The 70683-nt window shown below is 39.8% G+C and overlaps 6 protein-coding genes and 1 long non-coding RNA gene across 8 annotated transcripts; 4 read left to right on the forward strand and 3 right to left on the reverse strand.

Moving 5' to 3' along the window:
* The first annotated feature begins 140 nt into the window (after positions 1–140).
* On the forward strand, positions 141–733 carry LOC113466124. The gene is made up of 2 exons (XR_003390624.1): positions 141–365; positions 702–733. It is a non-coding gene; the product is annotated as an uncharacterized LOC113466124 (long non-coding RNA).
* A 5932-nt stretch (positions 734–6665) lies between these two features.
* On the forward strand, positions 6666–13353 carry LOC103506117 (locomotion-related protein Hikaru genki-like). Its single transcript, XM_026821248.1, has 4 exons — positions 6666–6702; positions 7437–7646; positions 11381–11560; positions 11871–13353. The coding sequence occupies exons 1-4, from the start codon at positions 6666–6668 to the stop codon at positions 12080–12082; spliced, it is 639 nt and encodes a 212-aa protein (XP_026677049.1). The 3' UTR covers positions 12083–13353.
* A 2385-nt stretch (positions 13354–15738) lies between these two features.
* On the forward strand, positions 15739–47498 carry LOC103506118 (protein mahjong). The gene is made up of 21 exons (XM_026821254.1): positions 15739–15922; positions 16497–16630; positions 17180–17318; positions 22882–22962; positions 23176–23337; positions 30289–30461; positions 31094–31313; positions 31495–31650; positions 32292–32445; positions 33416–33555; positions 34220–34447; positions 35286–35419; positions 35781–36186; positions 37618–37826; positions 38583–38667; positions 39635–39844; positions 40350–40548; positions 41085–41242; positions 41578–41662; positions 46040–46248; positions 47131–47498. The coding sequence occupies exons 1-20, from the start codon at positions 15812–15814 to the stop codon at positions 46222–46224; spliced, it is 3369 nt and encodes a 1122-aa protein (XP_026677055.1). The 5' UTR covers positions 15739–15811; the 3' UTR covers positions 46225–46248; positions 47131–47498.
* LOC113466125 (sporozoite surface protein 2-like) lies at positions 44316–49031 on the reverse strand. 2 transcript variants are annotated; one of them, XM_026821255.1, is made up of 2 exons: positions 48595–49031; positions 44316–44854 (listed from the first exon to the last, which is right to left on the reverse strand). In XM_026821255.1, the coding sequence occupies exons 1-2, from the start codon at positions 49012–49014 to the stop codon at positions 44813–44815; spliced, it is 462 nt and encodes a 153-aa protein (XP_026677056.1). In that variant the 5' UTR covers positions 49015–49031; the 3' UTR covers positions 44316–44812. The 2 variants fall into 2 exon arrangements, 1 of the variants encoding a protein (XP_026677056.1); XR_003390625.1 differs by lacking the exon at positions 44316–44854 and adding an exon at positions 47918–48026 and having other exon boundaries at positions 48088–49031.
* A 404-nt stretch (positions 49032–49435) lies between these two features.
* LOC103506119 lies at positions 49436–52335 on the reverse strand. The gene is made up of 4 exons (XM_026821249.1): positions 52253–52335; positions 50793–50922; positions 50137–50174; positions 49436–49702 (listed from the first exon to the last, which is right to left on the reverse strand). The coding sequence occupies exons 1-4, from the start codon at positions 52320–52322 to the stop codon at positions 49563–49565; spliced, it is 378 nt and encodes a 125-aa protein (XP_026677050.1). The 5' UTR covers positions 52323–52335; the 3' UTR covers positions 49436–49562.
* A 2220-nt stretch (positions 52336–54555) lies between these two features.
* Positions 54556–61273, forward strand: LOC103506110 (60S ribosomal protein L32-like). The gene is made up of 4 exons (XM_008470490.2): positions 54556–54637; positions 55417–55516; positions 58523–58675; positions 61115–61273. The coding sequence occupies exons 2-4, from the start codon at positions 55424–55426 to the stop codon at positions 61271–61273; spliced, it is 405 nt and encodes a 134-aa protein (XP_008468712.1). The 5' UTR covers positions 54556–54637; positions 55417–55423.
* Positions 58874–60565, reverse strand: LOC103506109 (protein PIH1D3-like). The gene is made up of 2 exons (XM_008470489.3): positions 60093–60565; positions 58874–59476 (listed from the first exon to the last, which is right to left on the reverse strand). The coding sequence occupies exons 1-2, from the start codon at positions 60297–60299 to the stop codon at positions 59027–59029; spliced, it is 657 nt and encodes a 218-aa protein (XP_008468711.1). The 5' UTR covers positions 60300–60565; the 3' UTR covers positions 58874–59026.
* Positions 61274–70683: the final 9410 nt, after the last annotated feature.

The following is a 70683-nucleotide window of genomic DNA, read 5'->3' on the forward strand; positions in this document are numbered from 1 at the left end:
TTCATTATTTTAAAAGGGGAGGAGAAAAAAAAAAAAAAAAATGGCTTCAATGAACGGACGCTTACAAAATCCGGCATCCTGCCTTTTGGTTTTGGTGGGAAATTTTGAAATGTTCAAAATTTTAAATTGATAAATTTTGTGATAAAAAATTAAGAATAAGAACAGGAAAGAGAAAGAGGCCAAAGGAGGGACTGAAAAGTGGAAAAAGGAAGTTCTAGTTCTAGTCGTCCAAGCTTCCAAGTGCCTAGGATTCCTACTGCCTGAACTTTCGAGAAATGACGTCTGCAGACCCTAAACTATTCAGAGTGAAGACTGATAGTCAAAAGTTAAGGACAATAGTTGATGCCGATGGTAGAGAGGTGATTGTAAGTAACCCACTGTTGTACTCTCATCAATTTTCTCTTGTGAATTATAGGCATGAAAGAATTACAAAAGTTAAGCTTGTGGACACCATAGACTTAACTTTGTTCTCCTTTAACTTACACTGTTGGAGGAGGAGGACACAATTTGCAATCTAGGGTTACTTTACAAAGCTATTATGGGTATAGCATCCCATAAAAAAGGGTATACTTATCTTTATCAAAATAAAAATAATACTTAATAATAGTAGGTACTTACCTACCAAACCCATCAAAATAGAGATGCCTTTTTTTCCCTCTTCATAATCATGATATATTTTATTACTTTCCCTTTCCCTATAGGTAAAAGGCAGAGAAGATGAAGAGCAAAGCAAGAATAGAGCGCACCACGTTCTATTTAAAAAACCGTTTTACGCAAAAAGGGCAAAAAATCCATATTTCCCTTTTTGCACCCAGCTCCTCAATTTGTGTTCATACTTTTCCAGCAAACCAGCGACAATGGCACGTTGAAAACAACGTTTCCCAATGGTTCACTGAAGTTAAACGAGGGGCATGGTTGGTATCCGGAAGGGTTAACCTCTGGACAAAAGCACACTGACATTCCCCAGCTCCACTCAGGCTGGGTGAGGCAGTGAGGCGTCGGGTAGCTTGTTGCCGAATGGAGGGTAAAACCCACGTCACTAAAAAACTTTGGGAGCTATACAGTCACATCAACCGTCTTAAAAAGGGCATTTCAATGTGTTAATCATACGTAAGTGACTGTCGCAAATATCATTCCCCAAATAATACACCTTATAGATCATTTTCTATGACTTGACAACTTGACATGAAGACTTAAACCACCAACCTCTAGATTCAAAGTACAACACGTTAACCATGGCAATACACCTTTAAGGCTGCTTAAACCCGCTAAAAAGTATATGTATACCCCCCCTGTATAACAGTAGTTCTACTTCTCCATTTTCCATCCGTTAAACCGCTCTTACCATATTATATGCCGTTATTTGACGGGCTTTTCCATTTTCCATCCGCTAAACCTTTATCCTATACCGCTGTTATTTGACGTTCCAGTTCCTACCCTATATGCCGTTACCTGACGTTTAGACACGACGTTTTCCCATGTTGTCATAATGACACGCAGTCTACGTGAGTTGAAACGCGAATTTCTTGCTTTTTCATTATTTTATATATTTTCTTCTCGTCTTTTCTTTTGACAAAGTTATCGAAGCATAATATTATCGGTCCAGTAAGCTTGAGCTCCAGTAAAGTTGTACTCTCCTTTCGGAACGGAACCTATTCCGATTCTCTTGGATTTCCTCTGGTTTAGTACAGACGCTAGACACTATCACACCAGAACGGGGACTCGAGCTTCAGAAGAGGATTTTTTTTAAAGAGGTTTTGACAGAGGGAACTGTAACTGCTATGGTCTTATCGTCCCGAAATCGAAGAGAGAAGGAAGCAGGATAGAGAGAAAGCCAGCCGTTCCGAGAACGAACATTACCCCATCAGGATAAAATCCGCCCCGGGCGGGAATCGAACCCGCGGCCTAGCGCTTGCAATGCAGATGCACTACCAACTAAGCTAACTAGGATGGCAATCAGATGAGGAAAGTACAACTTAAGTTGGAATACTTGGAATAGCTATCTTTGTGAAGTAAATACAAACAGTAGGTACTCCAGTAGGTAACTCCAGTTAAATTCCGTGTTTTTTTTTTTTTTTTTTTTTTTTTTTTTTTTTTTCGGCCCAAGGGTAACTTTATTTAGTTCGCGAACCAAAATCCAGCCATGGGCAAAACCCCCGCTATTGGGATCGATCTGGGCACTACCTACTCCTGTGTCGGCGTGTGTATAGGTTATTAGTTATTACTGAAGCGCTCCACTTGTGGGAGACCGCGGGTTCAAGTCCCAATCTAGACACGGAGATTTGGTCCATAATAATAAAGCCCTAGAGCCCTAAGGGTCTACCCTTGGACCTAGGTTACCTTCCACTAAGAGTCCTCTAGTTTTGTTTGGATAGTCAATGGTAGAGCTAGAGATACAATGGTAGAGCTAGAGTAGAGCTAGAGATACATGGAAGATTTCTAATTACAAGTAACTTGCCTACGAGTAGGTGCTTATATGAATATTAATATGTTCAACTAAGAACTTATTAACATTCAACTTTAATTAGGCTAAATCCACCCCCATTTGTTCAGCAGGCCCGAAGGCTCTTTGTATGTCAATAGAGTGAAATGAAGAAGTTTAAAATTCCAAGCTTTTCTTCTACGGAAGTTAATTTATGCTGATGATATGAAATTTCATCCTTGAGTTTTAACCAAAAAAGTTTGAATAATCTAATCAACTTTCAGAGAGCGTTAGGCTGTGAAGCTAACTAGGCTGGCTGTAGATGTGTTTAATCTCAAGGAATTTGACTCGTATTAGAAGACTGACTCTTATGCTGTGTCCAGACATAGTCGATGTCGTCGATCGACGTCGACTGAAACCGTGCACTGCGTCGACAACATAGATTCACCTCTTCACCTCGTCGATCGACGGAGTCAACCATGTGTGGACACAGCTTTAGATGTAGGATGAAATGGTGTAAAAATCATAATTTTGGAATGCCCAAGTATTGCTGTAAAGGCTGGATCATGGATCATGCGAGGCCAGTACAGTTAAGACGACTGCTAGGCAGTCTTGACCCATGTGCGTATAGCCTGAATCTTCTTCTCCTTCTCCTCCTCCGTTCTTCTCCTATTTCTCTTCTCCTTCTTACTTCTTTTCTTCATCCACTTCTTCTCCATCATTTCTCGACTTTTCATGACGTTGTGTGATGTTGTGAAGGAGATATTCTTATCTGTTCCGAGTGGTTTTGGGTGGATTTCAATATAGGTAATGGCGTAGCCCTCCCACCCAGGGGGGAGGGGGGTGCTTCATACTGTTGGCCTTCCCACCCCATGGGGGGGGGCGTTTCATACTGTTCATTGCTCACGGCATTCAAGGGAAATCAATCATGTCGGGAATTTTTTGGAAATCAGGCAAGTGTGAGAAGGGACTCGGTGTTATCTGATGAATCGTGAGTGTGAATAATAACTTAAAAACTTGGGTATTGAATAAAAATCTGGGTATTGAAACGAAATAAAATAAAATTATTGAATTGAAACCCGCGGGTATTGAATGTGAGACTTTGAGTGAAAAAGTTTGATTTCACACGGATGGTTTATATGAGGTAGGTAGTCATAACTTTGGGTTGTGTATTTTGGGTCACTATACTCACTAGTAACTTCTTTGCTATAAAACTCATTTTGATATTTTAATCTATTTCGGATTCAAGTGTATCAAGAGCATGACCCACCCAGTATTCAGAGTGTCACAGGGTAAATATCAACAGCAGCACCCCGTATATTCCTATACATAAATCAATCTGCATAATATGTTTCGCTCATAATGTTTTAACACCGTCACGTTACAAAAAAAGGGGGGCCTTCCAAAAGGGGGGCTCCTAAAAGGGGAGAGCTTCTAAAAGGGTGGGTGGGGGTTGATTTGATTCAGGACATCAAAATGGGAGGGGAAACGGGATACCTTTGTCCACCTCCCCCTCTTTTTCCTCCTCTCTCTCTCTCTCTCTTCTTTTTCTCCTCTTTCTCTCCCCTCACTTGCCTCTTCTCCTCTCTTCCTCACTTTGTCATTTTGTCTTCTCGTTCTCTCTCTCCCTCTTTGGTCCGCTCTCTTCCTTCTCCTCTATTCCGTCCTTCTCTCTCTCTCTTTCTCTCTCTCCCTCCTTTCTCTCATCTCTCCCTCTTCCCTCACTTGCCTCTTCTCCTCTCTTCCTCTTTTCACTTTGTCATTTTGTCTTTTCTCTTCCTTTCTCCCACTCTCCCCCTCCCCTTAACACCATTCCCTCTTTTTGTCAATTCTTTCTCTCTCTCTCTTTCTCTCCCTCCTTTCTCTCATCTCTCCCTCTTCCCTCACTTGCCTCTTCTCCTCTCTTCCCCTTTTCACTTTGTCATTTTGTCTTTTCTCTTCCTTTCTCCCACTCTCCCCCTCCCCTTAACACCATTCCCTCTTTTTGTCAATTCTTTCTCCCTCCCTCTTCCTGTCCTTTCTTTCCTTCCTCTCCTGTCCCTAATGACCGCACGTGACGTTCAATGTTTTACCCCTCCCCCTACTGAAAGGGAGGTAGAGGGAGGAGAAAGAGGGGTAGGGGGAGAAAAGAGAGTAAGAGAGGGATATTTTTCTGGGACGGAGGGATATTTGACGAGAGGGGAAGTCACTGCTTTTTGTCCCGCGGTCTCTTACCCCCCGGGTGAAAAATGTGTCGCCCGAAATGACGACAAAACAGAGAGCGTTCACACCAGCCTGGGTATTACACCTTTGACCGGTACACCAGTGAGAGAGAAGGAGAGAGAGGGAGAGAAAGAGGGAGAGAGTGAAAGAGAGAGAGAGAGAGAGAGAGAGACGGAGGAGCCAGAGAGCGAGGTATGAGCAAGAGGAAATGGAGAATCCAAGGGAAGGAGATGAAGAGAGCTAGAGAGAAAGGAACAAAAAAAGAGTGAGGAAAAAGGAAAGCAAATAAAAATAGTTTTGCGAAATGAGGAGAAAGAGAAGGTGTGGGAGTGAGATAGGGAAAGAGAGTTAAAAGAGGGAGAGACAGAGGCTGAACGAAGGGAGAGATAGGGGAAATTGTGAGAAAATACGAAAGGGGATATGCAGTAGACAGAGAGGGAGAGAGAGAGAGAGAGAAGGAAACACTAACTGAAAGAGGGAGAAAAAGGAAGGGGAATAGAGAGGAAAGAGGAAGGAATGGAACGTGAGAGGAGGAGACAAGAACACTGAAAGCGGGAGAATGAGAGAGCAAAATAGACAAAGAGACCAAAAGAGGAAGACCAAAGGACTTCAAGAAGGGAGATTCAGAGAGAGAAAGGAGAAGACAAAAGAACTGAAAGAGGAAGAATGAGAGAACGAAATAGACAAAGAAACTAAAAGAAAGGAAAGAGAGAAGAAGAAGAAGGGAAGGGAATGTGGGAGAGGGAAGCCAAAGGACTCTAAGAGGAAGGATGAGAGAGAAATAGACAAAGAGAATAAAATAGGAAGAAAGGGAAAGGAAGGGGAAGATAGTTGGAGGGAGAGGGCAATAAAGGGAGGGGAAATAGAATCGCATTAGTTTTATTTCACTTGTTTATATCCATCACAGTGAAAAGTACGCTTGGCCAGGAAACGACACTCATTTCCTGGTGACCCTCCCCTCTCCCTCCTTCCTCCCACTCCCCCCCCCTTTCCCTTTCTGTCTCCTGGCCCTATTCACCCATACAATGACGAGAGAGAGAGAGAGAGAGGGAGAGGGAAGGGGGGAGGTCCTATTAAACTATCATCTCTGAAAGGGCGAAATTTGTCGAGAATTTACCGAGAACGCTCCAAGGTAACTAGGCTAGCACAACTTCATCTGTTTCGGATAACGCTCGCAAAGGTCGGAAGTCAAACTAGTCGGCACACACAATACAGGTGCGCTATCTTTCAACTGAACTAGGTAATAAGCAGGCTAAAGTTGCAAATCTTCGCAGTTTTCCCCGTTTTCAAAGGCAAAATTTCCCGGTTTTTTTCCTCCACAGCGACGATTTCCACCTCGGTACCTACAACTCAACCAGGCAGACGGAAAAGAGCCGTTATGGGCTTTTGTTTTATGTTAATGTCTCGTGCTTGGCTTTCAACATTTTCCAAAACATAATTCAACTATCTTTTGTGCAGTGGCGGCTCCTTTATGAAAGCTAGGGAAACTCTGCCAGACTGCCACAGTACTGTGGAAAAAACCCGTACCTAGGTACCTACTGTGGAAAGGTTTTTTTGAGGGCCCCGCAAGGTTTCGCCTGAGAGCCCCTTGGTTCAATAGTGGATTGACGACGGTTGCGGGATGCTCCAAATTATAAACAGGGGGCCCTAAATGCCTAGGGCCCTCCCGTCTGCAGGGTTGATAGAGGATATGCGCCAGAGATTCAGTTCAGTAAAATTCAGTTATTTTTCAACCTGGATTTTAAACCCACCAGCCAATCGTAAACGGTTTCTTCAAGTAAAATTGATCCCAAGGACAAGGTAAACCTAGACCCTTTACAAATGTCAATGGAGTGTGCCTCAAGGAGTGTGATGTGTTCCATCCAGTCGACCCCTACCGGCCTACCCCTATACGGGTTTTATAGCTTCCTCTTAAAAAATCTCACGCCCCGCCACTGCCTTCGTGTTTTCTGTCGTGACGTTTTTATGTGGCGGGAAATTCAAAACTAGAAGTTATGTCTTGGTGCCAGGGGAAGCCAGATTGTGGTGGGGATTGTAAACAATGGTGGCGCGAATTGTAAACAATGGTTACGCCAATTGTAAACAATTAGAAGTTGCATGCTTACAATTGTAACTTGGAGAAGATTTATGTTTGTTGTTAAGTGTTATTATAAAGTACCTAAAGATCACAATATATAAAAAAAGAAACATTTAAGCCAGCCTAGCTAGCTTGGTGGGTATAGAGTGTTTGCCTTGTGAGCGCTAGGTCGCGGGTTCGATTCCCACCCGGGGCGGATTTTATACTGAACGGATGATGTTCGTTCTCGGAACGGCTGGCTTTCTCCTATCCTGTCTTCCTTCTCTCTTCGGTCTCGGGATGATAAGACCCTAGCAGTTACAGTTCCCTCAATCAAACATCTTTACCTATACCCATCCCTATAATACCTTCAAACAAAATTGGTACCTACCTACTATGTTTTCTTCTTATCATTTGACTTGACACCTGTACCACCCTATATATCACAAGGCCAATGAGCACACCCTGTAGACCAGCCATTCTTAACCTATGGTCCGTGGACCACTAGTGGTCCGCGAGAAGGTTTCAGGTGGTCCTCTAATACATACCCATTGTCACATACTGCAGTTACAGTTCCCTCTGTCAAACCTCTTAAAAAAAATCTCTTTCTCTCTCTCTCTCTAATCTCTCTCCCTCTTTCTCTCTCTCCTACTAACGTTCACTTCAACTTTTTGGTGAGGAATTCCCTGTTCTTTCTTACTCAATCCAGAACAATCAAGTATAACTGTGAATCACTCTTTCCCCCTTTTTCCACAGGGCAATGGTCCGGCGAAGTGCCCACGTGTCAGCAAATCATCTGTCCGAAGATAGTCGTAGAGAACCCCTACCTCACTCTGGTGGAGCAGAACAACACCTACCGGGGGCATGCCATCTTCCAGTGCTCCTGGGGCTATCAGCTCAAGGGGCCGCCTGATATTGTGTGCCAGAAGAATGGATCCTGGTCCGGCGCCATTCCAGAGTGTAATGGTAAGAATAGACTTTTCTGACCTTCCTTTTTTTTCTCTCTCTCTGGTCTCTCTCCTATCTCTCTTTCTGTTATTCTCTGTCTTCCTCTCCCTTTTTTGTCTCTTTCTCTCACTATCTTCTCTCCCTGTCCACAGTTATTCTCTCTCTTTCTTCCAACTTTATCTCCATTCCTTTCTATCACTCCCTAGCCACGGCTTTCTCTCTCTCTCTCTCTCTCTTGCTCTCCCTCCCTTTTTCTCCCTCTCCCTCCCTCTCTCTCTTTTTCTTTCTCCCTAGCTCTTCCTTTCACTCTAGCCCTCTCTCCTTCCCTCCCTATCCCTATCTCTTTCTGTTGTCTATTTCTCTCTCTCCGATATCGTTCAATTTCCAAGATGTCATTTTTCCATAATTTATATTTTATTATACATCCACAGAAAAGGGAGGGAGGGAAGGAGGGGGATAAAGAGGGGAGGGAGAAGGGTTCCAATGTTTTGAAACTTTCACCCCCCCACCCTATAGTTTCCAGCTATCGTTTCCTAATGCATATTTGAATATCGGATAAGAGAATTTTCGGAAAAGGATTTGAAACATCTGATGAAAGGATGAAACAGCTGATGACGGACAAACGACAGAAACTCGACTGGAGAGTTGAAGGGTGTGGGTTCGAACCCCGGACAAGGTGGAGACTTTTAACGTTTCACCACCCAATCCTTGGAGTTTTTCTGGGCTGTCCACATTAGGGAGGTTTTCCTCTTGATGAATCTCATGGAAAACAGCATAATTTTATTAATTTATTATTTCCAAGCTGTGTGGGCACCGCAAATATTTCAAGCCTATAGGCCAGCCCAGCTAACTAGGCTGCCCTATAGGCTTTAACAGGTAGGTACATGGAGCAGGCAGGTATAGGAGCTTTATAAAATATTCCCACAACTCTTGGCAGCTTGATACAGAATGCACAAGTTACGAGTTACTAGTAGGTAGACAACAAAACACAATGTACGTAGGTAGGTACGTAGGGGAAAATTGCACAATGTTTGTTGGTGAATTTATGTCGTCATGAATTTTCTTTCAACAGAGCAATCAGGGCTGTATATAGGGGGGGGGCGCCCCCCTCGAGCTCCGTTTTTCTCCTTTACTGTACGTCAGACTCCGAAAATTTGGGGTCTAGGGGGCCCCTCGCCTCCCTCATCTACCTTCGAGCTTTATTTTTCTCCTGTACAGTAGGCCAGGCGTCAAAAATTTGGAGCATTAACCCCCCGGCCCTGAGAGCAATATAGCAGGGGGGGGGGGGAAGGTATCTAGGTAGGTTACTTATACCTACAGTAGAGACATGTAATAAATATTAGGTAGGTGCTATACCTACATCCTACATATCTACAGTATTGTAGCATATCTACAGTAGGCCAAATGCATTGTAGAAAGAAAAAGACTGTTAGGTAGGTAGATATTTCGCGGGGATCATCCTTTTGATCCTTGTGAATGTTAGAGTGATGGTGTAGACTTGTAGAGATACCTAGGTGCATAAGACTTTGTCTGGACTACGGGAATAAAGGGACTTAATTCGAGCAGTTTGAACTTGGTACAATGGTACATACCTATGTATTTGCTATTCTGCGAGAAAATGGGGTCTGCTGTTGTCCTTGTAACAATTATCTAAATGGGTACAAGTATTATAGGTTCGTAAAAAAGTAGGTACCTACTTAAGTAGATGCATACATATTTACATAATACATATGTAGGTAGCTGCTTAGGTAATACCTATATACCTACCTACTTATCAAACCCACTTAGATCTCCACCAAAACTCCCAATACCTACTTGAGGATAAATAGCAATATCTTTTGTTGGATTTATCACATAATATCTCCAACAAAAGTGTCTTTGACGTTTGAAAGGGATCGAATAAAGGAGAGGGAAACCTGAGGGACAGAAGGGAGGTATAAGGAAATAACTAAATATACAGGAAGGCAAAGGAAGAAGAAAGAGGGAAGAGGAATGGGGGTGCAGGGAGATGAAGGGGGATAAGGAAGAGGGTAAAAATGCTATAGAAAGAAGGGATGGTGAAAGGAAGGGGTGATAGGAGGGATTTGAATTAGAAGAGGGTAGAAGGAAGGAGTGTTGAAATGGAATAGAAAGAAGGGATAATAATAATAGTGCTTATTTATACTGCTCGCATAGGACTGAAAAGTCCCTTTACTCCAGCAGTAGGCTACTACTATTATTGTGTAATAAATATTAGGTAGGTGCTATACCTACATCCTACATATCTACAGTATTGTAGCATATCTACAGTAGGCCAAATGCATTGTAGAAAGAAAAAGACTGTTAGGTAGGTAGATATTTCGCGGGGATCATCCTTTTGATCCTTGTGAATGTTAGAGTGATGGTGTAGACTTGTAGAGATACCTAGGTGCATAAGACTTTGTCTGGACTACGGGAATAAAGGGACTTAATTCGAGCAGTTTGAACTTGGTACAATGGTACATACCTATGTATTTGCTATTCTGCGAGAAAATGGGGTCTGCTGTTGTCCTTGTAACAATTATCTAAATGGGTACAAGTATTATAGGTTCGTAAAAAAGTAGGTACCTACTTAAGTAGATGCATACATATTTACATAATACATATGTAGGTAGCTGCTTAGGTAATACCTATATACCTACCTACTTATCAAACCCACTTAGATCTCCACCAAAACTCCCAATACCTACTTGAGGATAAATAGCAATATCTTTTGTTGGATTTATCACATAATATCTCCAACAAAAGTGTCTTTGACGTTTGAAAGGGATCGAATAAAGGAGAGGGAAACCTGAGGGACAGAAGGGAGGTATAAGGAAATAACTAAATATACAGGAAGGCAAAGGAAGAAGAAAGAGGGAAGAGGAATGGGGGTGCAGGGAGATGAAGGGGGATAAGGAAGAGGGTAAAAATGCTATAGAAAGAAGGGATGGTGAAAGGAAGGGCCAAGGGATAGTGAAAAGTTAAAGAAGAGGTGATAAAAAGGGGATAGAAGGAAGGGGACTTAAAGAATGTAGAAGGAAGAGGAGGATTTTTTTTTATTACTTATTATTATTGAAAATATAGACGTTACTTTTTATTTGCGAAAATTTGTTTTAATCTCTTTCGCATCTGCATCTTTACTTTCGTCAGGAGATTTTTCATAGCTTTCTTTTATTTTGATCGTCTTTAGTCCCTTCATGTACGGCGGATACACACCCCACTTGAAAAGAAAAATTCTCTCCCGCAAAGTCAGACTGAAACAAATGTTGGAAAATCAGAAAAGATGTATGGAATTGATGCCTCAGTGCAGCTTGAAGGTGTGTCAACAGATAGTCGACCGTCCACCGATCAATGTTGACTGAACTGTCCACACTGCCTCGACAACATGGAGTCTCCTCGTCGATTGATATCAATCGAACGGCCGGTCGACTATGTTTGGACACTCCTTGGAGAGCCATTTTTTTCCGTAAATGTGGCCCTTTTAGTCGTTCATTAATCATCTTTTCTTAGAAGCTTATTTTATCAGCTTGGGAGGTAATCTCAGTATTGGAAAAAAAATGCTGACAATAATGACAATGGTACCGAAGCAGCAGCTTTTATGTCCTGACTCGCGATTTTTATCTTTGGCCTTTGCACTTGCACAGTTCACATCTGTATTGTTTAAATTCTTCTACTTGTTGAATTAAAAAGAAAATTAAAGAAAGTAATCCCCTCAGCATTTTTTTTTTTTTTTTTTTTTTTTTTTTTTAATCCCGTACACTGTCCCGTTCCCGCGCTTCCATTGAACGGTCACCTCATAGAGGATCCAACGGGGGGCCCGTACCGTGTGGGTGCCATACTCCAGTTTGCCTGCAACGACCGTCACCATCTGCTGGGCGAGGAGACGATAGTGTGCACCGAAACGGGACGCTGGTCCCGTGCCCCTCCTAGGTGTAAGTATTAGGTGCCAGGCCGGAGGACTGAAATGAAAAATACGTACATACGTCGCGTCGAGTATAGAATCTATAGATATCTAGATTTTTTTAAGAAATGGGGACTATATTAGACTCCTGTGGTCTGTGTCGTAGCATGCCCATCCCGTAGTACCTATGCCTCTCATCAGATAAATTTCATAAAGTGACGCATTAAGGATCATTGATAGGGCCCCTGATGAAAAACAAACGAGTATTGGCGTCTCGGGCGAAATTTTTCTTTAGGTTGGTATCCTCTTCATCCAAATCAAAGTTCCCTTTCCTGTTCCAGGTAAAGCAAGGTGCGAGTACCCGGGAGAGCCCCAGAACGGGAAGATCATCCCGCTCAAGTTTTTCTACGACCCCGGGGATCACATTCAGGTGACTTGTAACGACGGCTATGTCAAACCCCTCGACATAACGCCGACCTCAGGACCCTATTGTCAGAGTGACGGAACGTGGTCCCTGGATATCCCGCATTGCACCAACTATACCGATGTTTAAGCTGTGAGGTCCCGGGGGCCCATTGGTGAAAAGACTTCTCACGACTTGGAACTGTAATAGCGGATTGGAATAAGTAGGGCCATCGGCTTTAATAAACGCCCTATTTCACTGCGACCTGGCTAGATAATAGCGGAAGTTTTATCCCGAATTAGAACAAAGGTGTGTCCACACATAGTCGACCGGCCATCGATCGAAGTCGGTCGATGCCGACTGACACGTCCACAGGGCCTCGACAACATAGATTCACCTCGTCGGTCGACTATGTTTGGACACACCAGCGGAGGTATTATTGTTCCGAATTTCAAGAGACAAGAAGGACAGGATAGGAGAAAACCATCCGTTCCGAGAACAAACCTTATTTGTTTAGGATAAATTACAACCTAGCCCAAGAGCCTAGAGCAAACCTATTCTATCCAAGGCAGATGCGTTGCCTTCCAAGCGAACTAGGCTGACTAACAAACAGTAGGTAGGTACTTATGATGTTTCTCTTCACGAGGAGTGAGAAGACAGAAGTTCGTAGTGAGACGTCCTTTCAGAAATGTGTCCCAGACCTACATAGCTACTAAATCAATGTTCCTAATACTTATATCTACCTAGAGTTGTCCTCACCAAATGTCCATGAAATAGCCATCAGCACCTGATGTCACCAGTAAAATTCATTGGAAGTAAAATTATGGGAAATGGTGCATTTAATGTTATTTAGCTGCTGGCTAAGTTGTAATATGTAACTAGTTGTATTGTAATTGTAACAAAATGTCCGGTGCACTACCATGGTACCACGCTTCGATACCGATAGTGCACCTTTTGATTTATAGGTACCTGGGTAAAAAATAAATACATGTTTGTATTTGACAGCCATAGGGGTATCATAATGAAATTATTGCTGTGCTAATGACAAACATGGAAAGTGTAGGTATTACATAGCTTAGAGAGCGGAAATAGCTTTCGATTATCTGAGTATTCTAGGTTGTATCGATGTAACTGTACCGATTAATGTACCTATAAAACTGTAGTTAACTAGAAAATAGGTGCCTACTTAGATAAAAATACTTACAGTTTCTCCTGGTTCGAAAAAATTTAGTAAAATCTTAGCATGGTCTTTGACAAAAAATTGAAAAGTTCTCAGTTTATAGGTACTTTATATTTTACAATGAAACCCTATAGGCCCGTTCCCACATAGGTATTGTGAGTTTCATCCGATTTTTTACTTTCCTTATCCTATAGGAAGGAAAGTAATGTAATCGAGTCAAATTTTCGATGGTCAGTTTTTAGTGCCAAAATATCTTGGGAACGGTATGAGCTAGAGACTTGAAATTTGGTATGTAGTTCACAAATGTGACAAGGGTGTAACTCAAAACGTTTGGTTAATATATGTAAGTGCTGCGGTTGGCGGTATTTTGACCGTTTTTGGCGGGGTTCGACCGTTTTTTTTTTTTTTTTGGCGGTTTTCAGCTATAAAGACTAAACGGTTAGAGATATTATAAAAATTTATGGTATAAGAACAAGAACACCCAAATAAGCATCATTCAAAAGGATAAGGAAATTCGTATGATGTTTTCACACCATGGTAGGCAATGTAAATTAAATGTTACTGTTCCCACTACGCACGACATATTTTTTTTTCCGAACGACAGGTAAGAACGGGTTAGTTGTGCTGAGAAAGCTCTTTTAGAAGAGGAAATTTATACCTACCCAGGTAATTCCACATTAATTCAGATCTTAGTAAGTTTGTAGGCGGTACCTATAATTATGTGTAGGTAAATTGATTTTTTATTTATTTTTTATAATCATGTATATCTCCTTTATTTTGTTATCTCGTGTCATGTAAAAAATAATTTAATATTGCTTTAATTATTAAGAAAAATACAAACATAGAATTGGTTTTTATTATTTTACTCCTAATATAAGCGTGACCTCAAATGTGTTGTTATTTTCCTTATTTTGATTCCTTCAGACTCTTCAGAGCAAGGTTACAAAAGATTACCTAGGAACTAGGTAGTACCTAAAACTTATTTTTAATTTATCTTGTCCTGATTTAGGTAATTAAAAATGCAGCTCGTCATTCATTCAAGACTTTTATTAAAATATTTTAGCCAAAGCTCGCTAAAACTCACCCATATCTACCTTTGCAGTTTGCAGAACAAGAGGGGAAAGCTAAAACTCTCCCAATAGGTGACCTTGATTGGAATGCAGTCGTCCTTGACAAGAACTAGATCTTACCAGTTTTCCCGCGCTAGAAATAAGCATGCGTGAAAATTTGAATGACAGATTGCTAACTTTACACAGATGAGTTTCAATATCCACCGAGTTGTTGCCTCCTTGTGAAATTGAAGCATGAAAAAAAAAAAAAAAAATGATTACGGTGAAAATTGGCTGAATGCAAATTTCTTTCCGCTTTTAAAGACAAAATCAATAGATCAATCTTCATTCCATCTAATAAAAAAAAAGATAATATAAAAAAATGCATTCTAAAAAATCAATCCATTTTGAGAACCCCTAGTGCTTATCGGTTGCTTATTAAGCGCACAGCATAAGCGTCGCTGTGTTCACGTATATAAACAACGTCGTACCAATGTGAAGTTAGCACTGAGTAACTGAGTATTTTATCAATAATAATCGCAACCGCCATGTGCCTATCCCACACTGTCCCCCCAGGAAAAATGAAAAATTGATTTTCAAAATTAAAATTCGGACGAAACAGATTATCCAAAGTTTTCATCTCGTTAAAGCTCATTTTTACAACCCTCTATCGTAACTTTCCACTCAGTCTTTGTTTTATAATTTACTTCCACACACACGTAACATTCACAATCGAAATAGTTTCTAGAAGTTCCTCTTCCATTAGCTATGTGATCATGAAAATCTAGAACTGGTGACTAGAAATCTGTCGGTGATAAAATCAAGGCGAGACGATACATACTAGGTAAGTATGGTTACGTTTACCTGACGTATGGAAAGTTGATTTGCAGTTTGGTAAGGCCAACAATTGATAACTGTTGCTGAAATCTTGCCAAGCTCAAAAAACATCTTGGTATGAAGAATCAAAAAAAAAAAAGAAAAAGAGGAAGACCAAGAACATCCTGGATCCAAAATCTCAGTCAATGGTTCAATAAAAGTATGCCAGATCTTCTCCAAGCAGGAAAAAGAGGAAGACCAAGAACATCCTGGATCCAAAATCTCAGTCAACGGTTCAATAAAAGTATGCCAGATCTTCTCCAAGCAGCCCATGACAAGAATGAATCAGCCATCATGATTGCTAACGTTCAGTAGAATATCATCTTTTTGAAACTATAAGAAAGTTACAATAAGGAAATAATTAATAATTACTTTCTTATAGTTTCAAAATTCAAAAAGATGAGTGTTTCACTGCCGTTTTTACTTCGTAGCATTGAAACAACTGCTACATTGGACGCTTGTGGTCTGTATTGTAGCATGCCCATCCTGTAATATATCCCTCATCAAATGGGCGATAAGAGACACAAAACTTCCCATTTAGATGCTAGGCCAACACTGAAACATCAGAAAGTAACCTATTAAAATATTTGCAATCGAAAAACGAGTGCAAATTTTTGTCGATGGTGGGATTCGAACTTGGGACCTTCTGCATGGCAAGCAAGCGCGTTACTACTGGGCTACCGTGTTTAAATTCTCGTTTCACGTGTTTGTTCTCAGTTCATCAGTCACGTATTCGAGAAGAGTGCCCTGGACCTGATACTCACGTTCATAAGCATGCGAGAATCCAAGAACTCACGTCTCGCATTCGAGTCTCTCAAATATCTGGCAGCACTCTTGTGTCATAAGAAGTTCTCCATTGAGTTTATAAACCTCCATGGACTTCAGGTAGGATAAGGCTTTGGTTACATTGGATGCGAATCTGTACGATTTTTCATTGTTCGCACGCAATCGTATCCAATTCGCACGCAATCGTATCCAATGTAACCACAGCCTAACAGTGGGTGATATACAGAAATCTACATGGATTACAGGCAGGATAACAAGGGCTGATATTCAAGCCTGATATAAAGAAAGGTGGTTTTTAGAAGGGTTGTGAAATTCAGGCGGATTTAAAAAAAGAAGATAAAAAAAATCGGAAGACAGCATAAAATAACAAAAAAAGTCCACCACTCTGTCACTGCTGAAGCTCTGTGTGGCACTAAATCAAGTCAAGGTCGAAACACACTACCATCAAGTCACGTGAACTCATGGGAACTCAGAAAGATGTAGTTCAAAGTTTCCCCATAATATTGTAGGTGATTTCGTTCAGGACAGCCGCACTACCATGCTATTATCACGTTCATAGTGTGTTTCTATCTTTCCTTTGTTAGTGACAAACAAAGCAAAGACTTTGGGTAGTTTATTATTATTATTAAAGAGTGTACGGCTTCTTTATAAAACTCTCTCATTGTGTTTGCAGCGTCTACTGGAAGTACCCCGCCCCAGTATGGCCGCCACAGGGGTGTCAATATGTTTCTACTATCTCGCCTACTGCGAGGATGCAATGGAGAGAGTGTGTACTCTACCTCGCGATATTATCAGTGAACTTGTGAGGTAAGTTTTAGAAATTGTTAGTTACCTATGCTGCAAATTGTATATAATGTCTTAAACAATACAATACAGATAGAATTGAATTGAGTAAAAATAGTCCAGACCTTTACTGAGATTTTATCGTCCCAAAATTGTAGAGAAAGACGGGATAGAGAGAGCCAGCCGTTCCGAAAACGTACGTTATTAAATCGAATGGAGGGTAAAGCCCACATAACTAAAAACCTTAGCAGCCTAGTACTAGTAGTGATGTTAAATCCCTTTACCAGACCTTTACTGAGGTCTTATCGTCCCGAAATCGAAGAGAATGTAAAAACCTTACAGCCCGTTCACACTGTACGAAACGAATTTTTCTTCATCGGAAATAATTACAGGTTTATCCGTTTTTTTCCGAATGTCCGGTGGGCAATACAATTTAAATGAGTGTTCCCACTACACAAGACACGATTTTTTTCCGAACGACAAGTGGGAGCAGGCCTTACACAGTGAAGTTAAACCCATTAAAAAAAGACACAAGGAAGAAAACAATCTGTTTATTTATTATGTTGTTTTCAGATACGCATGTTGGCTATTAGAATGTTCTCATGACTCCGGTAGATGTCATGCCACCATGTTCTTTGGATTGACGTTCAAGTTTCGAGTTATTCTGGAAGAATTCGACGCTCAGAATGGTCTGCGTATGCTTTACAATGTGGTATGTACCTACATCAGAATCTCTTAGTTATGCGAGCACTTATTCCGATTGAGGCCTTTCATGATTCTAAGCAATGTATTTTTTTACTCTCTATTGCTTTTGTTATCGTTACTTTATTTTTTGTAGTCTCTAAGGTCCCGCCGGCTTCGAATCTCACCATCGACAATAATTTGCACTCGTTTTTCGATTGTAAATATTTCAACGGGTTACTTTCTGGTGTTTTCGTGTTGACCCAGCACCTAAAGGGGAACTATTGTGTCTCTTCTCGCCCATCTGATGAGAGGCATACTACGGAATGGGCATGCTACGACACCGATCCTAATATGAGTCTAATGTAGCAGTTGTTTCATTGCTAAAAAATAAAACCAACGGTGAAACACTCATTAGAAAAAAAATGTAGCTATCTCAATCATGCTGCCAGGATGAGACTGGACTGTCTACCTGCAGTCTGATTAAATTCTTGCATGTTTGATAGCAAGGTAGATTAATTGAGTAGGAAAAGTAGAAAATGGAATAAAACACATACCAGGCTAGTCAGCTTGTAAAGTAGCGCGTCTGCCTAGGTCGCGGGTTCAATTCCCGCCCGGGGCGAACTTTAAATCAAAGCGAGGAGAAAGACAGGGAAAGGTAGTCGTTTCAAGTACGAACAAGTGTCTGTTTAGAATCATGTTTGCCCGGTTGAGAATCGAAACCATGACCTTGTTTAGACTGCTGGGGTAAAGGGACTTTTTAGTCTCATTCGAGCAAGATAAACAAGGTATATTCTATTCTGTCTTCAAAGTTGAATGATTCCTTCGCTCACTTATAATATGTATCAAATTTTGCTATGTTTTTCCCAGGCATGGATTCGCGGATGAAGAGCTTGTAGTGTTCAGTCATCAAACCCCGCACCAGATTTTTTTTCTTTTTTAATGAGAAAAGGAGCTCACTTGGTTCGTTGAATTTGTTCCCAGGTCCTCCTCAATCTGATGACAATCAAGACCCCGATCACAGATGCGGACTCGATTAGAGGTCTGGCGTGTCGTGCCCTGGCAGGTTTGGCTACACATGAAACCGTGCGTCAAATTATGAGTAAACTTCCTCTGTTCACGAGCGGACAGTTACAGAGTAAGTCGATGGCGATGCGTACTATAGAAATACTTCGTTAGACTAGAGCCCGTCCCCACTTGTCGTTCGGAAAAAAATCGGTTCGTGTGTAGTGGGAATGCTCTCATTTAAATTACATTGCCAACAGGACATTTTGTGTCGATCCGAAAAAAAAAATAAATAAATAAATAAAAAAAAATCGTGTCTTGTATAGTAGGAACACTCTCAAGTTCAGATGGGGGTCGGCGTTTTTCGTCAGCCTCTCAATCAGCCCTAGGGTGATCGCTTTTGGGTTGACATTTGGTTTTGGCTACAGAAGTTATACGAGTGGACGCCCTTCGCAGTCAATGTTTTGCTATTTCTTATGCAAGGGAAATTTAAGCTGGTCTATTCCCTGTTTAAAGTCCCTCAGCCAGACTTACTTCCTATTATTTCCAATCAAGCACTTCAACTTTTTATTTGGCCACTTGGCCATTAGGTCATTCATTCTTTATTCCTTCTAAACCTCGTGTGTTATTTCTCGTGTTGCAGGTTTGATGCGAGACCCGATCCTACAGGATAAGAGACAGGAGCACATTATGTTTCAGAAGTACGGTCTGGAATTAATGGAGAGGGTATCCGGTGGCAAACATAACAAGACTACGCCAGCTGGAGGTCCTACCTCTACTCAGGTAGGGATATAACCAATTAGCTGTTTGCCCGTACTTATTGACGAAAACAAATAACTTAGGTACTGGTCGATTGCCATGCAGAAGGTCCCGGGTTCGAATCCCAGCGTCGACAATAATTTGCACTCGTTTTTCGATTGCAAATATATATCAAACAGTTACTTTCTGGTGTTCTCGTGTTTACCTAGCACCTACATGGGAAGTATTGTGTCTCTTATGACCCATCTGATGAGAGGCATACTACGGGATGGGCATGCTACGACATAGACCATATTGCGTCTAATGTAGCAGTTGTTTCATTGCTACAAAAAAAAAAAAAAAAAAAAAAAAAAGGGGTATCGGTGGGAGAGATGCACAAGAGTTGAACATACAAGCATGCCGTCTCATGCTGGACATGCTACCCGGCTTGGAGGTTGCTGCTGTCTATGAATCTGTAAGCACTTACGAGTATTATTTACTCAAAGAAAGAAGCATGAACAAACTGGTATTCCTGTTATAAAACACCTTATTTGAAGGGGGGAAAAAAAGGAATTTAAATTGTAAGCTTTAATGCCTCTCACAATTCTTGTTTGTCAATCAATATTATAATATACCTACCTACTCTGAAGTAATTTCTTAGGTGGTGCTGGTAGTAGTTTTGTGATTGAAAAAAAAATAAATAATAATAATAAATAAAAAAAAAGTGAACTGAACTTATGTATTTACTTCCAAACTTGAAAAACAACCACGGTTAGCAAACAGAGTGAGTTCAAATTTAAGCTCAATTTTTTCCCCCTCCTATTCTCACTTGATGTAATAACCCCCTTCTTGCAGTGCAATAGTCCTAAACTAAACTGGCATACAAGGGATAAAGAAGAGACCGACTTTTTAACATAATAACCCCCTTCTTTTTCAGCCCATTAATGATTCCCTGGTGAAGACCCTGTTTTCCTGGGCGGAAAACTCACCCGAGCCTCTTCAAACTTATGCCACGGGGCTTCTAGCTGCCGCCATGGAGGTGCAGGAAATTGCCACCAATTTCAAAGAACTCAACACACGGCTTGTACCTCTCATGTTGGATAGGCTGCGGTCACTCACCCATAGTCGGCCCTTCTCCCATTTGGACCAAGGTAAGCTCTAAGTGCCACTTATTTTTCAACTTATTTTTTCAGTACAGTGTTTTATTGGTAAAAGGTTTCTTCAAATTAAATTGACCCCAAGGGCGAGGTAAACCTAGACCATTTGACAAATGGAGTGTGCCTGAACGCACGTGATGTGTTCCAATCCTCTCGACCCCCCAAACTTCTGTCTGATCTGGTGATTGTGGGTTTGTATTCCAGCTAAAAGGGGGAAATGTCTGTTATTGCTGAGTTAAAAGCTACACCAGTCTTGTGCAACATTTCAACAGGTTACTTTCTGGCACTCATCTGTTAGACCCAGCTCCTAAATGGGAAATTTTGTGTCTCTTATCGCCCATCTGATGAGGGACATACTATGGGATGGGCATGCTACGACACCGATTTTTTTCCCGAATGTTCTGTAGGTGATGCAATTTAAATGAGAGTGTTCTGTTCACACTACACACAACACGATTTTTTTTTCCCCGAAGGACAGGTGTGAACGGGCTTTAAGCATGTTAACGACGTGTTGATTTTTCCAGGTATTTCCAGCCGAGACTTCCATACGAATGAAGAGGTGAATGCTCCGTTCAAGAAGCGACTCCGTTCACATCACAACTTCCGAGGAGCTCTGTCTAATGCCACCATAGACACATCTGAGATGAATGGACATGCTGAAGATGCACAGTTGGCTGAAGCTAGGTAATGGAGTAAAATACAATTAAGCTGTGTCCACAGTCCACACATAGTCGACAGCGTCGATGCGTCGTTCAAATCGACGGACCGTCGATCGATGTCGACTGAAACCGTACACTGCCTAGATAACATAGATTCCGGAACCCGCGAATTACCGCGTACAAGGTAGACGCGCTATCTTTTCCCGGGGTCGGCGTTTTTCGTCAGCGTTTTATTCAGCCCTGGTGTGCTTCCTTTCGGCTGACATTTGGTTTTGACTTCAAAAATTTTACGAGTGGATGCCCTTCACACTCAACCTTTGCTATTTCTTTATCAAGGAAAATTAAGAGGGAATTATCCTCCCTGTTTAAAGTCCCCCAGCGAGACTAAGCTGGTCTACTCCCTGTTTAACAAAAGTGTATTATTCTATACTAATGAGTTTTTTACTCTCCCATTCTTCACCCTGCAGACGGCAAAGCATAGACTCCTCCGGAATGCTATCTCCGCCGTCCAGTTTCAACCGAAGTGACGCCAGCAACTCCTCATGGGCAGAAATGGAGCCCATGATAGTGGGTACGATACCCGTCCATCCTCTGACCACGGAGACTCAACAACTGTTCATACTGAAATATTTGACACCCATGGGCGAGTACCAGGAGGTGAGAACCCGCTGACCTTTGGATTGCAAGTCCTAAGTAATGTGACTTTTGGCCACTCTATTTTTTTAAGAGGTTTGACAGAAGGAACTGCAACTGCTATGGTCTTATCGTCCCGAAATCGAAGAGAGAAGGAAGACAGGATAGGAGAAAGCCAGCCGTTCCCCCTCATCAGGTGGGCGAGAAGAGACTTCGACATTTAGGTGCTTCGTCAACACGAGAACAGTGAACCTTTTGGAATGTTAATATACGAGTGCAATTTTTTACTTTCTATGGTGAGAGAGCACGTCTCCCGCGGACAGGGTAGAAGAGTGAAAGAGGGTTAATGAAAAATCTGGTGTGAACATCACACGACTTTCCTTATCTTGTTAAATGATGCTTATTTGAGTGTTCTTTTTACAATATGTCTAACCGTTTAGTCGATATAGCTTAAAACCGCCAAAAAAGCGGTCAATTGTCAAAATACCGCCAACCGCAGCACCTATCTCAACCAAAAGTTTCGTGTCGCATCCTTGTCACATTTGACAGCTACATACCAAATTTCAAGTCTCTAGCTCTTATTTTCGAGATATTTTGTTTACAGACAGAAGGACAGACACACGGACCAATGGCTGAAACTTTGGATTTAGGCTCTAGGAAACTCAAAACGTGGCTGGTTGTGGTTGTTCTCCATCTGCTGGTTGTTCTCCATCTGCTTGTTGTTCTCCATCTGCTGGTTGTTCTCCATTTCCTGGTTGTTCTCCATCTCCTGGTTGTTCTCCTTCTGTTGTGAGATCTCCGTCTTCTCCGTCCGAGTCCATAGCCTAATAAACCTCCTCCTAAACCTAAACAACTACATAGACAGCAGCCAACTGCCAGAACCAGGGGTAAAACATCTTCCAATCCTTCCATCCAGTTGAGCACTTATTCCGATTGAGGCCTTTCATGATTCTAAGCAATGTATTTTTTACTCTATTGCTTTTGTTATCGTTACTTTATTTTTCTTTCGTAACAATAAAACATCTGCTACATTACACTTATGTGGTCTGTGTCGAAGCATGCCCATTCCGTAGTACGTCCCTCATCAGATGGGCGAGAAGAGACTTCGACATTTAGGTGCTTCGTCAACACGAGAACAGTGAACCTTTTGGAATGTTAACAGTCGAAATACGAGTGCAATTTTTTACTTTCTATGGTGAGAGAGCACGTCTCCCGCGGACAGGGTAGAAGAGAGAAAGAGGGTTATTGAAAAAGTTACTTACCTGATCTGGAGTTGGTGTTTTTACGGAATCCTTCCACCTTTTTTTTTGCAGCTAGGTTAATGTATTAATTTAGAATACCTATTACTTTCTATTAGTTAAGTATTTATTTAAATATTATAATTCCACTTCCTCCCACCCAGATGTCAACCCTGGACATTCTAGCGGAAGACGAAACAATGCGAGAAGCTCTGAACGAAGATGCGCGCTGCAGCGCACGTCAGATTGACTTAAGTAATTGAGCTATTTCCTACAATCGACGACATATTATTTAATGTTACTGAAATTTCACTGCGATTGGCTGGTCTAACTGATATTCTGCGTGTAATATAATTATTCCAAGTTGACAATGGGGCTCAACCACTTTTTTTTTTCTTCGCTGATAAAGGAAGTTCGAAACACGCTGATTGCAATAGAAATGCTTAAAATTTCGTCAGATTGTACGACACGTGTGTGTTGCGCTCAAGAAATACCTGGAAGCGCACCTGTTCCTGCGCGTGGAAGCTATCAAGCGCGAAACCATGGGCAGGGCAGCGCATGCGTATGCCTCGAGCGATGGGCCGCCCTCGAGGAGTATTCAACATGCCAATACTGTCAAGGTAAGTAAAAGTAGAAACACACTATCGTCACGTGACGTAACGTGATGGTAGTGTGGCTGTCCTGAACGAAATTACCTACAATATTATGGGAACACTTTTTTTTGTGCCTGCTGAGGTCTTATCCTCCCGAAGCGAAGAGAGAAGAAAGACATGATAGGAGAAAGCCAGCCGTTCCGAGAACGAACCTTATCCAGTCAGGATAAAATCCACCCCTGCCTCGGTGGTGTAGTGGTCAAGACGCTCGCCTGGTAAACAGGAGGGCGTGAGGTCAATCCCAGCCGAGGCGAGGTATGGAATTTTATCCTCAGTATAATTTGAGAATTTGACCACAGTAAAGGCTGTAGCCTACTGCTGCAGTAATTTTTCTACATGCTTGATTTTTCTACAGTCAACAAAGAGTGTCTCAATTATTTCTCAAGGCTTTAATACAAAATTTCATTAGTAAATGTTTGTATCGGTTCTTCGTTCCTCCAAATCAAACTGATCATCTCTTTTTACTCTCTACTTTCTATAATATATAGAAGAAACAACAAAACTTCTGATAGTTCAACCAACTTCTGATTGTTCTGATTTTTGAAGAGGGCAAAAATTGCGCAAGATTCAAACCAAAATGTTATTAGACACATTAGAACTCCAAATGGACAAATTTCCATTAGTTGCATATTCTGGTAACATTTTTCCAAGGTCACTTATTGCACTTCCTGTCCTAGGGTTCACACTGACCAACAGTGGATCCGTCAAGGTTTCATAGGTGTCGTTTATAAATTTGTCATCATTTTCCATGATATTATCTAAATCAACAATGTCATTATCAATCCAGGTGATATCATCGGCTACTTCCATTCTAGTTCTTTCACGGCGTGTAATTCTTGGTTTTCTTGTGGGTTTCTTTGTTCTCCTTCTCCTGGTTGTTCTCCATCTCTTGGTTGTTCTCCATCAAAACGTGTTTTGGCACTAAAAACTGACCATCGAAAATTTGACCCGATTACATTACTTTCCTTCCTATAGGATAAAAGTAAAAAATGGTGTTTTGGATTATTATTCTGAAATCCAATTTTATCTAGTGTAAGAGGCCCTGATAACTTTGGGGAAGTAAAAAGTTACTCACCTGATATGGAGTTGGTGTTTTTACGGAATCCTTCCACCTTTTCTTTGCAGCTAGTCTAATGTATTCATTTAGAATACCTAAGTATTACTTTCTATTAGTTAAGTAAGTATTTATTTAAATATTATAATTCCACTTCCTCCCACACAGATGTCAACCCTGGACATTCTAGCGGAAGACGAAACAATGCGAGAAGCTCTGAACGAAGATGCGCGCTGCAGCGCACGTCAGATTGCCCATGCAGTCATCATCACCAAAAAAATCCGGTACTATATCAAAAAGGTCATCCATGTTCTTTGACGTGAGAACAATTCATAGAAATTCATTTGAAGCAAAATCGGCATTTCCTATTACTTAAGTAATTGAGCTATTTCCTACAATCGACGACATATTATTTAATGTTACTGAAATTTCACTGCGATTGGCTGGTCTAACTGATATTCTGCGTGTAATATAATTATTCCAAGTTGACAATTCTCCATGAAATGGGTATTCTGGTAGCAAGCTGTCTGTCTTTCCTCATATCAGTCTTCGCTTTCGTCACATTCGTTTCTACAAAATTGACCGACAAATGTCCGGTGACAATTCTGTCTTTATCATGAAATGGGTATTCTGGTAGCAAGCTGTCTTTCCTCATATCAGTCTTCGCTTTCGTCACATTCGTTTCTACAAAATTGACCGACAAATGTCCGGTGACAATTCTGTCTTTATCAAACATGCTATTGGCTCGAACGGAAGAAGTATGATCATCAAACCATTTCTGTCTGAACCGTTTCTTATCCCTTTTCTTTCTCCTGCTAAACAAATTGAAGAAAATTTGTGATTAAGCTCACTCTTATACAAACAAAACAGCAACAACAAAAATAAATGAGTATGACAGGCGGACCTGATCAGGTCTACCTGATAGTGAGTGGCTGGCCTAAGATCATTATTATTATAGGCAATTTCACTCTTTATTGAGGTTAATACAGTAATACATAGGTTTACAAAACAATATGTATACATGATGGTCACACAAGTTTAGTTCATGTTGAGACATTTTCTGATGATGGATGTTGTCGATATTAGGACTGATTTTTGGCAGGTTCCAATAAGATGTTCAATGTTTTCCAGCCCACATGCTTCTAATCCTCGCTTTGTGTCCTTATGAACCAATCCATTTGAGCTTATGACAATCGGTATAATTGATACTGATGACAATTTATATATTTGAGTTATTTTATGTTTCAGGTCTTGATATTTTCTCTATGTAAGCTTTATTATTATTATTATTATTATTATTATTATTATTATTATTATTATTTTTTTTTTTTTTTACATAATTATAGGAGAAAACTATCTGACTAATCTTACTACTTTTCAGCTGCAATGAAACAACTGCTACATTAGACGCATGTGGTCTGTGTCGTAGCATGTCCATCCCTTAGTATGTCCCTCGTCAGATGGGCGAGAAGAGACACACTACTGCCCATTTAGGTGCTGGGTCAACACGAGAACACCAGAAAAAAAATCCAAGTACATACACATTTACAAATTACCTACAAAATGTTTGAGGTAGACCGGGGGAAATTTACCCCTCGGTTCAAATCGCAGATGAGAAATAATACAAGTGAGAAGTTATAAGCCAACTCGTCTATTTGGTGTCTCTCTCTCTCTCTCTTTCTCGCCAGCCTAGTTAGCTTAGTTGGTAGTGCGTCTGCCTTGTGAGCGCTAGGCCGCGGGTTCGATTCCCGCCCGGGGCGGATTTTATCCTTTAATGTTATTTAGCTGCTGGCTAAGTTGTAATATGTAACTAGTTGTATTGTAATTGTAACAAAATGTCCGGTGCACTACCATGGTACCACGCTTCGATACCGATAGTGCACCTTTTGATTTATAGGTACCTGGGTAAAAAATAAATACATGTTTGTATTTGACAGCCATAGGGGTATCATAATGAAATTATTGCTGTGCTAATGACAAACATGGAAAGTGTAGGTATTACATAGCTTAGAGAGCGGAAATAGCTTTCGATTATCTGAGTATTCTAGGTTGTATCGATGTAACTGTACCGATTAATGTACCTATAAAACTGTAGTTAACTAGAAAATAGGTGCCTACTTAGATAAAAATACTTACAGTTTCTCCTGGTTCGAAAAAATTTAGTAAAATCTTAGCATGGTCTTTGACAAAAAATTGAAAAGTTCTCAGTTTATAGGTACTTTATATTTTACAATGAAACCCTATAGGCCCGTTCCCACATAGGTATTGTGAGTTTCATCCGATTTTTTACTTTCCTTATCCTATAGGAAGGAAAGTAATGTAATCGAGTCAAATTTTCGATGGTCAGTTTTTAGTGCCAAAATATCTTGGGAGTAGAATATGGTACCAAAAGAAGAAGATGAAGAACCAAGGATCAATTTAGCTATTTCCAAGGTCTCTCATATGTCGGTATCCATATTGAAGCCATGGCAATGAAAAAGAAAGCTCCTTTTTGTGTTTAACCTAACCCTGTAATAACACTGGCTACTGCTCATTTGTGACACCTCTTTTTTGTAACAATTTTCCATTGACGTGACTTCTGAACAAGAACCCCCACAAGTATTAATTTGTAATGTGTTATTTTTCAGCAGAGTATACACAGTTCACTTCCAAATAAAAACAAAATGGAGTCTTCTGGTCCATCCACTGCAAATGCTAGCAATGAAGTTGCGGAGATATTGGCTTTACTGAGAACATGGGAAGAGAGTTCTGCTAACAATCCCGATTATGATCCAATCCCTTTGTTAATAACGTAAGTTTCACATGGTTCACTTTCCCTTGTTTCAAAATACAGGTGAAAAAAAAAAAAAAAATTGAATTATTTTGCTATGCCTGTACCAACTACCTGTGTCTACCTCCAGTCAAAGGGACAAAATATGTGAAATAATCAGAAGTTCTTTTACCCAGCAACAAGCTTGAGTAATTCTTTTTTGTAATCTGATGCAATTCTTTCACATTACAGGCTTGCAGAGAAAATTGAACGAGAGACTGAAAACTATTTCAAAGGGGATCCAGATCCATTTGATGAGAGACATCCATCCCGGGCAGATCCCAACTGTGCCCTGGGACATATCCTCAAAGTTTTGTTCAAGAAAGACAATTTTATGAATAAGGTAGGTTTTAAGTACTTATATGGAATGAAAAATATATTTATTTAGATGGTAGACAAATTTATGTATAACATAACTAATTGATTACTTGAAGAATGGAAAAAATATGTAGATGGTGTCATTTACACTGCATAGGTTGTGAGTTATATAGGGGAGTTTTGGTATGGACTTAATTGGACTTTGCCAATATCTAACAAATACAAAGACCTCATACTCTAATTTGAGATATCATATTTTTCTTGACTGCTCTACCAGCTGTGTATTTTAGATCACAATGAGACTTAATGATAAAATTAATTTTAAATAACATTGATTTACTGTGTGTTAGAATATAAAATTCTAAAACAATACATTTCAATTAGTGAAATAGCCTTTTACATTAGTCATTATCGTTTTTCTGATTACTCCACCTACTTTAAGATGTATACAGAGTGTTTCAAAAGTCCGGGGACCCTTGAATATTTTTTGAATGGCTAAAGATGGGAACCTGAAATTTGGCATACAGTTAAAGTGTCGATCAAAGTGACAGTTGGTAGATCTTTGATTGCCTGAAACTAGATAGGGCTAACGGTTGGAAAAAAGAAGGAGACAAAGAAGAGGAAAAAGGAGAGGAAGAAGAAGAAGAAGAAGAATATGATGATGATGATGAAGAAGAAGAAGAAGACGGGGAATAAGAGAAAGGGGAAGAAGAAGAGAAAGAAGAAGAAGAAGGCAAATGAGAAAGATAAGAAGGAAGGTAGAAATTAATGGCTTTGGTTTTCCTGGAAATGAAGCTTTTAGCTTCTCAATAATAACCTCAAAGTACCTGCACGTGTCTGCATAGTGCATACCTACATAATTATGTATGTAGATATTATGTAGGTATCCTTGGATACATTCAAAAATTCAAATAGAAACATTGTTATTTTATTGATAATTGACAGCAGGAAGCGAGGGTAAAGTTTTGTATTAAAATCTAATTTCTTGTGTGTTTTACAAGATACCTACATCTCTTGAGAGGCTAGTTCCTAGTTCGATTAAAACGTTAAAACCAAAGCCACCTTTCACCCGTATAAGTAGGTACCTATGCCTATACCTTTTAACCTGCCTCGGTGGTGTAGTGGTCAAGACACTCGTTTGGTAAACAGGAGGACGTGGGTTCAATTCCAACCGAGGTATGGAATTTTATCCTCAATTTAATTTGAGAATTTGACCACGACAATAGCAGTAGCCTACTGCTAGAGTAAAGGGGCTTTTCAGTCCTATGCGAGCAGTAGCTGTAACTAATTTTAGCACTATTGTTATTGTGAGCTAATACCTTACCTACCAGCAAGATAAACGTTTACTTATTCTATTTTCTACTATTCCATTGTTATTATTAGGTACTTTCCCGAAGGAAAAGCTGGGATAGGTACCATAAAGTACTTGCGTTAGACACTTCTGCCTCATCATAACGCCCCTTCTTGAATATCATTTCCCTCGAAAAGAAAAACCCATTTGGCAGTTCCAAAAATTTAAAACGATATTTTTGATGATTTATATTTTTTTGGAAAGCGAAACATTGCTTGGCGGGTACCTCTGGGTTGTACTTACTTAAGGAAAATGAAAATTTTCTTAATATTTTTATTTTCCGAGAGTGAAGGGGGGGGGGAGCCTGGCGTTTATTATACCTTACCTCTCCGCCTCTCTCCTTGGGTAGCTTGGGGCAAATGTACTTTATGAGGACAGGGGTAGGGGGAAGACAGGGGAGGGAGGGCAGACTAACCGTTATTCCCGTCATTATAGCAGCAGAAATTAAGTTGAGCTCCGTACTTTCAAGTACAGGGTAGAATAACAAATACAAAGTCTCCTTTTTTATAGAGCGCAAAGCTCTACTTAATTTTACTTTCAAGGTACCGACATACCTTCATAGTAATAATAATAAGTTAAATTGATCCCAAGGGCAAGGCATTGCCTAAACCCTTGACAAATGGAGTGTGCCTGAAGGCATATGATGTGTTCCAATCCACTCGACCCCTTCTTCATACCTATTTGGATAGCTGATACGTTTTTTTTTTTTTTTTTTTTTTTTTTTTTTTTTTTTTCTCTCAGAAAAATTCCATCATGAACTCAATAAACATTAAGCTGAATTTTCCTCCTAAAAATCTTGGTTGTTTCGCTTACCTGTTGGAGTCACAAATGTTCCAAACCAGAGTTCGGATTGCCTCGTGCAGTAGGTAGAGGGTAGATATGATGGAAAACACAAGATTTAAAAGTATTTACAACATAAAATCCACTTTATTGTATGGAAAATCAACCTGTACAAAACTTCTTTTTCCTCCAGAAAATCTCGACTAAGGGAAGAAGACCAACCAATGAGAACCCTAACTAGCTCATACCTAGCTAGGTGACATTTAATAGCTAGTATACAATTAGAATTAAAATAAAATAATGTAAAAATAAATAATTACCTATAATAAATGCAAATGAAATAATGGACATTCCATTGTGCATTTCTTTCATATTCACACATTCCCAAAATAGTATCATCTTACCTGGTTTTAATTTCCGTATCCACAAAATTCCATAATAAATAGGTACCTACACAAAATTATCAGTATACAAACATTAAGGACATGGAAGGAACCTAGATATTATTTCTGGGCGTCCAAAGGGGTTTAACAAGGTATACTGTTTTTTAGGTGTTTTTTTTTTTTTTTTTTTTTTTTTTTTTTCCCTTTTTTTTCTACTTTTCAGCTGGGTAAAAGCACGCCGGAAGAGATTCAAGACAGCATCGAGCTACTCATGGACTACATCACGTCCAACAACAGAACCACCTGGAAACCAGTGGACCAACTAATAGAACTTGGCGGAGTGAAGCTACTGCTTCGAATCATAGCATTCTCCTATGAGTGGAACTATTCGGGAAGGTAAAATGCACACCGGCGATTATAAATGTGCATCATGCTAATGGTTGATTCCGTGACTGGCTGTTGCGGGGCCCACTCAGCCTTGTGAGGAAAATGAGTAGCTGTGTTTTTTTTTGTAGCAATGAAACAACTGCTACATTAGATGCATGTGGTCTGTGTCGTAGCATGCCCATCCCTTAGTATGTCCCTCGTCAGATGGGCGAGAAGAGACACACTACTGCCCATTTAGGTGCTGGGTCAACACGAGAACACCAGAAAGTAACCCATTGAAATATTTGCAATCGAAAAACGATTGCAAATTTTTGTCCATGGTAGGATTCGAACCCGGGGCCTTCTCTATGGCGAGCAAGCTCGTTACCACTGGGCCAGCATAGTCGGTAAACATTGGGTGCTGGTTTATTGAGATATTTGGAAAATCCTACAATGCTGCAAAAAAACGAGTGCAAACAGGGCCTTCTCTATGGTGAGCAAGCTCGTTACCACTGGGCCAGCATAGTCGGTAAACATTGGGTGCTGGTTTATTGAGATATTTGGAAAATCCTACAATGCTGCAGTGAGCACCAAAGTTGTGATATAATAACACACAGAAACGGCATTTATTTATTTCCCCTTTGTTACTATCCCATTCGCAGGTCGGAAACGGTGCGCTGCGCTCTCGATGTGCTGAACACCTGCGCAGTACTACCCCGGGCCCAGCTCCTCCTGTGTCAACAAGTGGAATTACCCGAGGACACGCCCATAGTGGGAATGAACATTGTGTTGAGTGCGGCTGAGGGCGAAATAGTTTCGGATCCCGATGTGCAACGAGCCGCCCTGTATTTACTCATCACGTGTATTTATGCGCCGCTCAAGGTAAGATAATAATATAATAGAATATACCTTGTTTATCCTGCTCGAATGAGACTAAAAAGTCCCTTCACCCCAGCAGTCTAAACAAGGTCTCGTGTATATTATAGGTTTAAGAACATTATGCATACTGTTCACGTCAAAAGATATCTGGATTAGTAAGAATATACTTTCACGTTGTTTTCAGAATCAACTTGGACCCCCGCCCACGCCCAAGACCCCCACCAGTACCCCATCGAGTAGGAAATCCTCACAGCTAGCTCTCACACCCAAACCGTCCAGCAAGAGTTTGGACGAGCAGAACGTAGTCACCAATTGTGTCCGATCCAATAATGGCATTATGGTAAGAGTTTTTTTTTATGACAAGTTGAATACACCAGTTCGGTTGGAGATAAATAAATAAACTCTTATTTGGTGGTCATTAATGGCACAATACATACTTATAAGTTTAGAAAATATACAAAGAGTAATCCTATACCTATGAATATATCCATTATACATGAAGTATTTGTAAGTTCTGCCCATTTGAAAAATATGCTCAAGGCCAAGACCCCGATTCAGCAACTACTGAGGTATATCGGTTGGAGATATATACCGAAATAATTATAAGGAAAGTCGTGTGATAAAGCCATGTTATGTTAGAAGGCCCTTTAAAGAGCCATACGTAAAACCCCCCAAAAACCATATTTCAAGGGCCAGCCACTCACTATCAGGCCTACCTGATACCTGATGAGCACACACACACACCATCAGGTAGACCTGACGGGTACACCTGATCAGGTCCGCCTGTCAGGTCTACCTGATGAATACTCACACTATCAGGTAGACCTGACAGGCGGACTTGATCAGGTGTGCCTGTCCGGTCTTCCTGATAGTGAGTGGCTGGCCAAGAGGATAAGGAAAGTCGTGTGATGTTAAAACCAGATTTTTTTTTCTTTTTTAATGAGAAAAGGAGCTCACTTGGTTCGTTGAATTTGTTTCCAGGTCCTCCTCAATCTGATGACAATCAAGACCCCGATCACAGATGCGGACTCGATTAGAGGTCTGGCGTGTCGTGCCCTGGCAGGTTTGGCTACACATGAAACCGTGCGTCAAATTATGAGTAAACTTCCTCTGTTCACGAGCGGACAGTTACAGAGTAAGTCGATGGCGATGCGTATTATAGAAGTACTTCGTTAGACTAGAGCCCGTCCCCACTTGTCGTTCGGAAAAAAATCGGTTCGTGTGTAGTGGGAATGCTCTCATTTAAATTACATTGCCAACAGGACATTTTGTGTCGATCCGAAAAAAAAAATAAATAAATAAATAAAAAAAAATCGTGTCTTGTATAGTAGGAACACTCTCAAGTTCAGATGGGGTCGGCGTTTTTCGTCAGCCTCTCAATCAGCCCTAGGGTGATCGCTTTTGGGTTGACATTTGGTTTTGGCTACAGAAGTTTTACGAGTGGACGCCCTTCGCACTCAATGTTTTGCTCTTTCTTATGCAAGGGAAATGTAAGCTGGTATGCTCCCTGTGTAAAGTCCCTCAGCCCGACATAAACTGGTTTACTCCCTGTTAAAAGTTCTCCCGCTAGACTTGAGCTGGTTTACTTCCTGTTTAAGGTCCCTCAGCCAGACTTGAACTGGTATGCTCCCTGTGTAAAGTCCCTCAGCCCGACATAAGCTGGTTTACTCCCTGTTAAAAGTTCTCCCGCTAGACTTGAGCTGGTCTACTTCTTGTTTAAGGTCCCTCAGCCAGACTTGAACTGGTATGCTCCCTGTGTAAAGTCCCTCAGCCCGACAAAAGCTGGTTTACTCCCTGTTAAAAGTTCTCCCGCTAGACTTAAGCTGGTCTACTTCCTGATTAAGGTCCCTCAGCCAGACTTGAACTGGTATGCTCCCTGTGTAAAGTCCCTCAGCCCGACATAAGCTGGTTTACTCCCTGTTAAAAGTTCTCCCGCTAGACTTAAGCTGGTCTACTCCCTGTTTAAGGTCCCTCAGCCAGACTTCTAACTTTTTACTTTCTATTATTTCCAATCAGGCACTTTAACCTTTTATTTGGCCACTTGGCCATTAGGTCATTCATTCTTTATTCCTTCTAAACCCTGTGTGTTATTTCTCGTGTTGCAGGTTTGATGCGAGACCCGATCCTACAGGATAAGAGACAGGAGCACATTATGTTTCAGAAGTACGGTCTGGAATTAATGGAGAGGGTATCCGGTGGGAAACATAACAAGACTACGCCAGCTGGAGGTCCTACCTCTACTCAGGTAGGGATATAAGATATAACCAATTAGCTGTTTGCCCGTACTTATTGACGAAAACAAATAACTTAGGTACTGGTCGATTGCCATGCAGAAGGTCCCGGGTTCCATCCAGTCATCATCACCAAAAAAATCAGGTACTATGTCAAAAAGGTCATCCATGTTCTTTGACGTGAGAACAATTCATAGAAATTCATTTGAAGCAAAATCGGCATTTCCTATTACTTAAGTAAAAATTTGCACTCGTTTTTCGATTGCAAATATATCAACCAGTTACTTTCTGGTGTTCTCGTGTTGACCTAGCACCTAAATGGGAACTATTGTGTCTCTTATGACCCATCTGATGAGAGGCATACTACGGGATGGGCATGCTACGACATAGACCACATTGGGTCTAATGTGGCAGTTGTTTCATTGCTACAAAAAAAAAAAAAAAAAAAAAAAAAAAAAAAGGGGGAAAACCCACTTTTTTATTTTTTTTTTTTTTAAAAAAAAAAAAAAAAAAAAAAAAACGGGTGAAACACTCATCTTCTACTATTATTATTATTATTATTATGAATTTCTTGCTTCTTCTTCCCTCAGGAGCTCGGCTCCAGTCACAATATAACGAAGGAATTATTAAATTAATACAAATATGCTGATTTCTTGCTTCTTGTTCTCCTTCCCCTAGGAGCTGGAGATCTCCATGGCCAACATCCACCGCGCACACATCATCGCGCAGACCAAGATCCATTTCAATGATCGCCAACTTCTGCAGCTCATCCATGAACATTTCCTCCAACACAATCTGCCCGAGACTGCTCAAATGTTGCAGCGCGAAGCCAACCTGCCCCCGCTGCCTGCCAAACCGTCTGCCAATGTGTTCCTCTCGCCCTTCTCCTACAGTTCACATTATAAAGTAAGATTCACATTCATTATAAGTTGAGTGAACTGTAGAAGGAGGGATTTTTTTTTTAATATGTTTGACAGAGGGAACTGTAACTGCTATGGTCTTATCGTCCCGAAATCGAAGAGAGAAGGAAGACAGGATAGGAGAAAGCCAGCCGTTCCGAGAACGAACATTATCCCATCAGGATAAAATCCGCCCCGGGCGGAAATCGAACCCGCGGCCTAGCGCTCACAAGGCAGACGCACTACCAACTAAGCTAACCAGGCTGGCAAGTAGATAATTTGATTAGTTAGTTTGCTTTCTATTTGAATAGATAGCCAAGGACCTAGTACTGATCTAGTAGTAATGGAGCAGTTGCAAAAAAATGTGTTGCGCATTTTTCCTTTGTGTTGGACTAAGGGGTGCACTCAGCTTCGTGAGGACAATAGAGTACCATAATTACCAGAATAAGTAGAGATTTTTTTTCCTTTGTAATCAGTTAAACACCCCTTGAAAAGTGTGAAATGGCTCTCAGGTTCACCACAAAATAATTCTCAGATCTCAGATTCACCATCATACCTGAAAAAAAAAAAAAAAAAAAAAAAAAAAAAAAAAAAAAAAAAAAAAAACCAAGGCACAAGGTTCACCACAAATAATTCTCAGATTCACCATCATACCGGAAAAAAAAAGAAAAATCCAAGGCTACGACGCAGACCATACGCGTTCAATGTAGTAGTTGTTTCATTGCTACGAAATAGAAACGACGGTGAAACACCTTTTTTAAGGTGTTTCACCTTTTCTTTTCAGTTTTATTACACCACAATAAACAAGATGTTTCATTCTATTCCTTCTTTTTGTCCGCACACAGAACCCCAGATCAGCGTCTACGACACCGAGTAGAATATCGCACACCTATTCCGAGCCTAGCATAGCGCAGAGCGCGGCCAACAGTAGCGCTGCATTGTCACCTCGTGTGAACACACCCATCAGACTGAGTATCAAGTAAGTATTCCAAGCCCGAATTTATCTTCCCTTTTATTTACTTTCTATTGCCATATTAGCATAATGTTATAGAAAGTTGTGTGATGTTCACCCCTTAGTTTACTTGTGCCCTGAATAGCCCACTGACCAACGGCCGAACTGTACATTTCTTTAGCTCCAGCAAAAGGAGATTTTTGATATACATTTTGTGAAGAACCTCTCTTCAAAATTTGAATAACTTTCGTAGAAAGTGAGAGTTAAGCTGGGAGCTGGAGCTTTGATCCCAGGAGATGTTTGTTTATAAAGAATCTCTGCAAAGTTAAAGCTTAGACTGCTTAGAGCGACGAAAGCTCAATTTTCCCCGTTTTTCCCCCTCTTTCAGAAAACAATCCCAAAACTCCCTCTCCTCGGGGCCCGGCGGGTCGGCCAGTAAATCCCTCCAGAAGCAAATCTCCGGCCCGGGGGGGTCCGGGGGTCCGTCAACATCCGGGGGCTCCACCTCAACGGGGGGCATCAGCCTGGACTCCATCATCACCGAGTATCTCACCAATCAGCACGCTCTGTGTAAAAACCCCATGGTGACTTGTCCCGAGTTTAACCTGTTCGTGCCCCACAAGTGTCCGGACCCGAAGCCGAAGAATCACCTCATAGCCAACTTCACGGCGAGGCATTCGAGGAATATACAGTCGCGTCGGTTGAATCATCGGCTCATACATAGTCGGTTTTGCCCCACGCGAACCATAAGGGCTGAGGAAGAGGACACGTACTTTACGTGCTGTGCTTTTCTGGTGAGTTTTTGGTGGATTTCCCCCTCTTTTTTTGTAAAATAATAATAAAACAGTGCTGCCAGTTTCTTCCTAGCAACCCGGTGTAAGTAATAATAATAATAGTGCTTATTTATACTGCTCGCATAGGACTGAAAAGTCCCTTTACTCCAGCAGTAGGCTACTACTATTATTGTGGTCAAATTATATGAGGATAAAATTCCATACCTCGGCTGGGATTGAACCCACGCCCTCCTGTTTACCAGGCGAGCGCCTTGACCACTACACCACCGAGGACAGTTTGACTTCTTCCAAAACTTTTTACTGACGAATTATTTTCTAAGGGGGCGGGGAGAGGGAGGCAAACCAAGGGCCCGTATCCAGGATTTTGCCGCGGAGGGGGCGGGATGCTCCAAAAATTTCAGAACTCCTATCAGTACATGAGAAAAATGAGCTCGAAGGTAGGGAAGGGGTGGCCGGCGGGCCCTCGGCCCCCTTCCTAAATACGGCCCTCGGGGAGTAAACCTCTAACTAGTCTGGCAAAATTCCCTATTCTTATGTTTTTTTTTTTTTTTTTTTTTTTTTTTTTTATCTCTCGATGGCCCTCTGGGTAAATCGCAATTTTTAGTCCGTCCTTCCTTTATTATTACAATGTAAATGCAGTTTTTTTGTGTTATTATGTCACAACTTTGGTGCTCACTGCAGCATTGTAGGATTTTTCCCAATATCTCAATAATCCTAAAATCCAATGTTTACCTACCATGCTGGCACCGATGGTGCTGCGAATTTATATGTCATTGCTACTCATTTTCCTCACGAGGCTGAGTGGGCCCCGGCAACAGCCAGTCACGGAATCAATCATTTGGATGATACAAATTTCTTGGCCCCGCCGGGAATCGAACCCGGGTCTCCCGCGTGCAAGGCGAGTGCAGTGACCACTACGCCATGGGAGCTGACGCCATTCCCCCGGGAATCGAACCCGGGTCTCCCGCGTGCAAGGCGAGCGCAGTGACCACTACGCCATGGGAGCTGAAGATTGGATTTCCTCACGAGGCTGAGTGGGCCCCGCAACAGCCAGTCACGGGATCAATCATTTGCATGATACAAATTTCTTGACCCTGCCGGGATTCGAACCCGGGTCTCCCGCGTGCAAGGCGAGCGCAGTGACCACTACGCCATGGGAGCTGACTGAAACGAGGCAGGGAATCGAACCCGGGTCTCCCGCTGAGTGGGCCCCACAACAGCCAGTCACGGGATCAATCATTTGCATGATACAAATTTCTTGACCCCGCCGGGAATCGAACCCGGGTCTCCCGCGCGTGCAACGCGAGCACAGGTGACCCCTAACCAGGGAGCTGACCCATCGTCATAATCTGCAGAAGACTACTTAAGCTGGCATTGCTGCAAATGCCTTGATATCCTCTATTGTTTTATTTATTATTATTTGATTTCCAGAATAACACAGTGCTCGCGAGTTCTAACCACGGCAAGGTGTACATCTACTCGTGTCGCACGGCGGAAGAGCTACTCAACTACTCGTGTCACGAATCCTACATCTCCAACATGGAGGTGGACAACAAGAACAATCTCCTCCTCACAAGTTCTACCTGGAGGAGGCCCTTGTCCGCCCTGTGGAGTGTGCAGAATGGGGTGTTCGAGTTTAAGTGAGTGGGAAAAGTAGTCTATAAGGTCCCGCCGGCTTCGAATCTCACCATCGACAATAATTTGCACCCGTTTTTCGATTGTAAATATTTCAACGGGTTACTTTCTGGTGTTTTCGTGTTGACCCAGCACCTACATGGGAACTATTGTGTCTCTTCTCGCCCATCTGATGAGAGGCATACTACGGGATGGGCATGCTACGACACGGATCCTATTATGAGTCTAACGTAGCAGTTGTTTCATTGCTAAAAAATAAAACCAACGGTGAAACACTCATTTAAAAAAAAATGTAGCTATCTCAATCATGCTGCTAGGATGAGACTGGACTGTCTACCTGCAGTCTAATTAAAGTCTTGCATGTTTGATAGAAAGGTAGATTAATTGAGTAGGAAAAGTAGAAAATGGAATAGAACACATACACAGGCTAGTCAGCTTGTAAAGTAGCGCGTCTGCCTAGGTCGCGGGTTCGATTCCCGCCCGGGGCGAATTTTATCCGGAACGGATAAATCAAAGAGATGAGAAAGACGGGGAAAGGTAGCCGTTTCAAGTACGAACAAGTGTCTGTTTAGAATAATGTTTGCCCGGTTGAGAATCGAAACCATGACCTCGGTTAGACTGCTGGGGTAAAGGGACTTTTTAGTCTCATTCGAGCAAGATAAACAAGGTATATTCTATTCTATTCTGTCTTCAAAGTTGAATGATTCCTTCGCTCACTTATAACTTATAATATGTATCAAATTTTGCTATGTTTTTCCCAGGCATGGATTCGCGGATGAAGAGCTTGTAGTGTTCAGTCATCAAACCCCGCTCAAAGTAATAGGAACCAAAGGCGAAACTGCTGTGGTAAGTCCAACCCTGAAACCTCCTGGAGATTTCGCATTCTATAAAACTTAATTTAGCCCCTGTGAGGCACAAAACTTCTCAACACTGCCAGCCTAGTTAGCTTGGTTGGTAGAACGTCTGCCTTGTAAGCGCTAGGCCGTGGGTTCGATTCCCGCCCGAGGCGGATTTTATCCTGAAAGGATAAGGTTCATTCTCGGAATGGCTGGCTTTCTCCTATCCTTTCTTCCTTCTCTCTTCGATTTCGGTACGATAAGACCATAGCAGTTACAGTTCCCTCTGTCAAACCTCTTTAAAAAAAAATAGGCCGCGGGTTCGATTCCCGCCCGAGTCGGAAAGGATAAGGTTCATTCTCGGAATGGCTGGCTTTCTTCTATCCTTTCTTCCTTCTCTCTTCGATTTCGGTACGATAAGACCATAGCAGTTACAGTTCCCTCTGTCAAACCTCTTTAAAAAAAGAAAAAGAATAGAAAAAAAACCGTCCTCGGCGGATTTTATCCCAAACAGATAAGGTTCGTTCTCGGAATGGCTGGCTTTCTTCTATCCTTTCTTCCTTCTCTCTTCGATTTCGGTACGATAAGACCATAGCAGTTACAGTTCCCTCTTTAATTTAGCCCCTGTGAGGCACAAAACTTCTAACACTGCCAGCCTAGTTAGCTTAGTTGGTAGAGCGTCTACCTTGTAAGCGCTGGGCCGCGGGTTCGATTCCCGCCCGAGGCGGATTTTATCCTGAAAGGATAAGGTTCATTCTCGGAATGGCTGACTTTCTTCTATCCTGTCTTCCTTCTCTCTTCGATTTCGGTACGATAAGACCATAGGAGTTACAGGGAACCTGTACCAAACCTGTTAAAAAAAAAAATCCACGTAGGTTGCTCTTTCACCCCTATTCTCAGTATTTGTCTCATGAAAGGTAAAACACTTCTACTTCTAGTTATAGGTTTACAAGTGCTAATATTTCCTTTTCTTCCAGATATATGATGGAGTGACTGGTAAGAAGGTCATGACCTTAACGCCGGCCCTGTCTAACCAATACAACAAGAACAGGGCCGTGTTCAGTCCCACGGATGAGCTGGTACTATCGGATGGGGTCCTGTGGGATGTGACGTCAGGCAAGGAGATACACAAGTTTGACAAGCTGAACCAGTCCCTGAGCGGCGTATTCCATCCTAATAATTTAGAGGTAAGGATTTAGACATCACATCCAAAAGGTTACTTTACATTTAAATGTGATTTCTGTACCTATTTTTTAAACTGAACCAGTCCCTGAGCGGTGTATTCCATCCTAATAATCCAAAAGGATACTTTACATTTAAATTTGATTTGTCTTCTTCTTCCTCCTCCCTTTTGTCGTGTTCAGACTGGGTCGGTGTTTTTCGTTAGCCTCTCAATCAGCCCTAGTAGCTAGAGGGTGATTGCTTTGTACTGAGATTTGGTTTTGGCTACAAAATTTTACAAGCGGATGCCCTTCGCACTCAACCTTTGCTATATTTTTTAGCAAGGGAAATTTCAGGCTGGTATCTTCTCTTTAAAGTCCCCCAGCCAGACTATTCGCTATACTTACTGTAATTAAAAAAAAAAAAAAAAAAAAAAAAATAAAAACCCCCTCCCCAGCCAGACTATTCGCTATACTTATTGTAATAGAAGGTAAAAAAAAAAAAAATGTAAACCCTCTCTTCCCATTTCAGATCGTGTCCAACACGGAAGTGTGGGATCTGCGCACGTTCCATCTCCTGCGCACCGTATCGCAGCTAGACCAGTGCGCAGTCAAATTCTCGTCCAATGAGTCCGCTATCTATGCGTTCGCACTGGAACCGGATGCGGAAGAAGATCCCGCGTTCGAATCCTCGTTCAAAACTCTGGACGCATATGACTATTCCAGTATAGGTAAGTAGAATAGATTAATAGAAAGAAAAATATAGTAGCTATAGCGGCCGAACCGTACATTTCTCGAGGTCCGGCCCGCGGACATTTTTGATCATCATTAATTATGGAAGCTGTCTGCAAAATTTGAGCGACCTGTGGTTAAAGGTAAAGTCGTGAGAAGCGCTAATTCCTTTTGAGCTTTTTCCCTTTATAGACCTAAATAGTGAAACTTTGGTCCTGAACAACGGCCGAACCGTACCTTCTGGAAACAGAGCCCAAGGATACTTTTGATCAACATATGTTTAAGAAATACTAGAGTGTTTGCTTTGGGCTGACACTTGGTTCTGACTAAAAAAAAGACCTTCAAAATCAACTTGCTATTTCTTTAGCAATGGAAATTTCAGGCTGGTATCGTCCCCATTTAAAGTTCCCCAGCCAGACTAAGCTGGAGTACTCCCTATTTAAAGTTCCTCAGCCAGACTAAGCTGGTCCACTCCCAGTACTTAAATATGTAAACATTTCAGAAATTAATAACAATAAAACTCTCTCTGTTTCAGCGACTGTGGAAGTGAAGAAGAACATTTACGATCTGAGTTTGAACCGTTACGACACAATACTGGGGGTAGTCGAGAACACAGGGGTATACGACGGTGTCGACGAGTCGACAGTACGTCTCTACGATGTGGGTCGACGGCGCGACGACGATGACGATGTGGTAAGTTTTAGACGATCGTGTGTCGTTTACCTTGCGTTGACTATGAGGCTTCTTTTTTTTTTTAGAGCTTTGATAGAGGGAACTGTACCTGCCAAGGTCTTATCGTCCTGAAATCGAAGAGATAAGAGAGACAGGATAAGGAAAGCCAGCCGTTCCAAGAACGAACATTTTCTCTTCGTGGTAATATCCGCCCCGGGCGGGAATCGAACCCGCGGCCCAGCGCTTACAAGGCAGACAAGTTTCTTATCTTGCTAACTAGGCTGGCATGCTCTATTTTTAAATGCTATAATTATTAACATATCCACTTAACATGAAAATTTGTTTATTTATTTCAGCAGGAGGATGAAGATGACGAGGAAGAAATAGAGAACACAGATGACTCATCTAGATCTAATTCTGATGAAGATGATGATCCTAATGGTAAGAATCACGTTGAGCAACGTTGTGGATGGTTGATTTTTGGACGGGTGACCGAATGGAATTTCACACGCTACTGTGTAAAGTGAGCCCCTCTTAGACAAGTGCAATATGCAAAATTGAACACGGAAATTCGATACCTTGTTCAGAAAATGGGCCCCAAATTTAGTGTAAATTTTCTATTAATTATGAATGGAACACGTTTTGCCAAATTATAATTGCAAGGTTTCTTCCTCAACCTGTTCTTTCGTTGGATGTTTGTTGGATTGTTGGATGTTTGTGTAAATATCACACGTTTTGTCTAGACTAGACTTGATATTTGCGCAAATATCGCCTACACTTGCAACGATCTGTCGAAAATCTGGGTTGGGAGATAGGTATGTCGCATGTACTCTCTGTTGGCTTCGCTTCCGGGACGATAAGACTTAAGCATTTACAGTTCCCTCTCTCAACCTCTTTTTCAACTCTTTATTTTTTAACTTGGAAATCACTTCGTCCCCTCACCTCTGTAACTCTCTTTCCAGATGACCCAGCTTTCACCTCTGTAACTCTCTTTCCTTTCACCTCTGTAACTCTCTTTCCAGATGACCCAGCTTTCACCTCTGTAACTCTCTTTCCTTTCACCTCTGTAACTCTCTTTCCAGATGACCCAGCTTTCACCTCTGTAACTCTCTTTCCTTTCGCCTTTTACCTCTGTAACTCTCTTTCCAGATGACCCAGCTTTCACCTCTGTAACTCTCTTTCCTTTCACCTTTTACCTCTGTAACTCTATTTCCAGATGACCCAGCTTTCACCTCTGTAACTCTCTTTCCTTTCACCTTTTACCTCTGTAACTCTATTTCCAGATGACCCAGCTTTCACCTCTGTAACTCTCTTTCCTTTCACCTTTTACCTCTGTAACTCTATTTCCAGATGACCCAGCTTTCACCTCTGTAACTCTCTTTCCTTTCACCTTTTACCTCTGTAACTCTATTTCCAGATGACCCAGCTTTCACCTCTGTAACTCTCTTTCCTTTCACCTTTTACCTCTGTAACTCTATTTCCAGATGACCCAGCTTTCACCTCTGTAACTCTCTTTCCTTTCACCTTTTACCTCTGTAACTCTATTTCCAGATGACCCAGCTTTCACCTCTGTAACTCTCTTTCCTTTCACCTTTTACCTCTGTAACTCTATTTCCAGATGACCCAGCTTTCACCTCTGTAACTCTCTTTCCTTTCACCTTTTACCTCTGTAACTCTATTTCCAGATGACCCAGCTTTCACCTCTGTAACTCTCTTTCCTTTCACCTTTTACCTCTGTAACTCTATTTCCAGATGACCCAGCTTTCACCTCTGTAACTCTCTTTCCTTTCACCTTTTACCTCTGTAACTCTATTTCCAGATGACCCAGCTTTCACCTCTGTAACTCTCTTTCCTTTCACCTTTTACCTCTGTAACTCTATTTCCAGATGACCCAGCTTTCACCTCTGTAACTCTCTTTCCTTTCACCTTTTACCTCTGTAACTCTATTTCCAGATGACCCAGCTTTCACCTCTGTAACTCTCTTTCCTTTCACCTTTTACCTCTGTAACTCTATTTCCAGATGACCCAGCTTTCACCTCTGTAACTCTCTTTCCTTTCACCTTTTACCTCTGTAACTCTATTTCCAGATGACCCAGCTTTCACCTCTGTAACTCTCTTTCCTTTCACCTTTTACCTCTGTAACTCTATTTCCAGATGACCCAGCTTTCACCTCTGTAACTCTCTTTCCTTTCACCTTTTACCTCTGTAACTCTATTTCCAGATGACCCAGCTTTCACCTCTGTAACTCTCTTTCCTTTCACCTTTTACCTCTGTAACTCTATTTCCAGATGACCCAGCTTTCACCTCTGTAACTCTCTTTCCTTTCACCTTTTACCTCTGTAACTCTATTTCCAGATGACCCAGCTTTCACCTCTGTAACTCTCTTTCCTTTCACCTTTTACCTCTGTAACTCTATTTCCAGATGACCCAGCTTTCACCTCTGTAACTCTCTTTCCTTTCACCTTTTACCTCTGTAACTCTATTTCCAGATGACCCAGCTTTCACCTCTGTAACTCTCTTTCCTTTCACCTTTTACCTCTGTAACTCTATTTCCAGATGACCCAGCTTTCACCTCTGTAACTCTCTTTCCTTTCACCTTTTACCTCTGTAACTCTATTTCCAGATGACCCAGCTTTCACCTCTGTAACTCTCTTTCCTTTCACCTTTTACCTCTGTAACTCTATTTCCAGATGACCCAGCTTTCACCTCTGTAACTCTCTTTCCTTTCACCTTTTACCTCTGTAACTCTATTTCCAGATGACCCAGCTTTCACCTCTGTAACTCTCTTTCCTTTCACCTTTTACCTCTGTAACTCTATTTCCAGATGACCCAGCTTTCACCTCTGTAACTCTCTTTCCTTTCACCTTTTACCTCTGTAACTCTATTTCCAGATGACCCAGCTTTCACCTCTGTAACTCTCTTTCCTTTCACCTTTTACCTCTGTAACTCTATTTCCAGATGACCCAGCTTTCACCTCTGTAACTCTCTTTCCTTTCACCTTTTACCTCTGTAACTCTATTTCCAGATGACCCAGCTTTCACCTCTGTAACTCTCTTTCCTTTCACCTTTTACCTCTGTAACTCTATATCTAACGTACGCTCTTTCCAGCTTCCTAGATTACTCGGAAAGGAAGAAAATTATGGACACTAGCACTACCTTATGGCCGATCTTATCACTGAGAATTAACACAGTGTCAAGGGTTTTCTTTGACGTCACCCATTTGATTTACACAAACCAGTAGGTATTTATTAAATCCTGGAAATTTCTTAAATTCAGTATTTCCTAAATAATTGCGAAAACTCTCTGTGGTAAGATCAGGTGTTAATGAAGCGGCTGCCAGTTGAAGTTACATATTTTGTAACCTCTACTCTGTGCTAAGTTCCTTTCATCTGCCTATGTCTGGAAATGCTGGAATACACGAGGCTCGTAGTCAATTACTGGCCTTAAACACTACTGACATGTAACATTCCAGTCCAGATGGACAGAATGTACTTTTGTACTGCTTCCTTGCCGCTGCCCATGTCATGTAGGATTGTCAGCCGATCAGGCTTGATTATCAGACCTTGATCAATATCAAAACCCTGGGGCAGATCAATACAGCAATCCAGTCACAAGCCCCATACACACTGTGACCAACACACACACGGCCGTCTCTCCGGAAATCTATCGGGCCAGTAAAAGTGGCTCAAATGTTCATTGCAAGATTTGTCCCGTACGTACAACACAAACAAAGAAATAGAGATTCGAGTTAAAAGCATGTCAAGACATACAAAACTTACACTTTTTCATCGTCCCTTTTTTCCAGTTGTAAAAAAACCCAAGGACTGGAACATCACAAATTTCACTCAGGACCAGCAAACAGCAAATAAAAAGTTTTACAACATATCCGGTTTTCATCCTCGAAAGACACGTCCAGAAAATAAAATAATCAGACAAACATTCTCAGTTCAAAACTGATTCGAAAATTCCGCGTATGTACAATGTATTTTTCAAAAAGTTACTTATAATTATTAAAATAGTAAATTTTATTTAAGTGAAATGAATAGGGGTGCTGTTGAAATCGAGTTTTTTTTTTCTTTTTAAAAAGAAAATTTATTGAGGTATTTTTGAATATTGTTATGTCTAAAATTTAATTTAAATACACTATGACCTTCTTGTAGGTTGCCAAATGAAAAATTTTCTTTTTCTATGTTACAAAATGCGTTCATACTTTCAAAGTTTAATTTTTAGAGAAATGCATACCTACCTATAAAATCAGTATTTCTATTTTACAGAGAACAATAGTTAAAGAAGAAGGTACAACAGTTACTACTGGCTACTGGGCTTAAAAAGCTTTGCTACTTTGCTGATATAAGAATAAAAGTACGATTTTATCGCTGGGGGAGAAATGAAAAATCCTTGAAAATGATTTCAATCAGATGACCCAGCTTTCACCTCTGTAACTCTCTTTCCTTTCACCTTTTACCTCTGTAACTCTCTTTCCAGATGACCCAGCTTTCACCTCTGTAACTCTCTTTCGTTTCACCTTTTACCTCTAACTCTCTTTCCAGATGACCCAGCTTTCACCTCTGTAACTCTCTTTCCTTTCACCTTTTACCTCTGTAACTCTATTTCCAGATGACCCAGCTTTCACCTCTGTAACTCTCTTTTCTTTCACCTTTTACCTCTGTAACTCTCTTTCCAGATGACCCAGTTTTCACCTCTGTAACTCTCTTTCCTTTCACCTTTTACCTCTGTAACTCTCTTTCCAGATGACCCAGCTTTCACCTCTGTAACTCTCTTTCCTTTCACCTTTTACCTCTGTAACTCTCTTTCCAGATGACCCAGCTTCGGATTCGGGCGACGACCTTCTGCCTCTGGAAGACATTCTCATGGACGGATCTACAGACGATGAAGACGAAGAAGGAGAAGAAGAAGATGACAATAATAATGACAATGAAGAACTGGAACTGGACAATGACACGGATGATAGGTCCGATGCAGATATGGAGGACAGCGAGTAGCAACTACTGCTACTCTTGCTTCTGGTAAGTCAAAATTAATGACAATGATGACAGTAATAATGATAATTATGACAATAATAATGACAATTATGACAATAATAATGACAATGACACGGATGATAGGTCCGATGCAGATATGGAGGACAGCGAGTAGCAACTACTGCTACTCTTGCTTCTGGTAAGTCAAAATTAATGACAATGATGACAGTAATAATGATAATGATGACAATAATAATGACAATTATGACAATAATAATGACAATGACACAGATGATAGGTCCGATGCAGATATGGAGGACAGCGAGTAGCAACAACTATTGCTACTCTTGCTTCTGGTAAGTTATTTAAATTGACATTCTATCAAAATTGTTGGTGTCTTTTGTATTAAAATGACACAGATGATAGGTCAGATGCAGATATGGAGGACAGCGAGTAGCAACTATTGCTACTCTTGCTTCTGGTAAGTCAAAATTAATGACAATGATGACAGTAATAATGATAATTATGACAATAATAATGATAATTATGACAATAATAATGACAATGACACAGATGATAGGTCAGATGCAGATATGGAGGACAGCAAGTAGCAACAACTATTGCTACTCTTGCTTCTGGTAAGTTATTTAAATTGACATTCTATCAAAATTGTTGGTGTCTTTTGTATTAAAATCTGATGTTTTTATTACCATCAAACGAAGAAAAAAAAACGGCTTTTATTATTGAGTACATATTCATTCAAGAATTTGTACCAAGTAGTGAATCAATCGGGCCAGTAAAAGTGGCTGAAATGTTCATTGCAAGATTTGTCCCGTACGTACAACACAAACAAAGAAATAGAGATTCGAGTTAAAAGCATGTCAAGACATACAAAACTTACACTTTTTCATCGTCCCTTTTTTCCAGTTGTAAATAAACCCAAGGACTGGAACATCACAAATTTCACTCAGGACCAGCAAACAGCAAATAAAAAGTTTTACAACATATCCGTTTTTCATCCTCGAAAGAAATGTCCAGAAAATAAAATAATCAGACAAACATTCTCAGTTCAAAACTGATTCGAAAATTTCGCGTATGTACAATGTATTTTTCAAAAAGTTACTTATAATTATTAAAATAGTAAATTTTATTTAAGTGAAATGAATAGGGGTGCTGTTGAAATCGAGTTTTTTTTTTTCTTTTTAAAAAGAAAATTTATTGAGGTATTTTTGAATATTGTTGTCTAAAATTTAATTTAAATACACTATGACCTTCTTGTAGGTTGCCAAATGAAAGATTTTCTTTTTCTATGTTACAAAATGCGTTCATACTTTCAAAGTTTAATTTTTAGAGAAATGCATACCTACCTATAAAATCAGTATTTCTATTAGAGAGAACAATATAGTTAAAGAAGAAGGTACAACAGTTACTACTGGCTACTGGGCTTAAAAAAGCTTTGCTACTTTGCTGATATAAGAATAAAAGTACGATTTTATCGCTGGGGGAGAAATGAAAAATCCTTAAAAATGATTTCAACTATAATGGTCCATAATTAAAATTCTGTAACATTATCTGCCAAAGTGCCAATATCGAACGCATGTACTTCTAGAGTTCTGATATTGTACATGTTTTTGCACCAAGTAGTACTAGTGACTGAAAATATCTTGGTAAAAGTGGGGAATAAATAAATGCCAGAGTCATTGGCTAACTTTTGTGATCTTTGATTACTATAATCTACTCAAATGTCACCTAAATCTAACGTACGCTCTTTCCAGCTTCCTAGATTACTCTGAAAGGAAGGAAACTATGGGAACTAGCGCTACCTGGAGTAAAGGGACTTTTCAGTCCTATGCGAGCAGTATAAATAAGCACTATTATTATTACCTTATGGCCGATCATACCACTGAGAGTTAACACAGTTTCAAGGGTTTTCTTTGACGTCACCCATTTGATTTACACAAACCGGTATTTATTAAATCCTGGAAATTTCTTAAATTCAGTATTTCTTAAATTCTGAAAATTTCTTAAATTCAGTATTTCCTAAATAATTGCGAAAAACTCTCTGTGTAAGATCAGGTGTTAATGAAGCGGCTGCCAGTTGAAGTTACATATTTTGTAGCCTCTACTCTGTGCTAAGTTCCTTTCATCTGCCTATGTCTGGAAATGCTGGCATACACGAGGCTTGTAGTCAATTACTGGCCTTAAACACTACTGACATGTTACATTCCAGTCCAGATGGACAGAATGTACTTTTGCACTGCTTCCTTGCTGCTGCCCATGTCATGTAGGATTGTCGGCCGATCAGGCTTGATTATCTGACCTTGATCACTATCAAAACCCTGGGGCAGATCAATACAGCAATCCAGTCACAAGCCCCATACACACTGTGACCAACACACACACGGCCGTCTCTCCGGCCTTCAATCCTTCCCCTCCATTGGCCAGTCCTTGCTGATTCGGCCGCTCCTCCTCGTCAATCGAGTTGGTAATCTGTGGCGTCCATGGCATATCTGACGAAAGGCCTCCGTCGAAATCATTCGGCCGACTGGAAGAGGTCGAAGGCCAGTTTCCATTCGGTCGATTGTCGGGCCGATTGACTTCTGGCCGGCCAAAATCTGGTCGATTATCCGGTCGATTTTCGGGCCGATTCATTCCTGAGTTCGGGTTTTCCGGTCGGCTAAAATCGGGCCGATTGGTGGCAGGTCGCTCTGTAGAGCTTGGTGTTCCTGGGGTCGGCCTGGGTGGGTTGACCTCGGTAGTTGCGCCGCTGCCCACCATGGCGCGAGTGTAGGCGGTGCGTGTTGGGTCCATGGGAATGCCGCCCGTAGATACCGAGTTTGAGTTTTGAACTTTGGTTTTCAATACCCATGTTTGTTTTGAACTTTGGTTTTCAATACCCATGTTTGTTTGAAACTTTGGTTATCCAGATCTACATATGTTTGCATGCTACCTACCTAGCTATACCTACGGTGTAGGGACTGTAGGGGTTTAGGATAGGGGTAATGGGTAATGGGTAATTAGGCACCTAACTTTTGCTGCTACTGGTATTGTAGTGAAGTTTAGGTGTTAATGACGAGTAGGTAAATAGTGCTAATGAAGTGTGAAGTGTAGGAAATTAGAAATCCTATGTGTGCTAATACACAGAGATGGGTGAAGCCAGGATAAAGAAACTATTCAATCCTGCTTGAGCAGGATAAATTAGGTTCCCTTCGGAAAACTTTCGGAGACGGAATCGGTTCCCTCTTGGAAACTGAAATAGCGCCTGTACAAGATGGCGCGCCATCTGAAAGTTTCCCGAGAGGAAAGTGCACCTGTATTTCAACCCAAGGGACTTACCTTCTTGGAGCGTTGTACCTTCGTTAGTGGCCTATACAAAAAGGGCGGGCAAACTCACCTTCTTGGTACATTGGCATGGTGCACATTTGATGCACCGAATCCACAGGGCTTTCTACTGCCTTGGAAAATTCCTTCTTCTTGGTTTCCGTGAAACAGCGGTCAGCCTCTAAATACGACCCTGTACGATATGTTGGGGGAGAAAGGTAGGAACCTGGGCACATTGTCCTTCCTATACCCAGTAGAAACTTATAATCACATTTTGTCATGTTAAATTGCTATGTAAATATCATACATAGGAAAATGAGGGTTCTGTAACTTACCGACATCGGGTGTCTAGCCTAAATTTACAGCGGTCAGTATATCGCTTGACACAGTCCACGAAGAAACCCCATGTCCTGAAATGTCACAATGGTTATGTTTTTAAATACTGGTACGCTGTTGTTACGAGTATAACTGTTCATACCTATTAGTTTTTTTAAATTGATCCCAAGGGCAAGGTAAACCTAGATCCTTGACAAATGGAGTGTGCCTGAAGGCATGTGATGTGTTCCAATCCACTCAACCCCAAAGATCTTTTTTTTAGGAAGCAGCGGTCAGTATATCGCTTGACACAGTCCACGAAGAAACCCCATGTCCTGAAATGTTACAATGGTTATGTTTTCAAATACTGGTATGTTGTTGTTACGAGTATAACTGTTCATATTAGTTTAAATTGATCCCAAGGGCAAGATAAACCTAGATCCTTGACAAATGGAGTGTGCCTGAAGGCATGTGATGTGTTCCAATCCACTCAACCCCAAAGATCTTTTTCTTTTTTAAGGAACATTTTTACTTATCCTTGGCTGGTGTTCTAACGATCATCTGCCTATTGTACACCTTGAGAGACCTAGAAGTCGAAAGCTTTTTCCGCGACACACCTTCCGACGCTCGACGGTCTGACAGTCAAGTCAAAACATAAGTGAAGTCAAAACATAAGTGAAGTCAAAACATAAGTGAAGTCAAAACATAAGTGGTCGCCCTTGAAGTCACCAGTTTCGTCTGAATTCACTCACCTTACATCTCTTCAATTGCCCCTCTAAGCCAACACAAATGACACCAATAGATATGTGGCTGAAACCAATTGAAGTGGCTGAACACCTGGGCCTACCAGTAACAGATGGGGATGGAAGAACCTGATGGGACTTTGGCTACTACAACAACTACAACAACAACAACAACAACAACAACAACAACAACAACAACAATTCACTCACCTACAAACATGATCGATGTCTCGCATGTTATCGGGATAAATGAGGTGAGGATCCTGCAGCAAAGGATCTGCCAGGGTGACACAGCGCTTGTATTCGTCCTTAGTGCATTGAGTCCTGACCTGACCGAAACCTGAAACGCAAACACAATTGAGATATCTTTTGAGCGTATAATGTCTTATGATATTCAATGTCTTTTGAGTGTATTTTGTCTAGATGATTTTCAAGTGTACCAAAATTTGAAAATTTCAAGTGATGCCTCCTGGAAATCCAAACCTATGAAAATGGTGAGACCTCTCACACTGGAGTCGCGCGACTTAGGTCTCCTAGAGCGTGAAGTGTGACAGGTCTGTATCATTGTCATAGGTTTGGATTTGTCTAAAACTCTAAAATAAAAGTCATGCGTCTACGAGTAGTTATCTTTCCAATGTGCGAAAGGGCCAATAGCACAATATGGTCTTTCTGGTGATCACCGTTTTTAGGGCTCGAATCTCTAATTTAGTCATGAGAACACTTGTACGTTTCCTCACGATCTTGAATGTCACCTTAAAAGAAGCGTTTGCATTTTCCAAGTCTAATTTCTCAAGCCCAGCACGGCTCACAATTACCTATGAGTGTGACCTTAGAAGAAGCATTTGGATTTTCCAAATCTAATTTCTCAAACCCAGGAAAGGAGTTTTACTCAATCACGGCATTCGAGTCAGGATTCAGGAACAGGTAATTTTCAAAACCCCCCAACTGAAGATTAAGAAAGTCGTGTGACCTTAATCCCTTAATAAGAACTTTAATGTACGAGTAACTATAAGTAAGAACTTCAACTATAAAGACTGTTTTCGCCCTCAACTTTTGTTGAATCATGTCACGATTTTGAAGTCCTTAGTCCTTACCATTGCTAATTCCTCGTCTGACCTTTTTCTTCCCCTTGTTTTCAAAACTATATTTAGGGGTCAATCAAAACACCCCGCAACCCTTCCGTCACAATGGAGGTAGAGGAGGAGTAGGTTAGGTACTCGGAGGGTGTGAGGTTACACTTGGGTGCTCTCCCCTAATTTTTAGTCCTGCATGAGTTAGACTTTAGGCTATTCCATATTTCGGTGCTGTATGGTTTTATATTTAAATCGTTTTAAAGCGTGTTTTCTAAGCGTATTTCAGAATGACATTAGATAGCAGCTGTCTGAAGCTACAAATAGGAGTATAGTACAAAACTACCTGCCCTCGGTTTTTTTTTTTTTTTTTTTTTATTTTTTTTTTATTTCCTATTTCGTAGCAATGGAACAACTGCTACATTAGACTCGTGTGGTCTGTCGTAGAATGCCCATTCCGTAGTATACCTCTCATCAGATGGGCGAGAAGAGACACAACACGATTGTTGATTAGGAAACCCAAGTTCGAATCTCAAGCCAAGCAGAGAATCACTGTAAAAAATGAGATTAGATAGTCACTGTAGAAATAAAAGAACTTACCCCATGTTATAAGGATGCCGAGTTGTAAACACTTGTGAAGAAGTGACGAACGAAAATATTGATGCAACATGGCGGTACGAGGGCTGCAACAATTAAAAGTGAGAAAATAGATGGTTGCGTGTTTTTGGAGAATGGAAGGGATTTTATTTTTATTTTTGGGGGGATGGAAGAAGAGAGGGTGTGATGAATTTATTGTTGTAGAGATGGCGAGTATCTTGGAGGGATAAGGGGAGAAAGGGTGGGATTTTTCGAGCGATAGGGGAAGAGAAGGTGGGATGAACAGATGTAGAGGTGGATTATTTTGGAGGGATGGGGGGAGTATTTTGGAGGGTGGGATGGATCGGGCTAAGAATTTTTGGGGGGGAGAGGGGACGGACTGGATTTACGCTCTGATAGTAAGGTAGAACTATTTTCAGACAGTGGCGAAGACGGATGGAATTCTGGGGTTAAGTGAAAAATACCCAAAGGAAAAGAGGAAGAAGTCAAGCAATAGGTAGAAGAGAGGTGAGAAGGAAGGAATATGGAGGAAGGAGAAACGGAGAGAAAAAAATTTTACAATCTGGATAGGTAGGTTGAATATCATGATTAATCTATCTAGGTAGGTACAGACCTAGATTTACCTTTATAGTTGCGTGCATATCTTGGAAATTTATACCTAACTACCTACCTATGTATTTATACCTAGGTACAGTACCTACAAAGTTCAGGTCCAGTTTTTTTTTCTGGACAGAGGTAAATGAAAGAGGTACCTTTTACTGTGATATTGTGAGGATTTATTACAGTAAAATTCCTTATCGTAAAACCCGAAAATTTTTCACTGCGTGGGTGGGTGGATGGGTAGGTAAAGTATGAGTCAGTTTAAAAAAAAAAAAAAAAAAAAAAAAGCAACCTTTGATGCCTTGCCCTTATTTTTTGAGTCTCATTTAATTTTAAGATTGCATGATGAAATTAAAACGAAATTCCTAATGTTCTTTGATTTCTTTTGTCACATTTCACTAGTCAGGGGATATTACCCACGCTTCTAATACTGTAGCTATGAAGCTATGAAGGAGCGCGGTAGCGCTCCGCCCCGCCAAGTCGAAATTTGACAATCTACAATTGGTAGCTAACTTGGTAAGCAACTACAATAGCTCCCTATACAATGTTTTTTTTTTCTTTTTTTTTTTAAAAAAAAGAGGGGGTAGGTAAGTTGAAACTGCAGGGAAGGTAAAAAAATGTGTGCCAAGCTACAAGAATCACGAAAAGAAGAAAAGCTAAGAAAGCACAAGACATCAATTTTGTTTTTGTTTTTAATTACTCCCCTCCCCATTCCCCTTTCTTCTTATCTCTCTCCCTCCCTCTCTCGCTCTCTCTCTCTCCCTCCTCCTCCTTCGCTCTCTCTCTCTCTTCCTGCCTCTTCTTATCTCTCTCTCCTCTCTTTCTGTCTCTCTCTCCCTCCCTCTCCCCTAATTTTTCTTACCGTCTACTTCTAGTTTCTTAATTTTAATTACACCCCCCCCCCTACTCACCACCGTGCTACCTTTTACTTCTCCACACTCCCTCCCATCTGTCATAGTAATGCTTCCTCCCCACTTCCCCACTTGTCAGTACTAGAATGCAACATGGAAACAACAGTTTATAGGTCTTTGTGTTTTCTTCGGAAACTATGCCAGTAGACTATGCCATTTTAAGTGAAAATCTATAATTATTTTCTTCCTTCTTTGTATACCTAAGTACCTATTCTAAAGTATTTTTTAACGCCTTTTTAAGTACCTAATGAATGTAGTTTTTCCACCTACCTACACCTACAGCCACCTATGGATACATCTCAACAAAACAAAATATCTATTATCTAGTGTGTACTGGAAAATGATACATTTTATTTATTTTACAAGTTTCCATTTATTGGTTTTTCAGACCTATTCTCTCATCAAATAAATGGTTAACAAATGGTATACCCATCCGTAAAAGCCGGAGCTTGTGCCACGGATGTACGACTGACATTTGTACCTTAAAACACACTCCCACTGGCCTACAGATAACTCAAGGTTGAAATGAATCTTGACATCTACCCTAGCACTAATAATCGGAAAAAGTTCTGTAGTTAACAAAGAAAAGGCTATAACAGGAAACCATAAAACCCAGGGGTAGGAGGAAAGTTTCAAAAGTTTGCTCATAGAATTTCCTGTTACCTACCTGTCCTTGTTTACCTATAAGTAGAAATACATTACTTTCCTTCCTATAGGATAAGGTAAGAAATATGGTACCTATTAGGTAGGTCTAAGAAATATGGTACCTATTAGGTAGGTCTAAGAAATATGGTACCTATAGGTAAACAGAAAATTTTGTAAACAAAAACAAAACAGCATTCCTTCTTTTGGGCTCTTGGAGTTTTGTTCCCGAAAGGTAAGACGAAAATTTATCCTTATTTATCCAATAAATCCTTTAAAGATGTAAGTAAAGGTCATCATTCCCTAATAGGAAGAAGTGTTATGCGTTTAGGAAAATAAATTCTGACGCTACAGGTGATTTCAACAGCGAAATTAGCAAGATTTTGTTGGAGGTGTTAAAAGAGGTGAGCAATCTTATTCACCCCTGAAACTTGGTGTGATAAGTAGAAAGCCAGTATTTCCATGGAAACTATCATTACCTATGGTTAAAAACATAAAAACCCACCGTTTACACCATTATAGTCTTCTAAACTGGAGAATCAACTACCGTAACTTTGTCAGAGTCAAAGAACAAAGATTGTAATGTAGATGTGAGGTGGGTATCCTGGTACCTACCTTCCCCCTATACCTACTGAGAAAGAGTACCAATATCCTATGTAGCAAGCAACCTCTTCTCTGAACACTAGGTAGAAATCGAGCAAAAATTAATCACCTACACATTCTATGAGAAATCCATTTTCTACAGGCCAAGGAGGTCTTGTGAAGATTACCGAAGGCCTTGATTGTAGTACCTAGGACCATAAGTATTTTGACTACACCTTAGCTTATTGACATAAAAAAAGAAGAAAACAGATTAGTTATTCTTAAGTTTGTAACAAGAATCAAGATCCAATTGAATTTAGCTTTAAGGAAACAACTAAAACCCAACCATTGTCTTTTACCTATTTCATTTACCAGCCTTAAGAATCATTCAATATTTTGTGCTATAACTTGCAACTTTAATTTTTTTCAAAGAACAACCATGTCTATCAAACCAGTATATCGTCCAAAGATTGTCAAGAAGAGGAGGAAGGTCTTCATCCGTCATCAAAGTGACCGATACAAGAAGCTTCATGTAAGTTTTCCCTTTGAAAATTGTTGGTTTTTTTCTTTCACTAAACCAGAGGTTGTGGTTATGTACATGGAGGTGCATGCCTTTGTTCCGGGTAAAAATCGGGAAATCCGTATTTTTTCACCATTTTGCTAGTTTGTACCGTATATGCCGAGAAATGTATAGGTGCGACTGACACATCCACTAACAAATCTTTCCCTTGTGAGTACGTAAGTAATTCGTAGAAGCTTAACCCATCCTTTAGGGCTGTCTAGCCCCTACACCTAAGCCTCAGATTGGGCTTTTAGTGCATGACGTAAGTAATTATTACGCAATTGGATCAAATCTTTATTTACAGAAATATATATACAAGTTGGACAAAAATTGAGAATTAATAAAATAATAGTAATAGGTAAACAACAAATTTCCTTCCTCTTGACTAAGTAATATATCCCTTCATATTCCCTCTGGAATAGTATAGGTACTTAACCGACCTAATACTAGACTGAAAAGCATAAGGCACAATAATTTTACATTCACGCAACGCTGATGACTCATCTTAGCAAAACAAGAAGAGCTTTGAAAGTGAAGACGCTCCTACTCACCCAACCATAAGACAACATCGTATTTATAAGGACAGACTTCAAACAACAATAAAAATACTACAATAGGTAAACAGTGTAGGTAGATTATGTGTAGGTACCTACCTACCGGCCTATGTATTTTCCAAGAGCAAAACAGCAAACAATTCTGTACTGAACATCTAATCCAAGATCAAACGAGCAAATCTATGTAACTGGGTCACTCATGAACAGTAAAATATAAACAAAAGGAAATTTTACTGCTCATGTTACCGGCTTAGACAATATATTTATCTTATTTATACCTAGGTATGTATCATACAATTTTCACTATGTAGACATAAGTAGGTATTAGGTACCTACCTAGTACCTATTACCTACTTATGTGTTAGGAACCAACCTCGAAAATTGTATTATTCTGATTTACAGATCCAAAGAAAAACCTCGAGATACCAATCATAATAAATTCGATAGACTGGTACGTCCTTGCCCGCTGAACGGCTGATGAATTTGCTGATTTAGGTGCCTACTGCCTACCTATTATTTGGTTTTGTTGTTGCTGAAAAGGTGTCGAGAAAAACTTTTTATTGGGTACTCGTAAGTACCTATCAGGTGCTTCAACACGTACCTACCTACACCTACATTGCATTGGAACTAAAATGAAATTTTAGCTGGGAAAAAGACGAACGAAGCGAACGGTGATAGCATGTTGAATACACACATACCCCAATGGATAACCGGAGTTAAGTAACGTTGCACGTGGTTGGTATCCGGATGGGTGACTATTTCGACAGTTGCATGCATGATGGTCCCTACTTGATTACCTATACAGTAGGTAGGTATCTATCTACCTTCTTCATAGCAACTTTCATTTAGTTTAGATATAGATCGGTGTGTACCTAAGAAGGTACCTAATCTAGTATTGGTGAGTTAGTGACAAACATCAGTAAATTCACTAGATACCCATAGGTAGGTGGTACCTACCTACTCTGTAGCAAACTGTTTTGTTGTACCTACCCAAACCATGAAATATCTACAAAGAAGGCACTAGTACCTATCTCCATGTTAAACATAAAATATAGATCTCTGCTCCAGATATTAAATTTATTTCGCCGGATTTATGCTTGATGCGACACACAATAATCATTAAGGATATAGGTAGGTAGATATGATGTACATACCTATAGGTACCGAGCTATGTCGTCTCTGGCAGATTATACCATATACCTGGAGCTACACCTAGAATAATGGTAGCATGGCTGATCTTTAATGCAACTGCAGGGCACCGAATACCTGGTGATTAACTGAGCTTGAAATTATTGTAAACAAACATCCCAATAACCAATAATATTGATTGATGATATGATGATGTATCTATGAATAATATTGATAATATTTTATCTATGAACGCCTACTTTGGTGGCGTAGTATTAGTGGTTAAAGCGCTCGCATGGCTGATCGATTTCAACGTTTGGTTTTTTCAATGAAAAAAAAAAACTAACTTTTATCTATGGTCAAGAATGTATCAGCTTCTACACTGAGGATACCTACCTAGTAAAAGGCCCCCGCTTTTTTTTTTTTTTTTTTTTTTTTTTTTTTTACCGGGGAAAATCAATGACACGTAGGCACAATAATTTTACATTCACGCAACGCTGATGACTCATCTTAGCAAAACAAGAAGAGCTTTGAAAGTGAAGACGCTCCTACTCACCCAACCATAAGACAACATCGTATTTATAAGGACATAGTTCAAACAACAATAAAAATACTACAATAAACAGTGTAGGTACATTATGTGTAGGTATACCTACCTACCGGCCTATGTATTTTCCAAGAGCAAAACAGCAAACAATTCTGTACTGAACATCTAATCCAAGATCAGACGAGCAAATCTGTGTAACTGGGTCACTCATGAACAGTATAAAATAAAAACAAAAGGAAATTTTACTGCTCATGTTACCGGCTTAGACAATATATTTATCTTATTTATACCTAGGTATGTATCATACAATTTTCATAAGTTGGCAACCCTAATGGAGGCATATCCATGCCAAACCCTGTGCATACCCATGACTTGAAGGTGTGTCCCCACATAGTTGACCAGCCATTGATTGATATTGACTGAACTGTCCACACTGCCTCAACAACATATTTTCACCTTGACTATCAATATTGATCAACAGCAGGTTGACTACATTTGGACACACCTTCACACACCATGTAATAATACATTTTATGTTAATTATGTTCTAAATACCTATGTTGGAACCTATACCTACTTTTTCTCACCCCTTGGTCTACAGGTTTTTGTTAGTGATTGAAACCCTCAAGCAAGGTTATCAAACACTAATATGAACCTGTACATGTGAGGCTTCTTTGTTCAAAACCTTTCTTTAGTCAAGTAGTTCTGCCAGTTTATTGATATTTGTCTTTTTTTCTTTCTTAACAGAGATCATGGAGGAAACCCAAGGGAATTGACAACAGAGTCAGAAGGAGATTCAAGGGCCAATACTTGATGCCCAACATTGGTTATGGTAGTGCCAAGAAGACCAGACACATGCTGCCCAACCATTTCCTCAAAGTTGTTGTCCACAATGTCAAGGTATGTTTCCTTGAAGAAAATTAAGGGGGGGTTGTCAGTTGACATACTTATTTGTTTGTTTACAAATTCATACTGATCAAATCAGTACCAAAGTACATAGTAGGTAGAGGTAGAGACTAGCTATAATTAGGTAAGAGAAATGTCAATTATCTCCACTAACAAGCAACATTGCCTATTTCCTATACTCAGCATGTTGGAGTTACTATCATTTTTATATTTGTTCCCCTGATTTCAGTTAAATCACAAATTCACATTCATGGGTAATTTTATCATAAAGAAAGTCTTTATTAAATGTCAAAGCAGGAACAATATGTATGTAAAGCAAAAACATTAGGGTACACTTCCCTCAGATTAAAAATTGACACAGTCAAACTCCCTTGTGAGTCGTAGTGTGAGTTTCAACTCAGACTTGTCCGAGTCCCATGTTGCCTGACACAGATGTGGCAATACAGGATGAGGTAGTGGTAGTGCTAAGCGGTACTTGATTGACCTGATGTCCACATGCTGGGTTGTCAGATCACAATCAACATTCTCCCGTTGTTCTCCTGGGAGTTGAATTGTCACGAGCATATCTTCACAGCTCACACTGGATGGTGTTTTGCCACCCATTTGTAGGTAGATGTCTTCTGAAGTGACCGATTGCTGGTACATGATGTCATATTCAGGAGTGATGCGAGGGTCTAGATTGGCGTCATCAGGTAGTGTGTCCATGCTAGGTACTTCATCCTTGTTCCAGATGGCCCACTTGTCATCTTCCTCATCAGTTTTGGCTGAGTCACCTTTGCCATTGGATGGACCTGACTGAAAATCAGATTTTTAAAATGCCTTGTCTTAGGTTTCTTTCTTTCCTATGAAAAGTAAGAAAAGTTATTTACTTTTCATTAAAGGTATTACTTCTTCCCCCCCCCCCTACTTTGGCTGGAATAAAAACAAAGTACAAGTATCTATATCTATTTGAGGTCAGGGGATGTACTAGTCTCTTTTTGATAGGATCCAAAATTTCTTCATAGAAATGCATCTGCTGGGCTAGTAGGTACAGTGAAAGGTGTTATGTATGTCTTTAACAAATAATTTGATATCTGTGCTGGTACCTAAGTTTATAACTCCTGTTTCTACTAGAACTCCTAAGGTCAGGAGTTGGTTTCTTTGATTCTCAGAGGACCAATTCATAGCTAAAATTGTCGAAGGCACTGTCTGAACTTTTCTGTATCTGAGAAGTCTTATGGTGGATTTTACCAACTTTCTTTCCAGCCTCAAACAGCCTGTTAGCTTAACACCCCTGTTAAGCCAATACAAATTAAATGGAACTTAACTGGCTGCTAGCATAACAAATGACTGAATAAATATTGGTGGAAATCCAACATTAATTTAGAAATTTTGCCCCAGGCTCCTAGATTTCAAATCTTCAAATACTCACCTCTTCACTTGGGTCGTCTGCAGTGACACGTCGAATGTTCACTTTGAAGCGAGGATTCTCTGGTGCATGGCGTGAGGCGCCCCCTACTTTCTTCCTTCCACTCGTGCTGCACATTTCTTCCTCGGAATCCGAGTCATTGTTGTTTCCTCCCTGGTTGAGCAAATTGGAGAGATTTTGTAAATCGGCCGCATTGAATAGGCTATCCATTTTGAGTTGTTTTTTCCCCCCACTTTCTGGGTTTATTTGGTCCTTAATTCCCAATCCTTTTAGTGTAACCAAATTAATTTAAAGTTGGGAAAAGTTCGCCTTTCTTGCAGCACTCCACACGTCCGAACAAAATATTCTTAGCAAATCAACTATGAGAGAAGATCTTTTCTTTTCACATATTGAGTTAGATCAAAAGAAAAGCTTTGGTAGAAAAAGAAAATTCTTTGGAAAAATAAACCAACTCAAATCTGAGAAATGAAAATACCCTGAAGTTTTCCTGAGGTCTGAAACAAAATTATTGTAAACAAGCTGTTCTGTTTCCATGGCAACATACAGGGTAGTGTTGACTAGAGATAGAGAACCTCACCCCTGCTAGTATGTTAGTAAGAAGAAGCCAGCCTAGTTGGCTGCCTTGTAAGCTCTAGGCCGCGGGTTCGATTCCCGGTCGGGGTGGATTTTATCCTGATAGGATAATGTTCGTTCTCGGAAAGGCTGCTGGCTGACTTTCTCCTATCCTGTCTTCCTTCTCTCTTTGATTTCCGTACGCTAAGACCTTAGCAGTTACAATTCCCTCTATCAAACCTAAAAAAAAGTTCAGGATAAAAATGTGTTCCGGTAGCGATGTTATAGTTCTGATGTTACTGACCTTTTTGTAGGCCGGAATACTTTGGTTTGAAATTTAAGTTGACGTCAATGGGGATTTATTAGCCTTGTTTACTTATTGCTTAGTGGAGATGTAAGCATGTTCCCATGATATATACATGTCCTCCATAAAGTTATTTATTCCTTATGTTTTGTTTCCAATTTAATTTCAGGAGCTCGAAGTTCTCATGATGCAAAACAGGAAGTACTGCGCGGAAATCGGCCATGCCGTCTCCTCGAAGAAACGCCGTGACATTGTACAACGCGCCCAACAGCTGTCCATTCGGCTCACCAACGGAAACGCCCGAATCCGTACGGAAGAAAACGAATAAACAGTAATAATAACGAAGGAAGAATAAGCCACAACACACAGATGGATTCAAAGCTGGAGATTTACTATAATAGTAATAATAACGAAGGAAGAATAAGCCACAACACACAGATGGATTCAAAGCTGGAGATTTACTATAATAGTAATAATAACGAAGGAAGAATAAGCCACAACACACAGATGGATTCAAAGCTGGAGATTTACTATAATAGTAATAATAACGAAGGAAGAATAAGCCACAACACACAGATGGATTCAAAGCTGGAGATTTACTATAATAGTAATAATAACGAAGGAAGAATAAGCCACAACACACAGATGGATTCAAAGCTGGAGATTTACTATAATAGTAATAATAACGAAGGAAGAATAAGCCACAACACACAGATGGATTCAAAGCTGGAGATTTACTATAATAGTAATAATAACGAAGGAAGAATAAGCCACAACACACAGATGGATTCAAAGCTGGAGATTTACTATAATAGTAATAATAACGAAGGAAGAATAAGCCACAACACACAGATGGATTCAAAGCTGGAGATTTACTATAATAGTAATAATAACGAAGGAAGAATAAGCCACAACACACAGATGGATTCAAAGCTGGAGATTTACTATAATAGTAATAATAACGAAGGAAGAATAAGCCACAACACACAGATGGATTCAAAGCTGGAGATTTACTATAATAGTAATAATAACGAAGGAAGAATAAGCCACAACACACAGATGGATTCAAAGCTGGAGATTTACTATAATAGTAATAATAACGAAGGAAGAATAAGCCACAACACACAGATGGATTCAAAGCTGGAGATTTACTATAATAGTAATAATAACGAAGGAAGAATAAGCCACAACACACAGATGGATTCAAAGCTGGAGATTTACTATAATAGTAATAATAACGAAGGAAGAATAAGCCACAACACACAGATGGATTCAAAGCTGGAGATTTACTATAATAGTAATAATAACGAAGGAAGAATAAGCCACAACACACAGATGGATTCAAAGCTGGAGATTTACTATAATAGTAATAATAACGAAGGAAGAATAAGCCACAACACACAGATGGATTCAAAGCTGGAGATTTACTATAATAGTAATAATAACGAAGGAAGAATAAGCCACAACACACAGATGGATTCAAAGCTGGAGATTTACTATAATAGTAATAATAACGAAGGAAGAATAAGCCACAACACACAGATGGATTCAAAGCTGGAGATTTACTATAATAGTAATAATAACGAAGGAAGAATAAGCCACAACACACAGATGGATTCAAAGCTGGAGATTTACTATAATAGTAATAATAACGAAGGAAGAATAAGCCACAACACACAGATGGATTCAAAGCTGGAGATTTACTATAATAGTAATAATAACGAAGGAAGAATAAGCCACAACACACAGATGGATTCAAAGCTGGAGATTTACTATAATAGTAATAATAACGAAGGAAGAATAAGCCACAACACACAGATGGATTCAAAGCTGGAGATTTACTATAATAGTAATAATAACGAAGGAAGAATAAGCCACAACACACAGATGGATTCAAAGCTGGAGATTTACTATAATAGTAATAATAACGAAGGAAGAATAAGCCACAACACACAGATGGATTCAAAGCTGGAGATTTACTATAATAGTAATAATAACGAAGGAAGAATAAGCCACAACACACAGATGGATTCAAAGCTGGAGATTTACTATAATAGTAATAATAACGAAGGAAGAATAAGCCACAACACACAGATGGATTCAAAGCTGGAGATTTACTATAATAGTAATAATAACGAAGGAAGAATAAGCCACAACACACAGATGGATTCAAAGCTGGAGATTTACTATAATAGTAATAATAACGAAGGAAGAATAAGCCACAACACACAGATGGATTCAAAGCTGGAGATTTACTATAATAGTAATAATAACGAAGGAAGAATAAGCCACAACACACAGATGGATTCAAAGCTGGAGATTTACTATAATAGTAATAATAACGAAGGAAGAATAAGCCACAACACACAGATGGATTCAAAGCTGGAGATTTACTATAATAGTAATAATAACGAAGGAAGAATAAGCCACAACACACAGATGGATTCAAAGCTGGAGATTTACTATAATAGTAATAATAACGAAGGAAGAATAAGCCACAACACACAGATGGATTCAAAGCTGGAGATTTACTATAATAGTAATAATAACGAAGGAAGAATAAGCCACAACACACAGATGGATTCAAAGCTGGAGATTTACTATAATAGTAATAATAACGAAGGAAGAATAAGCCACAACACACAGATGGATTCAAAGCTGGAGATTTACTATAATAGTAATAATAACGAAGGAAGAATAAGCCACAACACACAGATGGATTCAAAGCTGGAGATTTACTATAATAGTAATAATAACGAAGGAAGAATAAGCCACAACACACAGATGGATTCAAAGCTGGAGATTTACTATAATAGTAATAATAACGAAGGAAGAATAAGCCACAACACACAGATGGATTCAAAGCTGGAGATTTACTATAATAGTAATAATAACGAAGGAAGAATAAGCCACAACACACAGATGGATTCAAAGCTGGAGATTTACTATAATAGTAATAATAACGAAGGAAGAATAAGCCACAACACACAGATGGATTCAAAGCTGGAGATTTACTATAATAGTAATAATAACGAAGGAAGAATAAGCCACAACACACAGATGGATTCAAAGCTGGAGATTTACTATAATAGTAATAATAACGAAGGAAGAATAAGCCACAACACACAGATGGATTCAAAGCTGGAGATTTACTATAATAGTAATAATAACGAAGGAAGAATAAGCCACAACACACAGATGGATTCAAAGCTGGAGATTTACTATAATAGTAATAATAACGAAGGAAGAATAAGCCACAACACACAGATGGATTCAAAGCTGGAGATTTACTATAATAGTAATAATAACGAAGGAAGAATAAGCCACAACACACAGATGGATTCAAAGCTGGAGATTTACTATAATAGTAATAATAACGAAGGAAGAATAAGCCACAACACACAGATGGATTCAAAGCTGGAGATTTACTATAATAGTAATAATAACGAAGGAAGAATAAGCCACAACACACAGATGGATTCAAAGCTGGAGATTTACTATAATAGTAATAATAACGAAGGAAGAATAAGCCACAACACACAGATGGATTCAAAGCTGGAGATTTACTATAATAGTAATAATAACGAAGGAAGAATAAGCCACAACACACAGATGGATTCAAAGCTGGAGATTTACTATAATAGTAATAATAACGAAGGAAGAATAAGCCACAACACACAGATGGATTCAAAGCTGGAGATTTACTATAATAGTAATAATAACGAAGGAAGAATAAGCCACAACACACAGATGGATTCAAAGCTGGAGATTTACTATAATAGTAATAATAACGAAGGAAGAATAAGCCACAACACACAGATGGATTCAAAGCTGGAGATTTACTATAATAGTAATAATAACGAAGGAAGAATAAGCCACAACACACAGATGGATTCAAAGCTGGAGATTTACTATAATAGTAATAATAACGAAGGAAGAATAAGCCACAACACACAGATGGATTCAAAGCTGGAGATTTACTATAATAGTAATAATAACGAAGGAAGAATAAGCCACAACACACAGATGGATTCAAAGCTGGAGATTTACTATAATAGTAATAATAACGAAGGAAGAATAAGCCACAACACACAGATGGATTCAAAGCTGGAGATTTACTATAATAGTAATAATAACGAAGGAAGAATAAGCCACAACACACAGATGGATTCAAAGCTGGAGATTTACTATAATAGTAATAATAACGAAGGAAGAATAAGCCACAACACACAGATGGATTCAAAGCTGGAGATTTACTATAATAGTAATAATAACGAAGGAAGAATAAGCCACAACACACAGATGGATTCAAAGCTGGAGATTTACTATAATAGTAATAATAACGAAGGAAGAATAAGCCACAACACACAGATGGATTCAAAGCTGGAGATTTACTATAATAGTAATAATAACGAAGGAAGAATAAGCCACAACACACAGATGGATTCAAAGCTGGAGATTTACTATAATAGTAATAATAACGAAGGAAGAATAAGCCACAACACACAGATGGATTCAAAGCTGGAGATTTACTATAATAGTAATAATAACGAAGGAAGAATAAGCCACAACACACAGATGGATTCAAAGCTGGAGATTTACTATAATAGTAATAATAACGAAGGAAGAATAAGCCACAACACACAGATGGATTCAAAGCTGGAGATTTACTATAATAGTAATAATAACGAAGGAAGAATAAGCCACAACACACAGATGGATTCAAAGCTGGAGATTTACTATAATAGTAATAATAACGAAGGAAGAATAAGCCACAACACACAGATGGATTCAAAGCTGGAGATTTACTATAATAGTAATAATAACGAAGGAAGAATAAGCCACAACACACAGATGGATTCAAAGCTGGAGATTTACTATAATAGTAATAATAACGAAGGAAGAATAAGCCACAACACACAGATGGATTCAAAGCTGGAGATTTACTATAATAGTAATAATAACGAAGGAAGAATAAGCCACAACACACAGATGGATTCAAAGCTGGAGATTTACTATAATAGTAATAATAACGAAGGAAGAATAAGCCACAACACACAGATGGATTCAAAGCTGGAGATTTACTATAATAGTAATAATAACGAAGGAAGAATAAGCCACAACACACAGATGGATTCAAAGCTGGAGATTTACTATAATAGTAATAATAACGAAGGAAGAATAAGCCACAACACACAGATGGATTCAAAGCTGGAGATTTACTATAATAGTAATAATAACGAAGGAAGAATAAGCCACAACACACAGATGGATTCAAAGCTGGAGATTTACTATAATAGTAATAATAACGAAGGAAGAATAAGCCACAACACACAGATGGATTCAAAGCTGGAGATTTACTATAATAGTAATAATAACGAAGGAAGAATAAGCCACAACACACAGATGGATTCAAAGCTGGAGATTTACTATAATAGTAATAATAACGAAGGAAGAATAAGCCACAACACACAGATGGATTCAAAGCTGGAGATTTACTATAATAGTAATAATAACGAAGGAAGAATAAGCCACAACACACAGATGGATTCAAAGCTGGAGATTTACTATAATAGTAATAATAACGAAGGAAGAATAAGCCACAACACACAGATGGATTCAAAGCTGGAGATTTACTATAATAGTAATAATAACGAAGGAAGAATAAGCCACAACACACAGATGGATTCAAAGCTGGAGATTTACTATAATAGTAATAATAACGAAGGAAGAATAAGCCACAACACACAGATGGATTCAAAGCTGGAGATTTACTATAATAGTAATAATAACGAAGGAAGAATAAGCCACAACACACAGATGGATTCAAAGCTGGAGATTTACTATAATAGTAATAATAACGAAGGAAGAATAAGCCACAACACACAGATGGATTCAAAGCTGGAGATTTACTATAATAGTAATAATAACGAAGGAAGAATAAGCCACAACACACAGATGGATTCAAAGCTGGAGATTTACTATAATAGTAATAATAACGAAGGAAGAATAAGCCACAACACACAGATGGATTCAAAGCTGGAGATTTACTATAATAGTAATAATAACGAAGGAAGAATAAGCCACAACACACAGATGGATTCAAAGCTGGAGATTTACTATAATAGTAATAATAACGAAGGAAGAATAAGCCACAACACACAGATGGATTCAAAGCTGGAGATTTACTATAATAGTAATAATAACGAAGGAAGAATAAGCCACAACACACAGATGGATTCAAAGCTGGAGATTTACTATAATAGTAATAATAACGAAGGAAGAATAAGCCACAACACACAGATGGATTCAAAGCTGGAGATTTACTATAATAGTAATAATAACGAAGGAAGAATAAGCCACAACACACAGATGGATTCAAAGCTGGAGATTTACTATAATAGTAATAATAACGAAGGAAGAATAAGCCACAACACACAGATGGATTCAAAGCTGGAGATTTACTATAATAGTAATAATAACGAAGGAAGAATAAGCCACAACACACAGATGGATTCAAAGCTGGAGATTTACTATAATAGTAATAATAACGAAGGAAGAATAAGCCACAACACACAGATGGATTCAAAGCTGGAGATTTACTATAATAGTAATAATAACGAAGGAAGAATAAGCCACAACACACAGATGGATTCAAAGCTGGAGATTTACTATAATAGTAATAATAACGAAGGAAGAATAAGCCACAACACACAGATGGATTCAAAGCTGGAGATTTACTATAATAGTAATAATAACGAAGGAAGAATAAGCCACAACACACAGATGGATTCAAAGCTGGAGATTTACTATAATAGTAATAATAACGAAGGAAGAATAAGCCACAACACACAGATGGATTCAAAGCTGGAGATTTACTATAATAGTAATAATAACGAAGGAAGAATAAGCCACAACACACAGATGGATTCAAAGCTGGAGATTTACTATAATAGTAATAATAACGAAGGAAGAATAAGCCACAACACACAGATGGATTCAAAGCTGGAGATTTACTATAATAGTAATAATAACGAAGGAAGAATAAGCCACAACACACAGATGGATTCAAAGCTGGAGATTTACTATAATAGTAATAATAACGAAGGAAGAATAAGCCACAACACACAGATGGATTCAAAGCTGGAGATTTACTATAATAGTAATAATAACGAAGGAAGAATAAGCCACAACACACAGATGGATTCAAAGCTGGAGATTTACTATAATAGTAATAATAACGAAGGAAGAATAAGCCACAACACACAGATGGATTCAAAGCTGGAGATTTACTATAATAGTAATAATAACGAAGGAAGAATAAGCCACAACACACAGATGGATTCAAAGCTGGAGATTTACTATAATAGTAATAATAACGAAGGAAGAATAAGCCACAACACACAGATGGATTCAAAGCTGGAGATTTACTATAATAGTAATAATAACGAAGGAAGAATAAGCCACAACACACAGATGGATTCAAAGCTGGAGATTTACTATAATAGTAATAATAACGAAGGAAGAATAAGCCACAATACAACAATGAATTCAAAGCTGGAGATTTACTATAAAAGTAAATGTAACGAAGGAAAAATGAGCCACAACACAGATGGATTTACTATAATAGTAAAAGTAACGGAGGAAGAATAACACTGGAACAAGGTATGCTAGATTTACTATACTAGTAAAACATGTTAGAGAGGGAATTTTGTGCTGTTAATATTTATTTGGAATAAAAGCTGAAAAAATGTCCTGAACAAAAGGCCGTACTCTTTTAACTCACATGAAGGGGTGAACACCTAAATGAAACTTTGATATAAAATAACTATTGGGGAGAATATACCTAGATTAGATTTACTATACCATTTACTTTAATAGTAAAAGTACTAAAGAGCTAAAGACCTGAATTAAACTCACATGAAGGGGTAAACACGTCGGTGTGTGAAACACTACTTTGAACTAATTGGGGGTCGTAATTTTTGATGTGAGTGAAAAATCCGTTTTAGCCTTTGATTTTATGAAGAACTTACTTATATTGGAAATTTTTAGTCTTTGTTCGGATTGAAAAATAGGCCACGTGCTATTGTACGCGTTTTTTCCTTTCGCATTTTCCTTGGTGGAAACTGGGGAAATGGAACGTTGCCTGGCATTGTACCATTTCTACATTTCCCAACATTACCACCTGGAAATTGCGAAAGGAAGACGTGTGTCGCTCCCAGGTGCTTCTAGATCAGTCGGAAAACTCACACCAAGCTTTGTAAACAAGTCCTCAGCCTAAAAACAATAACGAGTTTTTACAACCAAAATTAGTGTCCCGTTAACTGAACTGTTTAACGTTATTTGACGAAAACTCGTTTCTACACATGCGCAGGAATGAGTTTTCGTCAAAAAACGTTTAGAGTTCAATTAACGAGACGCTAATTTTGGTTGCAAAAACTCTCTAATTTATCGGCCCTATTCCACCAGGGCCCTATTTCCTAAAACCACTCCGCACTAAGTACCCAGTACCCGCTTTTTAGTCCTCGAGCAGAAAATAAGGAAATAATATTGACAAACAGACAGTACGACGTTTTTTCTGTACGGGGAGTTAAAAGTGAGTGCAGAGTTCTTGAAATAGGGCCCTCAGTTTGGGAAATTATAGAGTTTGTGAAAGAAATCTGTACACCCTTATTCTGCCAATTGCAAATCAAAAGATCAGCCTCTACAGAAGGTGTTTTAAATATAAAGGCTAGAGTGTGTTTTAGACCTGCCACTTACGCTCAGACCCTGGGCCTCTAGGTCTGTCAGACGGTCTGATGGTGGATTTCACCAACCTTCTTTCCAGCCTCAAACAGCCCGTTAGCTTAACACCCCTGTTAAGCCAATACAAATTAAATGGAACTTAACTGGCTGTTAGCTTAACAGGAGTCCTAATGACTGAATAAATATTGGTGAAATCCAACATGAGCGTGAGTGATGGAAAAAGCTTGAGCCCCCGGGTCTCTCAGACTTGTCTGACAGACCGAGGTCTCGAGCTTTTCCCGCCGCACACGGTCCTACTGTCTGATAGATGTCAGAAGGTCTCAGACCTTCTGACATCTATCAGACATCTATCGTGAATGACTGATATTACGGACCAAATCTTCCCTGTGAAACAACTGCTATATTGGGGACTTTGTCTGTGTCATAGTATGGTCATCCCATGCTACCTCCCTCGTAAGGGGTCTGTGCCATAGCATGCCAAGCCTGTAGTTTCCCTTGATGTCATCGAATAGGCAGATACAACTCTCCAAATTAGATTCGGGTTGCTATAACACAGACACTTCAAGTCCCCAATGTACCAGCTGATTCACAGCTGAACAAATTTGGTGTGTAAAATAAATCGCTCTTTCCACCACAACCTCCTTCCTAAGAAGTCCGTATAAGAGAGTCCTACGTATATTTAAAACGCTTTCTGTTTTTTTTTTTCTTTGTTAAACGTATCATCTTTTATTTGTAAGCAATAGAGAAATTTAATTATTTAAAAGATTTATTTAAAAAACAGTTTATTTACAACATGAAAAAAAGAACAAAAACAAAATTGGTACAACTGTCATGATTATTTTAGGTAAAAATTCTACTTAGCCCTTCTTTTAGTTTTCTGCTTACAAAAACATTTTCTTCTTTTTAGTCAAAAATTTGAATGCATGAAATGGAATGGTAACAGTCTATGTACATAAGATGGACAGAATAAAAAGAAAGAATTCAAGAGAAATC

This window comes from Diaphorina citri, unplaced genomic scaffold, assembly GCF_000475195.1.
Source record: "Diaphorina citri unplaced genomic scaffold, Diaci psyllid genome assembly version 1.1 scaffold215, whole genome shotgun sequence".
NCBI classification, from domain to species: Eukaryota; Metazoa; Arthropoda; class Insecta; order Hemiptera; family Psyllidae; genus Diaphorina; species Diaphorina citri.

Bases quoted from the DNA above. Each gene is read 5' to 3' on its own strand.
- LOC103506110 (XM_008470490.2), top strand. From the start codon at position 55,424: ATGTCTATCAAACCAGTATATCGTCCAAAGATTGTCAAGAAGAGGAGG. The intron at 55,517-58,522 runs GTAAGTTTTCCC...CTTTCTTAACAG, and splicing joins ACCGATACAAGAAGCTTCAT to AGATCATGGAGGAAACCCAA. The intron at 58,676-61,114 runs GTATGTTTCCTT...ATTTAATTTCAG, and splicing joins TTGTTGTCCACAATGTCAAG to GAGCTCGAAGTTCTCATGAT.
- LOC103506119 (XM_026821249.1), bottom strand. From the start codon at position 52,322: ATGTTGCATCAATATTTTCGTTCGTCACTTCTTCACAAGTGTTTACAA. The intron at 50,923-52,252 runs GTAAGTTCTTTT...TTTGCGTTTCAG, and splicing joins CGGCATCCTTATAACATGGG to GTTTCGGTCAGGTCAGGACT. The intron at 49,703-50,136 runs CTGACCGCTGCT...CGTATTTAGAGG, and splicing joins GGACTGTGTCAAGCGATATA to CTGACCGCTGTTTCACGGAA.
- LOC113466125 (XM_026821255.1), bottom strand. From the start codon at position 49,014: ATGGACCCAACACGCACCGCCTACACTCGCGCCATGGTGGGCAGCGGC. The intron at 44,855-48,594 runs GTCACAGTGTGT...GTGTGTGTGTTG, and splicing joins AGACGGCCGTGTGTGTGTTG to GTCACAGTGTGTATGGGGCT.
- LOC103506109 (XM_008470489.3), bottom strand. From the start codon at position 60,299: ATGGATAGCCTATTCAATGCGGCCGATTTACAAAATCTCTCCAATTTG. The intron at 59,477-60,092 runs GTGAGTATTTGA...TCTGATTTTCAG, and splicing joins CAGACGACCCAAGTGAAGAG to TCAGGTCCATCCAATGGCAA.
- LOC103506117 (XM_026821248.1), top strand. From the start codon at position 6,666: ATGGTGGCGCGAATTGTAAACAATGGTTACGCCAATT. The intron at 7,647-11,380 runs GTAAGAATAGAC...TTTTTTTTAATC, and splicing joins CGCCATTCCAGAGTGTAATG to CCGTACACTGTCCCGTTCCC. The intron at 11,561-11,870 runs GTAAGTATTAGG...TTCCTGTTCCAG, and splicing joins GTCCCGTGCCCCTCCTAGGT to GTAAAGCAAGGTGCGAGTAC.
- LOC103506118 (XM_026821254.1), top strand. From the start codon at position 15,812: ATGCGAGAATCCAAGAACTCACGTCTCGCATTCGAGTCTCTCAAATAT. The intron at 16,631-17,179 runs GTAAGTTTTAGA...TGTTGTTTTCAG, and splicing joins ATTATCAGTGAACTTGTGAG to ATACGCATGTTGGCTATTAG. The intron at 33,556-34,219 runs GTAGGGATATAA...TCCTTCCCCTAG, and splicing joins GAGGTCCTACCTCTACTCAG to GAGCTGGAGATCTCCATGGC.